The sequence below is a fragment of the Taudactylus pleione genome, unplaced genomic scaffold (assembly GCF_031769625.1).
Source record: "Taudactylus pleione unplaced genomic scaffold, aTauple2 ptg000244l, whole genome shotgun sequence".
Lineage (NCBI taxonomy): Eukaryota > Metazoa > Chordata > Amphibia > Anura > Myobatrachidae > Taudactylus > Taudactylus pleione.
The window spans coordinates 14,286,437-14,358,525 of NW_028284646.1; the positions used below are offsets into that span (position 1 = coordinate 14,286,437).

A 72,089-nucleotide genomic window follows, 5' to 3' on the forward strand; every position below is an offset into this window, starting at 1 on the left:
TTTTCTTTATTTTTTTTCCGTTCGCATTTTTTCTGGTGTTTTTGTTTTTGGCGTGTATTTATTTGGTAAGTTTTTGGCCGTCTAACTTTTGATCAATTTGTGTCTCCTTCTTTTCCTGAATTTTGCCTCGTTAATTTTTCCAAATTTCCCCTTTGTTAGGTTTTTTTTGCCTCTGCCCCAACGACCTTTTGATCCGGAGACTTATATATTATCTATTGGTAAGTTTTATTTTTCACTCGGTTATTAATTGTTCATGTTTGGATTTACGCAACTTTGTTTGACCTTACACTTTTAACCCTTGTTTTTATTAGTCAGAAATGTTTCAAATAATTCATGTTTTTCTATCTGCGTATTTTTGTACTTGTATTTGCGAACTAATTAGCGCATTTTTAACTGTTTCTATTGTGACTGGTATTTGCGAACTAATTAGCGCATTTTTAACTGTTTCTATTGTGACTGGTATTTGCGAACTAATTAGCGCATTTTTAAATGCTTATTTAGACACGTTAAATTGGTTGTGTTTTCCCTTTAGCATTTGTTGATTACATTTTGGCCCAATTTGAGGTAGTCTGCGCACTGTCGTTTTGCTATTTGGCCAAATGTGTGTTTCTCCCCTTTTATGTTTTGTCTTGCACCCAATTTAGATTCCTAAATGCCCACCCTAAATTGTTGCATTTTTATATTGTGAATATTTAGAGTTTGGCCCAATCATGACAATACCCCGGCATGTAAGCATCAATGGATTGTATCATCAAGCTAAGTAAAAATCTATTTTTTTGGGGGGGTAAAAAGCCTTACATTCAAATCTTGCCATTTCAGGTTGATCTTGGTCGGATTGTTCTGGCCATGCTCCCGGAAGCCGACCAACCTCAATCTCGTCCCAGGCGTAGGCATCGTAGGCGTACAAGGCCCCAGATATATCGAACACGTGTCACCCTTTTTGGAATGCCCGATGATGAGGTGTTAAGACGCTACCGTCTTCCTCCCAAAATCATCATAGACACTCTCTCATTAATAGAGAGTGATCTTGAGCGGCAAATTGACAGTCCTACAGCAATACCACCACTTACGCAATTTATGGCGGTGTTACATTTCTGTGCCTCAGGATCGTTTCAAACAACGGTGTGAATAGTGGCAGGCATCTCCCAATCCTCCTTTTCCCAGATCCTGAGGGCAGTGATGGAGGCACTTTTCAAGCACCTCCATCATTTTATTAAAATGCCTTTGGATATGGGTGCCCTTAGTGTGGCAATTTTTACCAAATAGCTGGCTTCCCACACATCATAGGGGTTGTGGATGGTACTCACATACCACTTCAGCCTCCAGCACGTCTGGAGGCCATATTTCGCAACCGTAAACACTATCACTCCCTGAATGTAATGGTGGTATGTGATGCCTCCCTCCCGATCCTGTCCCTGAATGCAAAATTACCAGGAAGTGCACATGACTCATTCGTCATCCGGCAATCAGGGATATGGCAAAAATTAAGCAACCTACAAGCTAGTGATGCATGGCTTCTGGGTAAGTGGAGACCTTTAGTACATAACAATGTTAAGCTTGATACACAGTGATCCTGATGTTGTCACTTCTTTTTCACAGGAGACAGTGGCTACCCTTGCATGCCCTGGCTGCTCACTCCTTATTTGGCTCCCACAACGGGGCCACAAAGTAATTTTAATGCCGCACTTACAGCCACCAGGCAAGTGGTGGAGCGCTGTATCGGCCTTTTAAAAGGCCGATTCAGATGCCTCCACCACTCTGGTGGCGAGCTCATGTATTTGCCGGATATGGTTTCTAAAATTGTGGTCCTGTGTGGGATATTTCACAACATCGCCATAAGGAGTGGTGTCCCAATGCAGCCAGAGGATGCCTTACCTGAGGATGGCCCCCCCGAGGTTGGTCGGAGGTCAGTATGTGGGGGGGCCATACGCGATGATGTGGTGGCCAGATATTTTAGGTAATTATTGGCAACACAACAGTGTTTAGACACAATGTGGTAAGGATTGTTTGCGAACATCTAATTATTTTGTGTTTTTTTCTCCATCTTCTGTTTGTTTTCATAATCTTTGGGACTCCAACGATGACTACTTCCTGCTACCCTAAAAAAACCTTCATGGGGACACTTTGGAAATATATTATGGAACCCATATTGCAACGCCACATTTGTGGAATCATGTTGGCATGGTCCTTCGTCAACCAGTTCTTGATTTTTTATTTTTATTTTAAAATGTTGTTGTATGGGTTGTATTTATGATTATCACTGTGTGTATTGTTTGTGAGTGAACACTTTGTTATTTTAGTTATGTTGTGAATAAATGTTTTGAGAGTGTAATTTTGTACCTTTTTTTGCCCATTACAAGCAAGTGTAACCAGGTTCACCCACGTTAAATTTGCCTAAGGGGTAAGCCTGTAATGACGCAAGTTGAGCTAAAATGTAAGATGTTTTCTGGGTCCAAACCAACACCCAAAGGAATCCTGTACAATCAGTTGGCTTTGTAATATCGGCCTAAGCAGGTTGCCCCCCAAATAGGAACCTGTAAAATGTAGTAATATATAATTTGTACAACACCAAAAAAGGCCAATCAGATTGTTACTGTTAGGTGTTTCTTGTGCCTGTTTTCCTAAAAAATACAACACACAATCTTAGTGACAATAATTGCAAATCCTTGCTGGAAGAGTCTACTTATGTCAGTGTAAACAATCTCTGATTTGGAAACAAGGAATGAGACAGAACGTTAAGTTTAAATTTTTAATTTATTAAACTTTTGTACAAAAAAAACCTAAAACTAGTTCCGAAGGAGGACCGACATATGGTCAAGGACCACCAGCAGCCCGATGACGTGGGCACGCATCCGCCCCACACATCCGGCTAATTCCGCCATACGCCTCTGTGGGTTAGAAAAGTGTGGGGATTAATACATCAATAATGAAACCACATTAAAAAACAAGCCAAACCAAGCTAACCAAAAATGTCAATGTTGTGACCCAAAGCAGAATTACACCGAAAATACCAAGCACCCAAAAATGGTCCCCCCAAAAATTAAAAGTCAAAAAATCAGATTCAGACAGGTGTGATATGTATATGGTGAAATCAGCAGTAACAGGTAAAGACAAACCGAAAACTCCAACAAATTCTCCAAAACAACACAAAAAAAGGCACAGACACATGATTACATACAAACAGTTTTTGCAAAAAACGAAACTAAAAAAAAACCATACCGTTCAAACTAACGGCCCGCTCCAGAAGCCACTCCCTCGTCCTCCTCGGAGGTGCCTCCATTCCCCAACGAGGTTGGCGGGGTGATTTGGGATTCAGGGGAGGGGGTAGTTACAAGAGGGGTGGTTGGAGGAGAGGGGGAATTGGGATGGAGGGGAAGGAGCCCCGAAACATCCTCCACAGGGTCTGTGCAGGCTGGGGAGGAGGGGGAAATAGGGGAATTTGGGGATGTGGAGGTTTGGCTTGGGGTTGGGGAGAGTGGGCGAGAGCGCCATCTTTGACGCCGATGACGCCGTAGTCTTCGCTCTGCCTCTAAAAGATGTGAAACAAATTGTGGTTAGTTTCAACCAAAACCTAGTTAAACACTAATTTATGACAACACAAATATGAAAACATGGCCATGCAGATATGAGTACAATGAATAAATAGGACATACATGAAAACATGGCCATGCAGATATGAGTACAATGAATAAATAGGACATACATGAAAACATGGCCATGCAGATATGAGTACAATGACTAAATAGGACATACATGAAAACATGGCCATGCAGATATGAGTACAATGAATAAATAGGACATACATGAAAACATGGCCATGCAGATATGAGTACAATGACTAAATAGGACATACATGAAAACATGGCCATGCAGATATGAGTACAATGAATAAATAGGACATACATGAAAACATGGCCATGCAGATATGAGTACAATGACTAAATAGGACATACATGAAAACATGCACACGCAGTTAGGGACACAAAGATAAACATGAAAACCACAGTCCCAAAAACTTACTTTCCGCGATCTGCATGCGAAAGCATGCCAGCAAGCGGGGCGTCCGCCGTTGCAGGTCGGACCACCTGCGCTCCAGCTGGCCGATCTGGCGGCGTGAGCCGAAGGAACGCAGGCGGCCACGTACCTCCGCATATGCGGAATGCTTTTCTCTATTTGTGATGGGTGGAGGCTGGCTGGTGATCCGCCTATCCATCACCTCGGTTAACACCAGCAGCTCGCGCCTGGTGAATGCCGAGGCTCTCATGATGGCACTGGTGTATTTGTTAAAAATCATTTTTAATAAAGACATGAAAATAAATTTGATTGGCTAATGTATTTGGGTAATTAACAGGACCAATTCTATTGGTTAGTGTATGAGTCATGTGTTCGACAGGGCCACAAATCTCTTGAGAGTTATGATAGGCTTGATGCAGTGACATGCGTAAGCAAATTTAAATAAAGAAATGAACCCAGGAAAATATGCGTGGTTAAAAACAAATAAAACAAATGTTTAATTGCCTCTAACATGTATTTTGACAAAGAAAAGCGAATGTTTAAGCCGTACGTATTCTGCGGGTAAACACAAACACGGACAAGATTAAAGTTTATTGCATTGTCCAAAAAAAACCCCAATTAAGCTAATTGATATATTGATTGGCATGATACGATTGAGGGAGGTAGGCAGAATAAAGGAGCAGGTAATCGGAATCTGACAGTCCCACTTCCGGTTTGTACTTGTGCGTGCGTTCCCTTCAAGCCACTTTGGGGATGTACGCTCGCTATTTGGCACGCTCGTTAGTTAGAGGATGGGTCGGTAGAGTTTGGGGAGGATGTTTAGCTGCGTTCGAAAATACGAGCGAGTGCTTGAATTTACATATGTTTGTACGTACGCCGAACGTACGAACGGCCACTTGCGTCCGGGTCTGAATGAGGGCCTTAGTGACTATATTGCTGATATCATGGTGGTTACATCAAATTGGAACCTATTACAAACACCCCAGAATTGTTAAACACTTGCACACAGATGCATGCACTGCACACATACAAGAAGACACATGGAAGACCAGAAAATTTAATTCCAGCGGGTCTATTTACTGATTCTAAATGCTGTATCCCACTCTTTATAAAGAGCTTCCACTAAGTTATTGCCAATAACCCCATCATTGAATAAATTCAACACTAACTCCACCAAAGCATAAGGAAGTCTATTTATCAAGCATGTAATCTTTTTCTCACTGTCATCATCTCAGGATCAGATCAATCGGAAATATGTGAAAAAGTGTTTTATTTATCTAATTGTTTTTTTTTTTTTAAATTTTGACTAGCAAAAATGGGCTTCCAGTCCTGCTGCACTTATGTGAACTGGGAATCTCTTCTCTCAAACTCTGTATTGATTGTGACTTCAGTATTCTCCCACCCTCTGGACGCAGATTCCCGATGATCGGTAATCTGTGCAGGTGTCTGACCCATACTGCGCATTTGAAGTACGGGTCCTGCGTGAACTCACGCAGAGCGGCAACAGACTCTCGGTGATTGACAGTCTGCTACCATTTGGGGGCGGCAACGGCCTCCGTTTCCCAAAATGGAGGTGTGTCTCCGCCGTTAGTGGGGAGAGAAGAGGCCAGGATATCCGTCAGCTGACGGTGAATTCCTGGCCTCTTCTTAGCAACTGTGGCGGGTGGCTTACATGACCCCAAGGGGCACTTAGCCGGCCGATGTTCCCGCAGATTATCCGATGCTGCATTGTACAAAGCAGCTTGGATAAGTAATGCAGCTGGAGGCTTAATGCCACCTGCTGCATTACCATATCTGCAAGGATGGAATTGCAAAACTGCTTGTGTGGAGATTTGCAAGTTCCATTACTGAATCAGGCCCTCTATCCACAACTTTCTTTACTTCATTATTCAATTTTTCTTCTCTGCTTTGCCTTAAGTTTTTCAATCATCTCATCATTTCCTCTCCTCCCACTTCCTCCTAGACCCTCTCCAATCTGACTCTTCATTCTACCAAAACTGCCCTCACCAAGATCACCAAAGACCTTTTCATGGCCAAGTGCAAAGGCCAGTTCTCTATTCTTATACTCCTAACAGCAGCATTTGACGCCATTGGCCCTCCCATTCTCCTCCAAACCCTTCACTCTATTCAGCTCTCCATTTTTTGCCTCCTACTTATCCAACCACTCCTTCTCAGTATTTACACACACCTTCTCTTCAATTCTTCTTCCCATTGGGGCTCCCCTAAGGTTCTCACTCTGCACATCTTCCCTCTATGAATTATCAGTTCCTTTGGACTTTGCTACAACCTATATGCCTAGGATACCCACATTTTCCTCTAGTCCCCAGATCTCTCTCCATATGTCCTCTACTGTGTCATGCCCCATGTGTCAGCCATCTCAGCCTGGAAGACACAACACTTCCTGAAACTAAATATTTGTAAAGCTGAACTCATTGACTTGACCCCAGCCAAGACATCTCACTCTACTCTGTGACCCTAGTCTAGATGTCACCCTTGACTATGCCCTTTGTTTTTTCCCTATATACAGTCTCTTTCACAATCCTGCCATTTTCACCTCCGCAATACTCCAAGAATCTGGCCCTTCCTTACCCTGGATGCTATGAAAACTTTCATTCATGTACTCATCATTTCCTCCTGGATTGTTGCATTGTGCTTCTCCCTGACCTTTCTGAATCCTGCCTCAAACCCTTGAAAAAGTCACATGATATGTGACGAAACGCGTTAGACAGGACGCTCTTTTTCAACCTTACCTTGCTGGGGCATAGCATGACTGCTGACTGGAGGTTGTGTGGCTCTGAAGCTCCCGCTATAGTGGTGCCTAAAACACCTAAAGGTCGGCGGTCCAGTGCCCAATTTTAGCCCACAATGCCCTTCTAGTGCCCCTTGGATGGTGTGCGGGGATAGTGGCTGCTACGGAGTCTGGGGGGATCTCCTATCCCTTTGCAGATTGTGGCCCACTGTCCCTTGCAAAGCCGGGACCTAAATTAGGCTGAGCTCCGGGCCTCTGCACTTGCACTCCTGACGGTGTTGGCAGACGTGGTTGGCACCTGGCTCCCTGCTCCCCAGCTTCATCTTCCACGGAAGCGGATACCACTGACCTGCGGTCCGCTGGTGCTGCCTGGCTCCCTGCCCTGATCCTTGTATACGGAGGACGCGGCTCCCTGAGGCTTGTGATGGCCGCCATCTTGTGTCTAGAGTTGCATACACGAGAAAAGGAGCAGCAACAGCAGATATAATATAGATAAGTGCACTCCTCACCTGTACAAACCCTCTCCTGTCTCCTCCTGTTGCCAGCATTCTTGGCTTGATGTCAGTAAGCTGAGATATAATATATTTATATATTTCCCCATTTACCCTTTTTCTTTTTCCTTTTATACCAGGGGAGTCCTTTTTGTTTGGGTATTTGTGCACCATCTGCTGGCCTCTCATGATGGCTCCACTGTTTCCATTCAAAGCTTGGATGAAGTGATGAAAGCTCTCTCCAAATGGAACATTGCTAGAAATTCTTTCAATGTTTCGGCTGGGCAAAATGTACAGAAGGACTTATCCATCGTGGGTTCTCGAACATAAGTATCACCTTATGATGTATAACATCAACATGCTACTCCATTGTTGTTATGAAAGCTTAATGACTGACTTTTTTGTTTCATGTTTTCTTACTGCTCCAATTGAATTTCTACGGTATAGGAGTCAGTTTAGGGTTTTTCTTTTCAATTTTCAGCCCTTATGGGCTTGGTGTACTGCTCCATTTTACTTATGCCATAATGTGAAAGATAATGGAGAAGTTACATTAGTGCTGACACTGATATGGGTTATGCTATGTTTAATATATTTTGAAGGGTTAGATCTTTCCTATTCTTAATTTTATTATTGTTCTTATATTTATTTTTATGAAGAAATTTAATTATTGCTGGGTTGTCTAATGGGTTTAAAGTGGCAGCCTATATGCACTATAGTGCAGAGTAGGTTATATGTTGAGGTGACCCAGCATAGATGTAGAAATATAATTATTGGTATATTATTCTGTTCTGATATCTATATATGTAGAACAATTCTATTTTTGGGTGATGGGGGACAAGTCACCATCCCCTAATCTGTGCTCTCTAAAGGTCGTAACTTTTAAAGATGCATGTTGGCTCCAAGTAGGGTCATTTCGGTTTCTCTATCCCCCCCCTTTTTCCTTTAATTTTTTCTTCTTTTTTTTCCTTTTTTTTTTCTGTGCCAGACATTTAATTTTAAGATTACTGATGATAATAATGGTCATGGGGTTCAATTATATCCTCTTATATGGCTCAAATGTTAATGTTATCTTTATTAATGCTAAGGGATTAAACTCCCCTCAGAAGAGATTAGTAGCTCTAAATTCGTTCCATAGAAATAAAGCACAAATAGTAGCGGTCCAGGAGATGTATTTGCAGCAGTCCGCCCAGCCGCTTTTTAGTAGAGATGAGCGGGTTTGGTTTCCAGAGATCCGAACCCACCCGAATTTAGCAGTACCGAGTCGGATCCAAGCAGGCTCGGAGTTTCCTGCCTGACTCGGATCTCGAAACTGAGGCAAAACGATAGAGTCTGAAATCTCGTGGTTCACGAGCTTTTGTCTCTATCATCAATGTAGTATATAAGGGACCACGTGACGGATGCCATTTCACTCTGGCTGTGGAGACTGAACAGGGAGGGTGGGTAGTGTAGGACTGGGAGAGGTGCTGGTGCTGTCTGCTGGGTTCTGGGCTGGTGACTGCTGATCCATTCTGGGCTGTGCCTGTGACAGCTGCCACTGTGCTGTCTGCTGTGTCCATCTGAGCTGTTGCTGATCCATCTGGGCTGTCTGTGCTGTCTGCTGTGTCCTGGGCTGGTGTTTTCATGTCTGCTGTGTCCATCTGGGCTGGTGCAGAACTGTAGATACATCTGGGCTGGTGCTGTGTTCATCTGGGCCTAAGTTTTGGACTCAAAATTAAAAAAAATATATATATTCCAAAAAAAAAATCAATCAATGTGTCTTTTATATTTTTCTGTGTGTGTACATGCGTGTTAGGCTTAACCGCAGTACCGCACAAGATCCAGCCAGCAATGCAAGTTGCAAGCTAGTGCTGCCCGATCCAGTCATGCTAAAAAAAAAAGCAATCAAAGTGTCTTTTATATTTTTCTGTGTGTGTGCGTGTGTGTTAGGCTTAACCGCAGTACCGCACAAGATCCAGCCAGTAACGCAAGTTACAAGCTAGTGCTGCCCGACTCCAGTCATCATCAATCTGTGCTCTGGGCTCAAGTTCTGGAGCATAAAAAAAATAATAATCAATTGTCTTTTTTTCTAATAATTGTCTGTGTGTCTGTGTGTGTTAGGCTTAGCCGCACAAGATCTAGCAAGTCAGCAACGTAAGCTGGTGCTGCCCGACTCCAGTCGTGATCAATCTGTGCTCTGGGCACAAGTTCTGGAGCATAAAAAAAATTAAAATCAATTGTTTTTTTTTTTATCTTTAACTTTAACTGCCTGTGTGTGTGCGTGTATCCAGCCAGCAACGCAACTTGCAACCTAGTGCTGCCTGACTCCAGTCATGATTAATCTGTGCTCTGGGCCCAAGTTCTGGAGCTGAAAAAAATTAAAAATATATTGTCCTTTTTTTGTAAAAAAAAATTTGTGTGCATGTCAGCCACACCTGGTTGTCACTGTCATTGGCGTAGGTGCGCAGGGGGCGCTGTGCTCCTGAATGTTGAGAGGCTGCTGCCCAAAATAATAAATAAACAATTTTTATTGTGTGCGTGTCGGCCACACCTGGCTGTCACTGTCATCGGCGTAGGTGCGCAGGGGTGCTGTGCTCCTGTCTGTCGAGGGGCTGCAGCCCAAAATAATAAACAATTTTTATTGTGTGCATGTTAGCCATACCTGTCATCGGCGTAGCTGCGCAGGGGTGCTGTGCTCCTGTCTATCAAGGGGCTGCATGAATATTGCAATGAAAACTTTTTTTTAAGTTATTGGGTTACAAAAAAGTTTTTTCTTTTAATCTTAAACATAACAGAAATGTTATCCTAACAGCTTATAAAGTTATATGCTCTAAAAAACTAAAGCCTATATTTATTTACAAACCTATATAGAGTAGACATCCTAAATTCTAAAACTGTTCTAATCAAAAATGTAAACAAAAGTCAGGAGAGGCCTCAGAGAACATGAAAAAAGATGCTCTAGGTGCTGAACCTCAAGGGATTTCTCCATCGTGTTCTGCAGTGTGGAAAGGTATAATTCACATGTTTTCTATAAAGCAGTTCAAAGTTACAGCCTTCAAAATGTCTGGCTATAACACCCACCTTTGCCAGGAATTGCCAAAGATTATTACAAGCAAAGGATTAATTTGTCTGGAATCTGTCTGGGAATTCATGGATCGTGTTTGGCCTGAATGCACTAAGACATCCAGTGATTCTGTCACTGTGTTCTGTAGTTGACCTTATTCCTACCTGAATCGCAAACTGAAATATGGAATAGTAAGCACAGACAACATGGATTATCAATGGTTGATCAATCAGCCATATGTGGTCCACCCAATTTTTGGCCTTCTACATTCTAACATTCACATATCTAAGAAGTGGACAGTGGGAACAATGGCAATTTGAAGGCCACTAACTAACTCTGTTTTTTTTAATGTCCCTGTACAGGTTGGGAAATTCCGTTACAGAACAGAAGGTTTGCAAAGGATTATTTAAGCAATTGTTTATTTAATTTTGGAAAGCATGCTTCCTGGTCCTCTTCTGGGATGAAAAAAATCAACTCCCAGCAAGCAGGCATGGCGTTCAAGAAAGAATTCCCAAGAAAGACAACGTAATACTTAAACCTTAGGTCTGAAATGTTGCATTTGCTGCTCTGTTCCGCTTGTTCACATATCTCATATGGTTAAGTGGAAAGTGGGAACAACGGCAGTTTGAAGGCCACTAACTAATAATGTCCCTGTACAGGTTGGGAAATGCCTTTATAGAAGATTTGCAAAGCATTATTTAAGTCAATTGTTTATTTATTTTTGGAAAGCACGCTTCCTGGTCCCTTTCTGGGAAGAAAAAAATAAACTCCCAGCAGCAGCAGCCATGCTCAAGTATTCTTCTGTGGCAAGGACTGATGTAAATGTACTGTATCACATTTTTTTGTAAATGTCTCCTCCCCTCCCCTTCTCCCTCATAAATTTTCTTTGGAATAAAAAAGAAATAAAAGTTACTACCAATCAACCCTTCCTGTCCCTGCCCTACCTTCAACTACATACATACTCCAACTCCCTCAGGCCTCTCTTGAATAATAAAAGTGTTTCCTGATGTGCCATGTTTGAAGTTGAACTGCCATGTGTTTGTGCCACCCACTAAGCAGCTTAGTTTAGTCAGCCAGCTATCTTGGTGCAAATTTTGGGCCTAAGCTAGATGAATAAATCAATATTGTGAGCTGGTCAAAATTGACTGGAAATGAGTGGAAATAAATGTTATTGAGGTTATTAATACTGTAGGAACAAAAATGCCCATTTTATGTGATTTTAGCTGTTTTTTTTATTTTTTAAGAAAAAATCCAGTTCCAAAACCAAAACACGAAAACAAAACACGGAGGTGAGGTTTTGGCAAAACCAATCCAGATCCAAAACCAGGGTAGATCCAGATCCAAAACCAAAACCAAAACACGGGGGCGGCACACATCTCTATTTATTATGTGCTTTTGTTGTGATGACAAATAGTTATAATGTGTATACGATCAACAGCATTTACTGACAGAGGAGACATTAAAGTCACATACAGTTAATTATTGAGATTTAGTAATAAAGTAACTTTGAAATTATCTAATTTCAGAGATGGATCACATTTATAAATCTGTGCTGTGTGTTTACATAAATAGCGCTCAGCTTTAACTGTGCATGTAATATATACAACACTTTCTTTCTACTGGAAGAAACTGATAACTATGCACTGTGCAAACTGTGTTTAATTAATAGAATGAAAGGACCGCTAGTTTCATCCAACAGTTTGAGAAAGCACCCATTTCTTAGGGGCGAAACGCATCAGTTGGGACCCCCTGGTTGACAGCATCTTTATATGGGACAAGCTCCCCGAAAGGAATACCTTATACAAAGCGGCCAAACGGTTGCGAGCACGTACATCAGCCGGTTGGATCTTTTTACAGGCTCCAGTGCAAGCAGTACGGCATGCCCAGCTGGTGAGCACGGGAGACGGAGGACTTGCCGCGGCAGCGTCAACCCAGCTCTGGCGGCTGCCTTGGAGACACAAGAAGCCATCAGCTGGAACTGTGTCACAAAACACTTGTTACACTACTAAACCGCAGGTACTTTGGAATTAATTCCTTGATAGATCTTGGCTTGCCCAATCCTAATCAGTCCAATTGGACATTAATGTGAAACTTTTAAACTGGATCAAATATTACCAAGATAACAACAAACATGCAATATTGCAATTTAAGTGATGTGTGCACACATAAGGGATTATTTCTATTATTATCACTATTGTATTTTTAGCATAGTTTCCAAGATCCATTTGGATAAGCTATAGTATTTTTTATTATCTTTTATATCTTATTGTGCATTGAACATATATTTGCAATGCATATTACGTTATATTATCAATTGTGAGTATATAAATTATATTTTTTTCTATAATGGAGTTTTGATTGCTATATCTAATCTTCTGCCATTTCACAACTGTTGGATAAAACTATCGCAGTCCTTTCATTCTATTTTTCCTCTCTCAGTCCAATTAATGGGTATTCACAAATCCCATAATTGAGAACCTGCAGCTTTAAATCCAATATACATTTTATATCAATTTAATTTATATTGAGATTATAGAAATATAACTGTTGTGGTAGATGAGCGCCTAGAACAATAGTTTCTTTTTTCTGTGTTTAATTAATGACAAACACTAAATCTTAACAATAAACATGTCACAACTCAAACCCGCTCCTCCAAACTTGCATACATGTATCACATCTCATAGCTACATACCAAATAATGTGAAAAATGTACATGTCACTGTGTAACTCAGTCCCTGTCTATCAGTGACTGGTAGCTGCCATATTGCTGAACAAAGGCAACAGGGGTCGATGAGTCATGGGGCTGGTACAGGGCCACAGCAAGCCTTGCACCCATTATAGACTGCATCCAGTGACATATGTATAACAGACTTTAAATAATTTCTCATCTGTTCATAAAGATTTAGGAGGTTCCTTCTGTTGAGTCTGAACATTTGTATGACCTTCTAGTTTGCCAGGGACAGTGCCAGATTAACGTCCACATGGGCCTGGAGCTGAAATTTATGAAGGGCCTATTGTGTGTCACCGCAGGGGAGTTTGATAAGCGCTGTTGTTATGCGACTAGTGATGTGGGGGCAGGGGCGTATCTATAATGGGTGCAGGGTACACGCTCCCCCGGGTCCAGGGGGGGCCCACACCGCACACCCTGCACCCATAGGTAATTATACTTACCTCTCCGCCGATTCCCAAAGTGCTGCTCCGCGCTGTAGAGCAGCACAAACTCACTGGGAAAATGAGCGACGGCCATTTTCCCAGTGATCTGCACATGCATAGAAAAGATGTCCCCGGGAAAGTAGGCGCGGGCACCATTTTCCCGGAGACTCGCACATGTGCTGTAGATTCTGGCATGAAGCCAGGATCTACAGTGCTCAGTCCAGCTGAGCCGCCATCAGAGAGTGCGCAGTGCGCGTGTGCAAGCCCTGGAGTGAGTGAGAAATACACTCGCTCCAGGGCTTGCTACAAACGGGGCGGCTGTCGATGTTGATCGACATCTCGCCCCATTTTGTAGGTGGGGAGGGGGGTGGCTGGCCAAACGGAGGTGTTCCTCTATTAGAGCAGGAAGCTCACTGGGGCTTGCGGGAACGAGACCCTACCACAAGGATCTCGTCGCAAGCCCAATGGTCGCGACCATCACCTGGCTGCTCGCAAAAGCGAACAGCCAGGAGGCCGGCTCCAAAAAAAAACAACGCCCTGATTCAGAGCGAGCGCTCTAAAAGATCATCCGGCTCTGAATCAGGCCATATGTTCTACTCGTAAACCCCAAATTCCCCCATCACTTGACCAGTATGAAGTGGCCTCTCACAGGTTTATGCCTGTCACTTTTGTCCTCCATATTTTTCTTTCCTTCCTCCTTCCTTCTCTTTCCTTCATAGCTTTTTCTGTTTTCCTTGTACATAATTTTATGTAAGACTCATTATAACAAAAAAAGAAAAACACCACCGCATTATGATGCTCATTTTCCCCCATTTTCTTGTCTGTGTATAGTATTAATGTTTGTGGATTTTCTAGTAAAGTATAGAGTAGGGATACAGGTGTGCTCTAGTTTGGGTCAAGTTGCAATATGTATTAAAGAAAGTCCTGATGTCTTCTCCCATGATTTGAGACAAAAATGAGTCTACAATTAGCAGAATATTAGGAGGAAAATGTAAATTATTATTTTATTGCACAGAGTGGTGCTGAATTGGTAGCAAGTTGAGCTTTGATGGCACATTGGTATATTTGCATAGTGCAATTCTTGAGATTTGTCCACCTTTATGCACACCTAGGCACACTTCTAATTGTAGGATGCATCTCCAGAGAGCAGAGAGTACTGTAGGCTTGGATCTTAAAGAGACTTGTCTGAAACATGAAGACTCACCAGTGCAAAACCGAGATAATGCTAACAAGCCACATTATTTTTTGGTATTTGGAATAAACTTTTTTTTCAATTTGTTGTTGCTTAATACTTTTCCTTTACAATATAAAATTTGCTTCTATCCCAGATTCCACAAAGACAACTCACTCACATTTAATCAGTAAAATCACAGACATATGACATACTATATATTCCGCCTGCAAATATTTCATATAAATTTCTGCCTTGATAGCTGGCTCCAGCTGTAGCACACAGGCAGGGGTTTCTAAAAGGATAGAGCCTGCTCACTATCTACCCATCTGTGTCACCCCTGTCTATCTACCCCTACCCTTTAGAATGTAAGCTCTCACAAGCAGGGCCCTCTACCCCATGTGCTTTTTCTTCATTTACTATTACCCCTTCAGCATCTAACCCTTGACTTCTGCCACTACTAACTTGAGTGTTATGATCGCTGTTGCAGCAATGTTATTATACCATGTACTTTACCCTGTATTGTCTTGTACTGTAAGTCACTGTTCTCTTGTTCTGCTCAATTGTTTATGCACTTTGTAAGGCGCTGTGGATCTCTTGTGGCGCCATAGAAATAAAGGCTAATAATAATAATATAGTTATGGCGGAGGAGGGGGGGCAAATTACTGCCTTGCCCGAGGTGACAAAATTCCTAGTTTCAGCCCCACCTACACCCACTTTGTTCTCTCCCTGTCTCTCCCCATCCCCCATCTCTCTGGGGTCTATTTACTAAGCTGTGTTAGGAGAAAAAGTGAACGGTGATAAAGTACCAGCCAATCAGCTCCTAACTACCATCTCACAGGCTATGTTTTAAAAATGACAGTCAAGAGCTGATTGGCTGTTACCTTATCACCGTTCACTTTATCTCCTAACACAGCTTAGTAAATAGACCCCTCTATCTCCCAGCCCTGCTTTCCTGTTTGCTTCTCTCTTTCACAATATGGAGAAGATTTAGTAATGACTACATCAGTGTGTTGGTGAGATGCAGCCACTATTTTGTATCACATCTTCTCATGGTAAATAAACTTTCTAATAAAGTATGTAAATCCTTTACATTCATTGGTGGAATGCAGGCAATGTGAGGATGACTGTGACAGAGAGCCTTTGTGATGTCACTAAGCTTATAAAAGTTACTGCCTGGCATAGGACACTGAGTTATTAGCTGATTGCGAGTTGTATCTATATTCTATAGATTGTTTCTTATCACTATAACTCTTTCCATATATTTGACATCTTACAGTCTCAGGTAAGTTTATCTTAACCTAAATAATGTTACTAGCTGTTAGCCTACCAGGCCGCTGGTGCTGGGATCAATTTGGTGATTGTGGAGGTGGTGGATGGGGTTACTTTATTTTTTATTTGTTTTTCATTATTTTACATGCCAGATATCATCATCATTCATGTTTTTTTTTTTTTTTTTTACTTTTTGGGGACTTTTTACCCTCATAATTTAAAAATGACCCTTAAACATATTTCAGCAGTTTCAGCTCTTAATTTGCTCTTATGTTAAGTCAGTCTAATTTTGATTTTATTGCTTTTTTGACCTATATAATCAAGTCCGCATGGACATTGTAAAAGCTAAAAAAATGTGTTCTGTTACATATATAGAATATACTGTATGTAGACAAGATGGGCTGCTTCACAATTCTGCTGCAAATTGTATTCTTAATTGTGAAACCCATAAATTATAATAAATATAATATAATAGTGCTAATAAAACATTTGCTATTCTCTATATTACGGTATTAGATTACATGTGATTATCTTAATCTATATTAGTTTAACATACAGTACTGTAATTACATGTATTCTTTCTAATGTGTTTCAGTTGTCTCCTAACCTTTAATAGGACTTGATCATAGAGGGAAACATTAAGTAAGATGTATTCTTAGTGTTTACTTCACAATAACTTCTAGGTATATTAGGAAAATTGTTTAGTATGTAAATGTAAAGGCAGATTTGGTGATAAACATTTCTGTTTAGAGTGTTTAGTAAGATATTGTCTTTTATTAAAAAGTTAATTTTTGAAGTTTGTTAAACTAGAAAAATGATAATAAATTATTGCCAACTTATGCTAGAAAGGGAAAGTGCAGTCCCTCATCCCAATCATCCCTTTCTGTGATCAGTCATGTAGTACATCCTATCATATAACATTATCAGGGGTATTCAATATGGGTGCAATATCATCGTTTTTGCGTTAATATCAGAGGTATGACATCATTATCGCAGGTTTTACTTTTACACCGTATTCAATTTCAAAGACTTATCGCAGTTTTCAAAAGTCTTTGATAAAAAACAGGGATAAGTTTTCACCATTGAACAGGTGTCGAAAAAAAGTGCAGAATTGGGGTTTAGGGGTGCAGGCTTAAAAAAAATAGCCTGCACCCATGGGAATGACATTTAAAAAAGAACTGTGTCAAAAAAAGTAAAAAAAAAAAAATAGGGACACCCCAAAAAATATAAAAAAAATTGGGGTGAAAAAAAAAAAAGGGAAAAAATTGTTCAACAATAGGGGAATAGGTTCAGGGCTATTCTGCAAGTATGCGGCAGATGTTTTCTAGAATAGAATTATAGCGGCAGGTGCACAAATGCAGAATTTTAAAAAAATTACTTTAGGGACTTAAAAATACGCTAGTACCCATTTTCATGTACCCCAAATTTGATGGGACCACTTAAAAAAATGAAACAAATAACCTAAGTGCTCTTCTGCATCACTTATTCAATGTCGGGAAAAAACACCTGCTGCGGCTATTTAAATCCCCGACTTTTAATTAAAGGCTAAAACGGGGGTACCCATAGTGTTCCCACATGTTTTTACAACTTTAGGGGATCTTACAATTATTTTAAGGAAAAATTCGTAACTTTACGCAAATCCAACTTCGGAGTTTCCCGTTTTCGTAAATTTTATATTGAATACGGGGATAAGCGGGAGGGCGCACCATACCTTAACACAGAAAAAAAGTCCGATATGAAACGTTAACTTCAACAGTGAAGTTAACGTTTCATATTGAATACCCCTCTAAGTCTGCAGCTAAAGACTTAAATGATTTATCAGTGCCGCCAGTAGGGGGTGCATGCTGCACCAGGTGACACCATCTGAAGGGGTGAAACCAAAATACTGTAACCTTATGACCCTGTCAACCTTATGTCCATGTCGACTTTTTTGTTGTTGACATTTTGACTGTTTGAAATTTGACTACATCCCATTGTAACATTTCCCAGCAGTTTGTCTGCTAACTGACACTATTCAGTTGCTGTCCTGCAGTGACTGCTCATTGGGCCTGATTCAGCATGGATCGCAATTGCAACAGCATACGCTGATCAGCCGATGGTGTGTACTGTGCATATACTGTAGTGGGCATGCGCAGGATAGTATTGCGATCACACTGCAATCACGCACGCAGATAGAAAGCTATCGCAGAGTGAGTGACAGGACGTCAGCGTTTTGGGGTAGTGACAGGGGAGTGGTCAGAGAAACACAGGCTTTGTATGGGCGTGCATAAATTAGCCACTGCAATGGAATGCGCAGCCTGAGTGCTTACTGTGGGCTCTATTTATTAACATTATTTTTACTAAAATAAAGTGAAAAAGGGTGTTTTCACACCCTTTTCACATTATTTTAGTTTCACCTGTAGTTATTACAGGGCAATTGGAGTAGAATTAGTAAAATTCTACTCCAACCCCCAGTATCACTTATTTTTAGTAAAGCAGATCGCATTTCCCATAATTGTAATGGGAAATGTGATCTGTGTGCAAGTTACTAAAAATAAATTGTAAAAAAATACCGGGGGAAGCCCTGTGATAATAACGCCACCTGGAGGTGGCGTTATCCAGGGTCTTCCCCGGTTACCGGGCTCCCACTCTGCTCTAACGGGGAGAGCAGAGGCGGGAGCCGGTACCAGTAATCAGCTATGTGGTCTAAGTAGACCGCAAGCTGATTACTGTAAAAAAAATAAAAAAAAAATAAACCTTTTTTTTTTTTTCTTACCTGAATCCAGGGACTGGTGATCGGGCCTCCGGTGATGGCTCCTCTCCAGTCAGCTGGTCTCCCACAGTGCACTGGGGCCCGGTCATCAGGTGATCGGGTCCCAGTGCAGTATGGGAGATCACCTGATCGGGAAGCCCGGAGAAGATCACCGGAGGCCAGGAGGTGCAGGTAAGTGTAATGAAGGGAGGGGCAGTCGCGGGGTCCGCGATCGCAGGGGGCGGGGCTTAGCGCCGGGGGCGGGGCTTAGCGTCGGTTGGGGGTAGTAGCGACGGTGGGTCGGCGCATGCGCGGGCTCTTAGTCGTGGTATTTTTTCCGAAAATACCGCGACTAGAGTGCGGATGGGATCCGCAGGGACAGAGCTTTATCGCAAGCTCTGTCCCTGCAAGGGATTTATAGTAAATCCCTGTGATATTGCCTGAATTCGCAATGCGAATTCACTCGGTAATATCACACTACAATCCGCATTCAATATGCGGATTGTAGTAAATAGAGCCCTGTGTGTGAGGACACTTGCAGTTTCTGAGACAGTCAGAGCTGCTGTAATTCTGCATGAGGGGCCTATGTTACTTAATGTTACCGATGTATACGCAGGACTGTGAGGTATTATGGATGTGAGAAAGTGGTAGTGGGCGTTTCTATGCTGGCTGAGTGGTTGCAAACATTAGCATATTTTCACAGCAGAACTACGTGCGTAATCGCAGCTGCGATAGCAATAGCGATCCGTAATGAATCAAGCCCATTGTACAGTACTTCAGCATCATGTAAGATGTGTCTTGTTTTATACCCACTACGGAATGGATTGAAAATACTTGTATATATGTAATGTAGGTAAAAAGACAAGCACATGAATTAGTTAGAGCAGCTCACATTATATTTTACTGGTTTAATCTACCTGACAACCATTGTGTTTATCTTTCAGAAGAGACTTTACCACGAGTTCCACAAATTCTGTGCGCTATTAAATAGCTATGACTTTAAGAATTCCTTTTAAGAACATGTTTCAGGAGCATCCAGTGTTCTTATTATGTCTGTATGGTTTCTTCTTCCACCTGAGACCTGCAGACCCCTTTTACACATCATATATGACTGGGCCTGACAAACAGTTCACCATGGAAGAGGTAAGACAACACAATTCTTACTTATATCAGTAACATATATATTGTGTGTAATTGCAATACGCTCTATGGGGTAAATTTACTAAGATGGGAGTTCTATTAAAGAAGTGATGTTGCCCATAGCAACCAACCAGATTTTACTTCTAATTTATCTAGTACCTTCTCGAGGATAATACCTGGAATCCGATTGGTTGCTATGGGCAATATCACTTGTTAATAGAACTCCTATCTTAGTAAATTTACCCCTATGGGTGAGTTGTATGAAATCACTTAGTAAAACGTACCATAGACAGAATCAATCTAAGAAATCATGCATTACATATGGCTGCAATCCTAATTGGTAAAATGCAGATAAAATACAAGGAAAGTCTGTGTTACTGTCATCTCTGGCACTGTACAAATACACTGGCTCCTCTCTGGATGAGAGCATGGAGTTGGTTGCACATACACAGTAATGGTGCATACACACGGTCAGTTTTGTCAGATTTGTCAGATGAACGATTTGAACAATTTGAAAGATTTGAATGATTTCAAAGATTTAACCAACGATTTGAACGATTGAACGATTTTTGACAGCATTAAAATTAAGACATCTGATGTGACTGCAAACACATCAGATGTCAGATATCGTTATCTGACCATCGGGAACATGCATCGTTCATCATTTAGACATGTCAGATATGTCAGATTTTCCTTTAGTTATGAACGATTGAATGATTTTTTAAATCGTTATCGTTCAGATCTGAAGAAAAATCTGACCGTGTGTTTGCACCATAACACTGCTGGAACAGAATCCAGCAGTGTAAACTTTCGTCACTACTATTAGTAATGAAAGTACAGGCTTGGAACTTCTCACTGACAGATGCTCATCAGAGAAGCTGTCTGGCTAGGGGGTCATTAATCATTTCCCCCGAAACCAGTTCCAAAATATATATATATAAAGTTTAATAAAATAACAAAATAATATTAATACTATGTCAAACTGAAAAGTTTTCAACACCAGTAGCATATGTGCCAGGTTGATGTCAGGGGTATTTACACCCAACAAAGTCATAGGCACAGGAAAGGTTTTTTGACACTTGTTAGATAATGAAAAAAAATAATTTGCTCTTAAATTTGATTTAAATAATAATAAAAACACCTATACTACAGCAATTGTAATCATCATTCTCATGTTTGGATAATAGCAACAAATCGGCAAACAGTCAATCAGAAGCAACTAGTTTGTAGTGCTGGGAACTGTCATCCTGATCATCAATGTGTATGTACACCTAGTGATACAGCTACTTGTTGGAAATATGTGTGTATAGGTTGGATGATGTAGCATAGTTACTGTATACACATGCCTTGAAATAATGAATAGCCCAGTTACTTAACCAGTGGAGTGGTATATTGATGTTATATGAGCTACAGCTGTACTCACTGTTATACACACTGTTTGGATGGAGCTGAGCTTGAGTGGAGCAGGGTGTCATACAGCTCATCAGCCAGTGATTGTATCCAGGTACCGGGTAGCGGTGCAGGATCACTAAAAAGTGTGAATATCGCAGGTAATCTCTCAGGTCTTAAAGAGCTAAGTGGAAGACTTGTGTCTCCTATTGTGGTGCTCTAACACAGTGAACAAGAGGTCATTGCGTATCCGCAGTAGTAGCCTCAGTAGCCATCTTGGTACAGGGAAAGAAGCCTCCTTAGAGGAGTAATATGGAGTCTGTGCATAGCACTCTCCATCTTCAACACTACTGACTGGTGTATATGCACCACTGTGAAGTTTACCTTATCCGTAGTAACATGAATATGCTCTTTCTGTACCTGGACTGCATTTAACCTCCCCTTACCCTGTTCTTCCACTCCAAACATAAGGAGGCTCAAGTGTAAGATGTGACCAAGTCTGCATACAGATTTAGGCTTTATTGCGGACAAACTTAGTATAAATTTGCCTATTTTACACACAACAAATGGGTGTAGGTCTAACTCAGCATTATAATAAAAAGTGGAACTTTTCCTATGAAAATACTATGGGGGAGATTTAATAAAGCTTGGAGAGAGATAAAAATGGAGATAAATAGCACCAACCAATCAGCTCCTAACTTTCACTTTACAGGCTGTGTTTGATAAATGACATTTAGGAGCTGATTGGTTGGTGCAATGTATCTCCAATTTTATCTCTCTCCAAGCTTTATTAAATCTCCCTCTATGAGCCTTATCAATTTGAGCCGAGCTGCGATACTTTTTCGCGGCCCGGACTTAACGCCTATTTCGCCTGTTTAGCACGCAGTAAAGTATCGCATGCATGCTTTACCCCTTATTCAATATGAAAGTACGCAAAAACGGGACCTGGCGAAACTTGAACAGGCGGAAAGTACTGTCAGTTTTGGGGAAATCAGCCTGACACCCCCCAAAAGATGCTGTGACATGGGTGTTAGCTATGGTACCCTCCGATTTAGCTTGCTGAAGGTATTTGGTGTTTTTAAACGGGCTCAATAGCTGCTAAATAGCGTTTTTCTATACATGATGCAGAGTAGTATTCAAGAGTATTTTTTCCAGAAAATAACTTATCCCAGCAAATTTGGGGTACTTGAAATTGGGGGTCAGCATATTTTAAAGTTGCTAAAGTGAAGTTGAAAAAATCATGAAAAATCCACCTGCCGCAAGCACCTGCAATGAAAAAAACACATGGGGTATACTTGGGGACCCCCCCAGATTCAAGTTTGCTAGTTTTTAACTTTGTACCCCAATTTTTTTTTTCCACTCCCTTTTTCAAAGTCATTTTTTGGGGTGTCCTTAAGTGGTTTTTTTTTTAAAAATTGACACAGTTTACCTTTGGGGGACTGTCTGAAGGCTACAGGGGGGTTCCCGCAACATTGCACCCCAAAACCCCAATTCTGCACTTTTTTCGGCCTCCCATTCATAGGCAAAACTTTTCCGCTTATTACATTGATTTGACTTTCCACCTAGGCAGAAAGCATCTCAAATTGAATACGGGGTGAAAGCCAAACAGGCGAAAATAAAGTCATCGGCGAAAAGTTTCCACCAAAAACACGCAAAAACTGACTTTTCGCCTCAAATTGAATACGGCCCTTTATTTGTAATAAACTTATAATGGAAATATAATTTTACTAAGAATCTTGTCCCCTGATCATACAATGTGTTAATACCTAACTTGCCTTTGAAAATATGACAACTAATTCTCAAACTCTGTTTTCACTAACAGATTGTTGATCATTTGTCTTCTTTCTCCCCAGGTCATGGATAAGCTCTCCCCAATAAAGACAAACAGTTTGCTGCTTCTCCAGCTGCTAGTGCTCCTCTTTACTGACCTCTGCAGATACAAACCAGTCATTGTATGCCAGGGCCTGTGCCATGTCATCAGCTACAGCCTACTGTGCTTTGCTTCCAGTCTCCGGGCCATGCAGTACCTTCAGGTTACCTCAGCCATGGTCATTGCATGTGACATTGCCATCTTTTCATATGTACACAATGTGCTGGCTGCTGATCGATATGAGAAGGCTTTTATCTATTTCCGAGGATGTAGCTTGCTGGGATACGCCGTAGGTGCTGTGTGTGGTCAGCTCATGGTGTCTCTTGGTCATTTCTCCTACTATTACCTGAACATTATTACCTTGGAAAGTGCATCAGTGGCTTTCATCATCTCCATTTTCTTGCCCATGCCCAGCAAGAAGCAGCCATGTTCAGAATGTACAAATGACCACTTCAAACACAGACACATGAATGCTGTGCACAGCTGTTGTAAGATGGTGGCCAAGTTCTTCAAGCAGCAGTGGCTGGACTTCCACGAGTGCTATTCCTGCAGCATCATTTACTGGTCCTCGTTGTGGGCATTTGTGACAGTTGGATATTACCAAGTGATTAGCTCTTCCCAAATGCTCTGGGATAGCTTGGAACACTCTGACAGTGTCTATGTGCTTAATGGAGGCGTGGAAGCTGCTGAAGCTGTGCTAGGTATGTAATAGATATCTCCTACTTACCTTCCTCTTGCGGAATGGCTCGCTGTCCCCATACACTAGAATGAGGACAGAATGAATCAAGCTCCGGAAATACAATATTTTTTGAGCTTGAGTGAGGGAGCATTCACCATCTTCAGATGGCGAATGCTCCAGCATGTGGATTGCAACCCATTCATTCCCTATAGGAAGGAGGTCTGGGTTGTGAAGAGGGATCCGTTCAGATACCTCCACCCCTTTCCAGCTCCTTTCACCGGACGTCGGGGCTCTTGTGCACATGCGTGACATGTAGGGCACTACCGGCACTGCTCATCTGTTACCGCTTCAGAGCAATGATGAATTACTTTGGATTCCGCGCTGAGTTAAAATGTTAATTATTGGGGTCCGTTCGCACCCCGATAATTAACATCATGAATAGGCCCCTATAAGTCATATTCCTCACTCTCATGTCAAAAAACTGATGTATAAAATATCTCAGGGAATGGAATACACCCAGTCTGCTTCCTTTTTCAATGTTGCTTCTGGTCCAGAAAGCTCTCAGCTAAATATAGCATATATCCTTTATACAGCATTTCTATTAATGAATTATCTGTATTAGGCAGCATTATAAAAAACTTATTAGACCTGCAAATACAAGATTTCCAAATGCTTGACTTTAGGGTGTGTGTGGCCAGTCCATGAAGAGGTCACATAATTAGCACTTAATAAGCTATAGTCGGCCTCACACAAACTGTTTGTAATACTTCAGGCATATACAGGACATTATTTCCCTTATGTATCAAAAATGGGTGATAACATTCATTTTAAGTTCCTCTGGTCATATCAGGTCAGTAAAATACATGATGACACCTGATAGCTACTCTGCACCTTTTTGTTCCCTTCAGGTATATTTGCATTCTCCATGATGGACTGCATGATGACAGACTGGAGCTTCTGGGGAGAGCTGGCTCTGTGTGTCCTCTGTGCAGTGGACAGTGCTGCCATATTCACCATGGCCTACATTAACAATATCTGGGTGGGCTATGCTGGCTACATTGTATGTAAAACCATCTATAAGATACTTACCACAATAATAATGTAAGTATACACTCTGTACCACTACTACTCAGATGCCTATGATGTCATATTACTACCATGTATAGCTCTATAACAGTCACTGACTATTTTGTTTCCTTTGCATGTAAAACAAGCAGCGTGATTATTATTCCCAGTGCTTTAATCATTTATCATTCTAGGCCTCAATGTGCTGTGCACATTGGCCCTGACTCAGAGATGGAGGCAATGATGCTGTTTTTTGCAGTTAGAGCAATGAACATGCATCACGTGTCATTACTGATGTTGCTCGCAGTCAGGATTTATTCACAAACTGATTGACAGGAAGGGATCGTTTATGGGCGACAATGGGGAGATGATGCCTAAAATGCAGACATGACCTGATCATTTTTGGGGCATGACTCTGTCTGTGACTGAGATCCTGTATGCAGAAAAAATGGCTCCAGCGTCTCAGTTCCTGCGCCCATTCTGCATGACCATAAGGGTACTCAGAAGTCAGATAATCAACTGATCTGCATCCGAGCTGCGTCTTTGTACACAGTTGTTTGGATCTGTGAGGCCGCAGATGTGACATCTCATTACAAATCCTGGCAGCTGTGGCATTTGCATACATTAGCACAGCCTCTGTGTACAAATCTGCAGCTACTGTGGCATTAGTGTACATCTCTGACTCAGGCCCAGTACCACTTACCCATCAGAGCAATCCGCAGTCACTGTGTTATTCGTGTACATCTCTGACTCAGGCCCAGTACCACTTACCCATCAGAGCAATCCGCAGTCACTGTGGCATTAGTGTACATCTCTGAATCAGGCCCAGTACCACTTACCCATCAGAGCAATCCGTAGTCACTGTGGCATTAGTGTACATCTCTGACTCAGGCCCAGTACCACTTACCCATCAGAGCAATGCTGATTACAGTTCTAGTACCAATGAGGGTTATGTATAAAAACTAGGGATGTGCAGGCTCGGTTCTACTCGGTTCCGTTCATCTTTTTTTACCGAATCTTATTGGCTATCCAAAACTCGTGACAGCTGAAACCCAATAAGATTCGGGAAAAAAAAATGAATGGAACCGAGCCTGCACATCCCTAATAAAAACACTATTAAAACGTACAAATCTTCAGTAACAATCACAGCATTTAATCAGACATCTGATTTAATGATATAACTTACACCATACTTACCGATTTTTGAAAACTCCTCTCCGGGAGCCCTGTTCTAGCCCTGTGTAACACAATGATATATGTCTGGTCACACCTATGACTTATAGTACCACAGTATCACCATGTCTTGTTCTGTGTTATATAACTGATGCATGTCCCACTCTAATCCTAGGCTGAATATTGCTGAGAGTGTGAGAAAGGAAAGATATGCTTTGGTATCTGGGATAAATAATATTGTATCCCTGCTGTTGCTGGCGATTGTGAATATAGTAATGACTGGTATCAAGCAAGACATCCACAGTCAGGTAAGGACACCCTGGCCACCATCACACTGCTTCCAATAAATATGTGCAAACTATTAGGGGTGTGGCCTCGTGACATTGCCCCATTTTCATCACACTACTGGCGTGCCCAGAACTCCCGACGATGCTGGGCTGGCCCCAGGCTCTCACTGCACTGTGACAGATGCGCATGCAGCAGAGCAGCGATGAGACTTCGAGTGCTCCCCCTGATCTCCCCCTGAACTCCCCCTTTTTTGCAGGTGGAATGGCAGGACAGCCTAGAAAAGTGGGACAGGTGGGAGGTATGCAATAAATAGATCCCCAGACTACTTGCTATAATAATGTCCCTGCTCATACTTTACTTTGTGTAATTATATTTTCACTATTGTGTTTCTTTTAGTTTCTCATCTATGCCGGCTATTTCCTTATACTATCAGGGATCTGTGGTTTCATCGGAGTCTGCACAATGATAAACAAAAGAAAGAAAAACATCAGACACCAGCAGATCACAGATAACAGCACAGGATGTCCATAACACAATGCCATCAAATAATTCTGTTAGGTGGTCCCAGCATCCAGCGTATCTAAGCAAAGCTTCTCCACCCTCTGGGTGGATAAAACCAACTTGGCACTCAGAAGTCCCTGCATCTACCTCAGAATCCAACTCTGCAAGGGTGAGGTGCTGCTGTGATCCCCATTCTTGATCAGTGGCCTGGCATCTCCCGCCAGCTGTACTCAGTAGACGGTGCAAGGGTCCCGGAACCTAGGCTGGTGACACTTGGAGAGGGCTCACCAGCAGCGAAAAGTCACCAAAGTCATCTAATATGTGGTAGGGGTGAGCGGGTTCGGATTTCTGAAATCTGAACCCCCCCGAGCCCCCCCTATCCGAGTCAGGCTCGACTTTTCCCGCCTGACTCGGATCTGAAATCGAGGCAAAACGTCATCATCCCACCTTCCGAGTCTCGCGGGTTTTGGATCCTATATAAGGTACCCGCGTCGGCGCCATTTTCTCACTCGGCTGTGGACAGTGAAGAGGGAGGGTGGGAGTTAGGGCTGTGTAGTGTAGTGTAGTGCTGCTGTTGTCCACTACTTCAAAGTCCATAGGGGCTGGCTGTGTTGTGCTGTGCTGCTGTTGTTAATAGGGGCTGTGTCCACTACTTCAAAGTCCATAGGGGCTGGCTGGACTGTGTTGTGCAGTCAGTTCTCCATAGGGGCTGTGTCCACTCCAAAGTCCTGTGCAGTGTCCCAGTCCTAAAGGAGTGCTGTAGTGTTGTCCAGGGGGTGCTCTGTCCATCAGGGGTGCTCCCCCCAAGTGCTAAAAAAATAATATATTTTCTGTGTTTGTGAATTGTGTGCGCAGTAGCCGCACGTGCATCAACAAAGTAGTGCCAAGCGTGCACCTGTGTCATAAGTAAAGGGCCGGCTGGCTTGACCGTTAAGGGTGCTGTAACCCCCGAAAGTACACTCCAGTCCAAACCAAAAAAAAAATTATTTTCTGTGTTTGTGAATTGTGTGCGCAGTAGCCGCACGTGCATCAACAAAGTAGTGCCAAGCGTGCGCCTGTGTCATAAGTAAAGGGCCGGCTGGCTTGACCGTTAAAGGGTGCTGTAACCCCCAAAGTACACTCCAGTCCAAACCAAAAAAAAAATTATTTTCTGTGTTTGTGAATTGTGTGCGCAGTAGCCGCACGTGCATCAACAAAGTAGTGCCAAGCGTGCGCCTGTGTCATAAGTAAAGGGCCGGCTGGCTTGACCGTTAAAGGGTGCTGTAACCCCCGAAAGTACACTCCAGTCCAAACCAAAAAAAAATTATTTTCTGTGTTTGTGAATTGTGTGCGCAGTAGCCGCACGTGCATCAACAAAGTAGTGCCAAGCGTGCGCCTGTGTCATAAGTAAAGGGCCGGCTGGCTTGACCGTTAAAGGGTGCTATAACCCCCGAAAGTACACTCCAGTCCAAACCAAAAAAAAATTATTTTCTGTGTTTAGCCGCACGTATATATCAAATCGATATAACATAAATGGAGGACCAAACTTTCTCCGATAAAAATAAAATAGAGAAAGATCAAGAACCACTTCCTCCTAGTGCTGAAGCTGCTGCCACTAGTCATGACATAGACGATAACATGCCATCAACGTCGTCTGCCAAGGCCGATGCCCAATGTCATAGTAGAGGGCACATACAATCCCAAATGGCAAAGTTCAGGAAAATGACCTTGAAAAAGACATTTAAATCAGCTGAAGAGAAACGTAAACTTGCCAATATGCCATTTACGACACGGAGTGGCAAGGAACGGCTAAGGTCGATCCCTAGTATGTTCATGACTAGTGGTTCAGCTTCACATGACGATGGAAGCCCTCCTCCCACTAAAAAAAATCAAAAGAGTTAAGCTGGCAAAAGCACAGCGAAGAACTGTGCTTTCTAAGAAGATATCACAAATCCCCAAGGAGAGTCCAAGTGTGGTGGTGGTTGCGATGCCTGACCTTCCCAGCACTGGACGGGAAGAGGTGGCTCTTTCCACCATTTGCACGCCCCCTGCAAGTGCTGAAAGGAGCACCCACAGTCCACTTGCTGATATGCAAATTGAAGATGTCACTGTTGAAGTACAACAGGATGAGGATACTGGTGTAGCTGGCGCTGAGGAGGAAGTTGGCGAGGAGGATTCTGATGGTGATGTGGTTTGTTTAAATCAGGCTCCGGGGGAGACAGTTGTTGTCCGTGGGATGAAAAAGCCCATCACGGTCATGCCTGGGCAGAAGACCAAACATTCCACCTCTTTGGTCTGGCAATATTTCTATGCAAATCCGGACAACAACTGTCTTGCCATATGTACCATATGTAAAGGTGAAATAAGTAGGGGTAGGGACGTCAACCACCTAGGAACATCCTCCCTTATACGGCACCTGCAGCGCGTTCATAAAAAGTTACTGTCAAGTTCAGAAACTTTGGCTAAGACCGTAAGCAGTCCAGGGACACCTAAATCCCGTTGTCCTGTTGTATCCAAGCGCCTGCAAACCACACCGTCAACTCCCTCCTCGTCAATTTCCTCCTTAGTCAGGATCGGAAGTAGTCCTGCAGGCCATGTCACTGGCATGACTGACTCTCCTATCCGGGATTCCTCTGGAGGATCCTGCATTGCTACGCCTACTGCTGTTGCTGCTGCTGGGAGTCGTTCATCATCCCAGAGAGGAAGTAGGAACACCACTACTTTTACTAAACAATTGACCCTCCAACAGTCCTTAGCGAGGAGGATGAAGTACGACAGCAGTCATCCTGAAGCAAAACGTATAACTGAGGCCTTGACTGCTATGTTGGTGTTAGACGTGCGTCCGGTATCCGCCATTAGTGCAGTGGGATTTAGACAATTGATGGAGGTAGTGTGTCCCCGGTTCCAAATCCCGTCTAGATTCCACTTCACTAGGCAGGCGATACCGAGACTGTACAGAAATGTCAGAAAAAGTGTCCTCAGTGTCCTGAAAAATGCCGTTGTACACAATGTCCACTTAACCACGGACATGTGGACAAGTGGAACAGGGCAGACTAAGGACTATATGACTGTGACAGCCCACTGGGTAGATGTATCACCTTACGCAGCAACAGCAGCAGCGTCACCAGTAGCAGCATCTCAGAAATGCCAGCTCGTTACAAGGCAGGCTACGCTGTGTATCACCGGTTTCAGTAAGAGGCACACCGCCGACAACCTCTTAGAGAAACTGAGGGAAATCATCGCCCAGTGGCTTACCCCACTTAGACTCTCCTGGGGATTTGTGATATCTGACAACGCCACCAATATTGTGCGGGCATTACATCTGGGCAAATTCCAGCACGTCCCATGTTTTGCTCACACAATAAACTTGGTGGTGCAGAATTTTCTGAAAAGCGACAGGGGCGTGCAGGAGACGCTTTGGGTGGCCCGAAAAATTTCTGGCCACTTTCGCCATTCAGCGACTGCGTGCCGAAGACTGGAGCGCCAGCAAACACTCTTGAACCTGCCCCGCCATCACCTGAAGCAAGAGGTTGTGACGCGGTGGAACTCAACCCTCTATATGCTTCAGAGGATGGAGGAGCAGCAAAAGGCCATACAAGCCTATACATCCACCTATGACATAGGCAAAGGAGGGGGTATGACCTGACTCAAGCGCAGTGGAGAATGATTTCCGTGTTGTGCAAGGTTCTCCAGCCCTTCGAACTTGCCACACGTGAAGTCAGTTCAGACACTGCCAGCTTGAGTCAGGTCATTCCCCTCATCAGGCTTTTGCAGAAGCAGCTGGAGAAAGTGAAGGAGCTAAGATGGAGCGATTCCGCTCGGCATGTGGGACTTGTGGATGAAGCCCTTCATTCGCTTTGCCAGGATTCCAGGGTGGTCAATCTGTTGAAATCAGACCACTACGTTTTGGCCACCGTGCTCGATCCTAGGTTTAAAGCCTATGTGGTGTCTCTCTTTCCGGCCGACACAAGCCTGCAGAGGTGCAAAGACCTGCTGGTGAACACACTGTCAGCTGAAGCGGAACGTGACACGTCAACGGCTCCTTCTTCATTTTCTCCTGCAACTGGGGCTGCCAGGAAAAAACTTAGGTATCCTAAGCAACCCGCTGGCGGTGATGCAGGGCAGGCAGGACCAAGTTTGGACATCTGGTCCGGACTGAAGGACCTGGCAACAATTTCTGACATGTCTACTGTCACTGCATATGATACTGTCACCATTGACAGAATGGTGGAGGATTACATCGGTGACAGCATCCAAGTAGGCATGGCAGACAGTCCATACCTGTACTGGCAGGAAAAAGAGGCAATTTGGAGGCCCCTGTACAAACTGGCTCTATTTTACCTGAGTTGCCCCCCCTCCAGTGTGTACTCCGAAAGAGTGTTTAGTGCAGCCGGGAACCTTGTCAGCGAAAGGCGTAGGAGGTTGCTTCCACAGAATGTGGAGAAGATGATGTTCATCAAAATGAATTATCAGCTCTTCCAGGGAGACCAGCCTCCAGAAGGTACAGAGGGACCTGTGGTGGTGGATTCAAGTGGGGACGAGTTAATACTTTGTGAGGATGAGGATGTACACACTGAAGAGGGTGAGGAATCGGTGGATGAGGAGGATGAGGATGACATCTTGCCTCCGTAGAGCCAGTTTGTGCAGGGACACATTAATTGCCAGCTTGTTTTGTGGGGGCCCAAACGAACCAATCATTTCAGCCACAGTTGTGTGGCAGACCCTGGCGCTGAAATGATTGGTTTGTTAAAGTGTGCATGTCCTGTTTATACAACATAAGGGTGGGTGGGAGGGCCCAAGGACAATTCCATCTTGCACCTCTTTTTTTTCTTTGCATTATGTACAGTTTGGGGCCTAGTTTTTCAAACTGCCATCCTGTCTGCCACTGCAGTTTCACGCCTAGATGGGTCACGTGTTTGTGCCGCCCACTCGTGTCGCTTAGCATAGTCATCCAGCTACCTCGGTGCAACGTTTTGGACATAAAAACACTATTGTGAGGTGTGAGGTGTTCAGAATAGACTGGAAATGAGTGGAAATTAAGGTTATTGAGGTTAATAATAGCATAGGAGCAGAAAAACCTACAAATTCTGTGATTTTAGCTGTTTTTATGCTTTTTAAAAAAAAAATACAGATCCAAAACACAAAACCCAGAACCCAAAACACGGAAGGGTGGTTTTGGCAAAACCAATCCAGATCCAAAACACAAAGAAAGATCCAGATCCAAAACCAAAACACAAAAAGTGGCCGGTGCACACCCCTAATATGTGGTAATGAGCGCTATTACTGTATCAATGTGGGAACAGGGAGGTTTACTAAACAGTAGTGTAGAAGCTATCAGCAGAGATATTTAGCAAGTTTAACAGTTGGGGTAGTTTAGCAGTTACTGATGGTCGTGATAAAAAGGAAGGAGCCATGCAAAGCCCTTCTCACTAAGCTGCATATCATTTAGTTGCTAAAGATGGACAGCACAGTTTGAATCAGCAAACAAGCTTTGCTCCATTGCTGGTTTTCAAGCATGTCATCTTGAAATAGCGTGATATACTGTATGAAGATCATCTCCCATCACTGCAACTTTGCGTGCACTGTCCAATCTGTGTGATTGCTGGGGGCTGGTGCTCCTCCTCTGTTTACATGTGACAAGGGCTTGTGAAATTGTGACATGTCCAATGGCCAGCGTGACAGCATCCAGCTATAGATCATACAAGACTACTACTTGTAGTGTTCAGAGCCTCCTCTGGGTGAATGTGATCTGTGCTCACAGCGCTGTCCAAATGTCTTCCAAGCCACTGGCCAGCACCCTCCCCTGCACTGGCACCCACTGCATGTTACGCCCCTGCCCTGGCCCCACCCACAATACCCCACTCGCCATCACACATATTCCTAAAAGTGTTCACAAATAATCACAGTCATGTTTATTTTTTTATAATAATTTTATTAAATGAGGACTTTTTTTCAAACTGAAAATAAACATAAATTATACAGATCAACTTAATTTTCAATAAAATAAATTTAAACATATGAAATAGAAAAAACATTAAAGATGCATTTCCCCCTCAAAACTATAAATAAGCGCACATTATGTAAAACATAACCATTAACTTCTTAAAACTACTGTGTAAATGTTAATTTTCCAGTGAGGCAAGGCCTCTGCTCCCCTTATATAGCACATCAGCCAATATCCTCTCCACCTTAGCTCTGTTGCTGTCATCTATTCATCGTAGCTTCTATGCTATATTGGCTGCCACAATATCATACTCATCTGTATTCTTTTCCATGAGTGAGTTTGTGGACTCCAGACTCCAACAAGTCATGACCTCAGTGCTCACCCTTAACTCACATTGTCTTTTCCTTTTCCTCCTTATAGTATAGAGGCAGATAGTTGTTTTGTCATTATGTTCTTGTTATTTACATTTACATTTCATCTTTTCAGTTACCATCAACTCAGAGGAATGGCCTGCAATGGCCCATGTTCTGGATTTTCCACACTGCAGTAAACCTGTGCCATGACAGAATAGACTTGGTGGTGCTGGCATGTTGTGTCCTACACACCTATCTTCATCACAAAGCCTCAACTGTGCACAGTACCACATTCTGTTTTGGTGACATTGCAGAATATCCAGAGGATGACATAGGATTTACACCAGTGGAGTCAAGTGAAGTGCAAAACATCAGTGTTGAGGCAAATTAAACAGGAAGCAGTATTTCAATTACTGCAATGGTGACCTATTGACCCTGTTCTTGTAATGTTTCCATATTTTACATATATCTTGTATAATAAACATAGCATACAAATTTATCATTATTGTTTTAATACTTACTATGCTACTGCAAGCTATTTTATACATGTATGCTGGTATACTAGAAGACATGAATGCCCCCTCATTTACATCCTCTTCCAGGTTGGTGACAAGTGCTTGAGGAAGCTCCTGGTCGGCCATAAATAACAGCAAATCAAAATACCAGAGTCCTAGCTCATCCCCTCATCTGCTCCGGCACCTGATCTTGTGTTCAGTTCTTTCTTGAACACAGTGTGGAGGTTTGAGATCTTTGTCCTGCCCCATGCAATGTTGGCAGAAGGGTGACAAGGCTGGCATACCTTCACCAGTTCCTCCAAGGCCCTAGCCCTCATTATCCTATTAGAATAATCCAGTGATTTGATTTTCCAAAAGCATAGATGAGCTCTGTAGGCTTCTATCATATCATGGATGAAGTATTTACTTGTTTCTGAAGCCATTTCCTGAGTTAAAAATATATTAATTTTATTCAATACTTCAGGAGCATAATCTATTCCAATATTCCCTTACACTATTTATGTGACAGTCCTACTTCTTTAATATGTCCAAATCTCTGTAAAGTGTATTTATAGGGGATTATACATACATTTAGAGGAATTATTCACAAGAACAGAATGCATGTGTGCCTCACATAATTCTCATCCTGGGCAGGGTTCCTTAATGTACAGGGGATTATATTACAGGGGATTATATACAAGGGCACTATGCCATTGTGCTGGTTTACATCACCTTCATGTACAGAAGATTATATTACAGGGGATTGTACACAAGGGCACTATGCCATTGTGCTGGTTTGTATCACCTCCATGTATAGGGGATTATATTACAGGGGATTGTATACAAGGGCACTATGCCATTGTGCTGGTTTACATCACCTCCATGTATAGAGTATTATATTACAGGGGATTGTATACAAGGGCACTATGCCATTGTGCTGGTTTGTATCACCTCCATGTACAGGGGATTATATTACAGGGGATTGTATACAAGGGCACTATGCCATTGTGCTGGTTTGCATCACCTCCATATACAGGGGATTATATTATAGGGGATTGTATACAAGGGCACTATGCCATTGTGCTGGTTTGTATCACCTCCATGTACAGGGGATTATATTACAGGGGATTGTATACAAGGGTACTATGCCATTGTGCTGGTTTGTATCACCTCCATATACAGGGGATTATATTACAGGGGATTGTATACAAGGGCACTATGCCATTGTGCTGGTTTGCATCACCTCCATCTACAGGGGATTATATTACAGGGGATTGTATACAAGGGCACTATGCCATTGTGCTGGTTTACATCACCTCCATGTACAGGCCCTGATTATATTACAGGGGATTGTATACAAGGGCACTATGCCATTGTGCTGGTACACATCACCTCCATGTACAGGGGATTATATTACAGAGGATTGTATACAAGGGCACTATGCCATTGTGCTGGTTTACATCACCTCCATGTACAGGGGATTATATTATAGGGGATTGTACACAAGGGCACTATGTCATTATGCTGGTTTGTATCACTTCCATGTACAGGGGATTATATTACAGGGGATTGTATACAAGGGCACTATGCCATTGTGCTGGTTTACATCACCTCCATGTACAGGGGATTATATTACAGGGGATTGTATACAAGGGTACTATGCCATTGTGCTGGTTTGTATCACTTCCATGTACAGGCCCTGATTATATTACAGGGGATTGTATACAAGGGCACTATGCCATTGTGCTGGTTTATATCACCTCCATGTACATGGGATTATATTACAGGGGATTGTATACAAGGGCACTATGCCAGTATATGCAGACATTTAAGGGGGAATCATGAAAGCTTGAAGAGAGATAAGACAGGGCAGCAGGCTGGAGTGACAGGATAGGAAGCTGGAAAGACAGGGGCCATAAGGCTGTAAAGATAGGGAGCAGGAGGTGACACAGGGGACATGAGTCTGGTTGAACCTCTGTTGCATGATGATGACATTGGTTGTATTCCTACACAAACAGGCATCTTCATGAATAGTGAATATTGACTGAAGACACTATCTGATAAAAGAGGATCAGTTTCTTCAGAGGCTCCCCATAACAGAGAAACCACCATATAAGTAAGGTGTATATGGAATGGAGAGGAATGCTCCAGAGTGACAAGAAATGGGTGCAAGTTATGCTGACACCCCCAGTTTTGAGTGACCATGCCCCTTGTGACACATGGCTATGCCCCTTTTTTGCGTGCGTGCCGATGCACACTCAGGGTACTACCATACTCCCACTTCAACCACTGTCTATATGAGGGCTGATTGAAAAATAATGAGACTGTCCCATAGGTAGATGTGGCAAAGCTATGCTGGTTACTGTGAAGCTCATACATCGTTGTGTCTGAAGTATATATTTATATGTAGAAAAAAAGGGGGGGTAGCACTCACCAGTCTTCTTCAAAACATTTCTTTATTGCATCTCAGTAAAAATTTTACAGCATATCAAAATCCGACATTTCGGTCCTGTGCAAGGTCCATGCACAGGACCGAAACGTCGGATTTTGATATGCTGTAAAATTTTTACTGAGATGCAATAAAGAAATGTTTTGAAGAAGACTGGTGAGTGCTACCCCCCCTTTTTTTCTACTTTTGCATGAAGAGGATTATTGTGATCCCATATGGGTGTGTCACCCCAGCAATTTATTATTTGAAGACGAGAGTGTGGACCTATTTGGACATATATATATATATATATATATAGAACAAAGGTCGTCCAGCACTCTGACTGAGACAAACAACTGGCCCCGGTTCCTCTCCAGAGTAAAAACTCATAAATACAGCATGGAAAGATGGACGGAACTCAAGGACAAATACAGTGAAGAATACAGCAGACTGCGCTGGTATAGTCAACGTTTCAGAGCTCGGCAGCTCTTTTATCAAGACAATATCAAGATATTGTCTTGATAAAAGAGCCGCCGAGCTCTGAAACGTTGACTATACCAGCGCAGTCTGCTGTATTCTTCACTGTATTTGTCCTTGAGTGCCGTCCATCTTTCCATGCTATATATGTATATATATATGTATATATAAGTCCATGACACTGATGCACATTTGCACACACACACATATATATATATATATATATATATATATATATGTGTGTGTGCAAATGTGCATCAGTGTCATGGACTTATATATACATATATATATATATATATATATATAATCTCCGTAAGAAATCAGGGTGCACTCACCAGACTTCATAGAAATATCAAAGAGATTTGTTTTATTTACGTCATCTTAAAAGTACAGCCATAGTACAGCCATCCATCGACGTTTCGGTCCAGTCCTTGAACCTTTATCAAGATGCAAGTACATACAACACTGAACATATAAATACACACACTAATCACATAATTAATGTAATTACCTTAATCAAACACCTCCCACTTAAAACAGCTGCGTGGTAAATGTTACATATGCAATCAACAAAGAGGCAACATATGGGCTTAGATGATGAATATAATGGGCATATATTAGAAGGCAAATGTTAAATGAACATACCAAAACTGACTCACCAGTAGTTATATGGTCTAATCAGACACGAAGCTCCCGTGTGCGTTTCAGTCCCTGCTCCTTCCTTCTCGTGGAACGCACACTTCCTGGTTACCTACGCGCTGTAACGTTGTAACCAGGAAGTGGGCATGAGCATGTGACTCACCTAGAGTTATACTGACTAGCGCTAATGACAGTGGCTGAAAACGCCGCTGAATCATCTAGCAAAGGCACGCCCCCTTGTTGCCATAGATATATATAAACAAAAGAAACGGAAAACTTAGTTACTATGATATAACGCTGTTCAAGCGCATCAGTAAACTAATGTGTGCCTCAACAGCACACATACTGAACAGACACAGGTGGTAGTGGATCATATCTATACATATCATATACAAATACTGAATACAAATCTAATAGGTACAGAAAACATTATTAGTGACCCATAATCAGATAGTGTATCAACCATAATAATATACCATAGTTTTTTACATTGAATATTAGAATGGATTACCTAACAAAATAAACAAAAATGAGTGAAAGAAAAAATATAAAAAATAAAAATAAAAAATAACTGACACGCAACCTATAGCTCTCCATAAAAAAGAAAAAATGAATTAATTAATTAATGAAAACTCAGAAAAAAGCTGCTGGTGGTGCACCTCTCATAGAAATGTCACAAAAACATACTCAGATGAGCTGCTTCATTAAGCCCCTTTGGGTGAATGGTATCAAGTTTGTAAGTCCAGAACACCTCTCTCTGTAGTAACAATTTACCACGATCTCCTCCTCTGCTCGGTGGTGGCACCCAATCAATGATTATACATTTAAGACTGGATAGTGGATGTTTCATTTCGCAAAAATGTCAGGCAACCGGTTTATCAGAAGTCTCATTTGTCAAAGCAGATCGAATAGAGGACCTGTGGTTTGCCATACGCTCACGAAATGGTCTTATGGTTTTGCCAATGTAATATAGTGAACAGGGGCAAATGAGAGCATATACTACATAGTCAGTAGTGCAGGTAATAGAAAATAAAGAGAAAAAGTGCACTCAGATGCTCAACATGGTTCAATATATCCTGCGGTGAAAATAAATTGACGTGCATATAGTTCATTAAAAATAGTGATTTATTCATAAAAATTTATATAATGATTCCACCCTCCACAGGGGTGCTGAATAAGAACCAGGTGTTAAATAATAATCACCTGTATGTTTAGTGTCACTGTGGGGAGTCAGCTTATCTTTTAGGGACAAGCTCTCCGTATGTTTTCTGCTGTTATGCTTGTAACATACGTACCCCTAGGGTCTGCTATGCAGTAATCAGTGAGTAAACATATAGTGTATGGTAATGATATAAGTACCTAGCCACCTCGTCTCACTGCGGGAGGTCAGCCTGTCTTGCAGGGATAGGCTCTCCCTATGATCTTTGTTTAACCACTTCTATCATAGCTGACCTCCCGCAGTGAGACCAAACATACAGGTGATTATTGATAACACCTGGTTCTTATTCAGCACCCCCGTGGAGGGTTGAATCATTATATAAATTTTTATGAATAAATCACTATATTTTTAATGAACTATATGCACCGTCAATTTATTTTCACCGCAGGATATATTGAACCATGTTGAGCATCTGAGCGCACTTTTTCTCTTTATTTTCTATTGTATATGTAAGAAGGAGGACCCCTTTATCTGACTAAGAGCTGCCTTATACCAACTCATTTACTTTTTCAGAGCGCAGTAAATTTTTATTTAAAATAGTAGTGCAGGTAACTCTATGGCGGATTGAAAATTTTCGACCTGTCCATGGATGACAGAATGTCTGGCCTGTGAGCATACTTCTGCAGGTGGTGCATCCCGCACAATGATAGCACCCTGGTTTTGGAGCACTAAGCCAAGTCTGTGTGGTACCAACATTTGATCGATCAGGCCGCATCAGAATATCCTTTAAATTCCGCCCCCTCCTGAAACTTATTAATTGTCTTTCTGGTATATGTCCTTTAAGAACTGGATCTGACGCTACCACATGCCAGTGTTTGCGTATAACCCCAGCCACTATGGGCCCTGCTGTATCAAATGTGGTGCAGACAACAAAAGGATCCTGTCCATCTTCATTTTTTGGATTTTGACCATCTTTAAAAACCTGTCTAGCTCTTGTAAGACATTTATTAACAATTTTCACTGTATAGCCATGGGCAATAAAACGATCATACATCTCCTTAAGCTGAATCTCAGCTGTTCTTGAGTCAGAGTTGTTACGGAGTACTCTGATAAATTGTGACACAAGTAGATTGTCCTTTAAAGTATACGGATGATGACTAGAGTAATGGAGAAGCGTATTGCGGTCAGTGGGTTTCCTATAAAGTCTATACCCATAACCTAGGTCAGTGGTGTAAATAGTTACGTCTAAAAAGTCAATTTCCATGGAATCATATTTCATAGTTAGTCTAATAGGGGTATCAAGCTGGTTCAGGAATTCAACCATCTCTAGCAATGCCTCCTCAGTGCTGTTCCATATCAGGAAAATGTCGTCGATAAAACGAACATAAAAACAGATACTATCTCCAAACCGCTGGACCAGATGTTGATTCTCATACGTGTCCATGTATAGGTTCGCGTAGGCTGGTGCTATGTTACTGCCCATAGCAGTTCCAGCGGTTTGGAGGTAGTATCGGGTACCAAATTTAAAATAATTACACGTCAGTGTTAACTCCAACAGTTCCAATAAGAAATCGATAGGAGGATTCCCCCTATGAATTTGTTCTAGGGCTCTTTTGGTTGCAGCAATGCCTTCATTATGGGGAATTACCGTATATAACGAAGAAACATCAAGAGTCACCAGTATACCCCTCGCTTGTAACGATACGGTACATAGTTTGTCAATAAAGTCATTTGTATCCTTTAAATGACTATCCGTTTTCAATACACAGTCTTGAAGAAAACTATCAAGAAATTGAGCAACGGGAGCAAACAAAGAATTGCGGGCCGAAATGATTGGCTGCCCGGGAGGTTTTTTTAAAGACTTATGTATTTTTGGCAATACATATAGTATAGCGTTTAGGTAACCAGGAAGTGTACGTTCCACGAGAAGGAAGGAGCAGGGACTGAAACGCACGTGGGAGCTTCGTGTCTGATTAGACCATATAACTACTGGTGAGTCAGTTTTGGTATGTTCATTTAACATTTGCCTTCTAATATATGCCCATTATATTCATCATCTAAGCCCATATGTTGCCTCTTTGGTTGTTGATTGCATATGTAACATTTACCACGCAGGTGTTTTAAGTGGGAGGTGTTTGATTAAGGTAATTACATTAATTATGTGATTAGTGTGTGTATTTATATGTTCAGTGTTGTATGTACTTGCATCTTGACAAAGGTCCAAGGACTGGACCGAAACGTCGATGGATGGCTGTACTATGGCTGTACTTTTAAGATGACGTAAATAAAACAAATCTTTTTGATATTGCTATGAAGTCTGATGAGTGCACCTCATTTCTTACGGAGATTGTCTTTGACAAGGTATCTACCTTGTTTGGGTCAGCTACCCCAGCATTGGATTCATGTTAAACGAGAGTGTGGACACTTTGTATAATATATACATATATATATATATATATATATATATATATATATATATATATATATATATATATATATATATATATATAGGCCAATATACTGCACTCGCACCTTAAAAAGTTATATGTTCAGGGTGCTCTCCAAACCCTTGGGTTCCAGAATATAAGAAATATCTGTGAATTTCTCAGATGAAGGCACTCACTTAAAAATTATTGATTTTATTGAGACATTTTTCTTCAAAAAACTTTTAGACGTTAAAGTCAGACACCATATTTGGTTGTGTCGACGTTTCGGTCCAATTTATGACCTTTTTCAAGACTAGTGTCTTTCAAATCACAAGTTTATAGATCTACAAATGAATAAACAAAAAAACATAATAAGTGAAATGGTGACAATGTCTATCTGGCCCCATCCTACAAAATAATGAGCAAATAATCATTACATACGTCGAAATCATATGTATGTTCAACATACTGTATCAGAATCGCTGCCTGGCACAATGAGGATATGGACGTGTTAACATCACCTATAAAGAACAAATGAAGATATATGCAAATATAAATGTACATGTATATACCCATATATGTGGACACATACATACATGGTCATGCAAGCACCTGATGTGAATCTGTAAATGCAGTAAAGGGGAATGCGGGGAAAAGGGGATACGTCGCACAGGCTATTATAAATATAGTATTATATTGAAAAATTACGAAGCCACTAAGTACACCTGATATTTACTAAAAAGTACTATTCTAATAACTAGAGTGGCGGTGCTCACTAGAGTTGAATGCAATGCAGTATAAATAAACGGAAGAAAAGGAAAAAAGAAACTCTCTTGTGTGAGCACTCTTGATAAATATGGATATGGGGGCAGCTAGAAATATAATTGGCCCCTAAAATATAACTTTTAATGAGAGCAATTAAAACGATAGGTCATCTATATATTTGATGACCATATGTGACCCTACAAAGACATTCAAATTATAACATATAGAAGCACATACAACATATAACAGAAAAATAGTGGCATTAAATCAATACTGTAATATTCTCTGATAGAGATAAAAAAGCAAATATAATATCCTCCTCAATGGCGAAATATGAAAGAAGGTAATGTTATCAGCATTTCAATAAAGAGTTAATAAATTAACTGCTTATTAGTTTGTGTCCTTTTTTAGCATCATTCATCTGACTTATAAGTATAGAATCAAAAATAGAAAAAGTCAGAGCATAGGACTGCTACTCCTCATTCTACTGCTCTTCACCTCTGCTAAAAGCTATCTATGAAGAGTGAGAGATTGCCGGAGAGCAGGTTACCCTTGGAAACAACAGATAAACGGGGACTTTACTCACATTTCATTTCTGCTTTTGGGTGTCATACTGTCGCATAGGACACCCAATGAGAGAACTACTTTATTGAGATTGCCCGCAGTTTAATAGAATGAAAGAAGCAATAGTGGACAGTTATGTTTACATATAAATTCAATAGTAGAAAAAATGTAATACACCCGATATTATGCTCGGGTATTTCTAGTAAATGTTAAACATACTGTAGGAATTCTGTATGTATATCTCTGTTACTCATATCTTCTCATGAATAATCACCTGTAAATACAGAGTAATATCATCAAGAAGATATGAAAACATTCATTCACATATCAACTCCCTATTTAGGCTGCCAGCAGTGTTACAACATGAGTTCTATGGGTTAGTAGTCATATTTAATAGTTCAACAAAAATGGAAGAGACATTAACAAACAGAAACACACTAATATATATATACATATATGAAAATCAGTAAAAGAATATTCTCTTACACCCTATATAACTCTTGAATCTCTCCAATAATTACATAACATAGTGAGGGAAAATCCACGTGTGCAATTGTCTGTTATCATAATGCGACCTCCGTGATCAAGCATACGGCGAAACGCGCGTTGGGGGAGCAACGGGTGCCCGCGGCTATACGGCACGAGGCATCCAAACTACTAGTTTGTGCCCAGCGGGGATTCTGCCACACCCAGCAAAGGACATTCTGTCAGAACCCGGGGACAGCGGCTCGCGAGCACCAGTCTCGCGCGGTGAGATTATCCGGACAGCAAGGATAAATTTGCTGCATGCCCGCATATGATTTACATACTTTGTATATACATAGTTGCTTTTTTATTTATCTCACACTATCAGAACACATATAAATGATTCTATTACAATTGTGATTACTAACTTTAACATGAGATTTATTAACCTATGGACATAACATATGTGTTCTAGCGACACACGTGAAAGAGCTACTGTGATGAACTTTTTCCTTTTAACTTAGAGGTCGCATTACGATAACAGACAATTGTATGTCCACTTACCTTCCATCTTATTAAGGGGATATAATTGTATAACACGTGCTCTTCCTGTGGTCCTCTACGAGTTACTTTTACCCCTAGAAATTTTACTATCAACTGCCTGAATGGGTAGCTAGCGGTATTTACGGATGAGTTGTCAGAAGATGCATTCTTAAGTGATAGAGGTTTGCACACGTGGATTTTCCCTCACTATGTTATGTAATTATTGGAGAGATTCAAGAGTTATATAGGGTGTAAGAGAATATTCTTTTACTGATTTTCATATATGTATATATATATATTAGTGTGTTTTTCTGTTTGTTAATGTCTCTTCCATTTTTGTTGAACTATTAAATATGACTGTACTAACCCATAGAACTCATGTTGTAACACTGCTGGCAGCCTAAATAGGGAGTTGATATGTGAATGAATGTTTTCATATCTTCTTGATGATATTACTCTGTATTTACAGGTGATTATTCATGAGATAGATATATGAGTAACAGAGATATACATACAGAATTCCTACAGTATGTTTAACATTTACTAAAAAGACCCGAGCATAATATTGGGTGTATTACATTTTTTCTACTATTGAATTTATATGTAAACATAACTGTCCACTATTGCTTCTTTCATTCTATTAAACTGCGGGCAATCTCAATAAAGTAGTTCTCTCATTGGGTGTCCTATGCGACAGTATGACACCCAAAAGCAGAAATGAGATGTGAGTAAAGTCCCCGTTTATCTGTTGTTTCCAAGGGTAACCTGCTCTCCGGGAATCTCTCACTCTTCATAGATAGCTTTTAGCAGAGGTGAAGAGCAGTAGAATGAGGAGTAGCAGTCCTATGCTCTGACTTTTTCTATTTTTGACTATACGTATAAGTCAGATGAATGATGCTAAAAAAGGACACAAACTAATAAGCAGTTAATTTATTAACTCTTTATTGAAATGCTGATAACATAACCTTCTTTCATATTTCGCCATTGAGGAGGATATTATATTTGCTTTTATCTCTATCAGAGAATATTACAGTATTGATTTAATGCCACTATTTTTGTGTTATATGTTGTATGTGCTTCTATATGTTATAATTTGAATGTCTTTGTTGGGTAAGATATGGTCATCAAATATATAGATGACCTATCGTTTTAATTGCTCTCATTAAAAGTTATATTTTAGGGGCCAATTATATTTCTAGCTGCCCCCATATCCATATTTATCAAGAGTGCTCACACGAGAGTTTCTTTTTTCCTTTTCTTCCGTTTATTTATAGTGAATCTGAAAATACATGAACCTATATATCTACCAAACAGGTGTTCATATATTCAAACACACATATATGTGTGCCAAACAAATAAACACCATCTTATATGACAAAGCACCCAGAGTGCATAACTATCTAAAGCAATTCCAAACAATATCAGACAGTATATAAATAGAAAACACATAAGTATAGACTTATACCAATATCATCAAACTAGTATATATTATAGAGCAACATCTTATATAAACTGAGGATACAATGTCAGTCCTAATGATAATATAAACATTTTACAATATACCGTGGCTCATATGCTTGAACCCAGGTTGCTTAAAACCAAAGCATGTAAACTAAAGTGTATATACTAGCAATATATCATTTAAACAGACTCAATATTGAGCACAACAATACTGATATTAGTAACTGAATGGAATGCAGAACACTCATTACCTTATCCTTCATAGTGGCAGCATCAACAGCAACCTGCACAGCGCACACATGAAGCTCAGAGCTCCGAAAGCAGCAGAGGTCAGAGTCACTGACCATGCTTATTTAAACAAGCCCAGCCACACATCCCCATGTGATATCAATTAACTCAACGATGGGCACCTGAATATGATGCAATGAACCATAAATCAACTGAAAGCAGACACTCCAACATCCGGTGGCCATATTTGAAGCCAAAAACCGGAAAGTAAGGGCAAAAATGCCCATCCATCAACAAATCAAAAAACAAACACCAAAATGCGATGCAATCATATCAATAAACTACTCTATAGTGTAATAAATGAAACTAGGATCATCAAAATGCTAAAAGACTAAATCAAATAAAGGATGGGACCAGACAAAAAGTGATCACATGACAGGATCATAATATGGGATATATAATCAAAGAAATATACAATATATTACACAATAAGTGCTCAAATGATAATAAAATAAACCAAAAATATGAAATCATCACATATATGAGATTATATGATGAAGTACTATCCTCAAGCTGAATAAACAGAAGAGAAAAGCAATAGTATACCAAAAAAAAGCCAAAGTGTGACCGGTATAGAAAAATAAGAATAAAATTAAAACACCAAAGATAGAATGTCCAAAAAATATATTAATAGATATATATATATATAAACACAAAACGTGCATAATAATACAAATTAGAAAAAATAAACTATAAATTATAGTGAGCTATATAAAATATATATATATATATATATATATATATATATATACCCCTAAAAAAATAAAAAGTCACCAGATTCAAAAACAAATATACCACCACCATCAAAAAGGTTTAAATAAAAACACCAAGAGGATTATGCTCATTAAGGCCACGTGGAGCCACAGTGTCCAACATATATATCCAGAAACACTCCTTTTTCTTCAATGATGACAGTCTATCACCACCCAACTGTGGTGGGGGAATCCAGTCTATAAGTTTGCACTTTAAACTTGCCAACGGATGCTTCTTCTCCATAAAATGTCTGGCCACTGGTTTGTCTGTGGACTTAGTTTGAAGAGCAGCCCTAATTGAAGAACGATGGTTGGCCATACGATCACGGAACCTTCTTGTAGTCAGACCGACATAATAAAGCCCACAGGGACATATCAAGATATATATAAGATGATCTAAATTACAATGCAACCGATAATTAATTTTGATTTTACGGCCAGTATGAGGATGCGGAAAAGTTGGACCTGTGATCATAGAACTACATGTCACACAATTGCCACAGGAGTAGGAACCGGGTTTTTTTGTCATCAGTTCTATCTTCGTACATTTATCCGTGGGAAATAGTGTTGGTCTCATTAATAATTGTTTCAAATTGGGGCCTCTTTTATAGGCCATCATCGGGGGACCCATTTTCTTGAACGGTAAAAGCGGGTCTGAAGTCAGGATAGGCCAGAATTTATTCAAGGATCTATTGCTTTTATATGAACTACTATCAAACTTGGTGGTATAGATCATCCTATGTGGTTTCTTAATTTCAGGTGAGGTCTCAGTGTTCTCTCTTGAAAAAATATTACGAGCTTTTGTTAAACATCTGGATAAAGTTCCATGTGTGTATCCTCGATCCTTGAATTTGGAAGCCATCTCAACTAGCTGTAGCTCTCTCTCGTTTGAACTAGAGTTAATTCTCATCACCCTGAGAAATTGAGAAATAGGTAGATTTTCTTTCAGGGCAGGAGGATGTTGGCTTGATGGAAGCAATGTAAGGTTCCGATCCGTTGGTTTTCTGTATAATGACGTGGACAAACATCCATTATTGATCGAAATCATTACATCAAGGAAATTAATTGATTGGGCATCCACTTGACATGTAAAATGGATCGGGGTGGCAAGTGCGTTTAAACTTGAAACCATTTCCATAAACGACTCCTTAGACCCACGCCATAAAAGGAAGATGTCATCGTTGAAACGACAATAAAAAATAATTCTGTTTCCAAACTTAGGATAAATGTTCCGCTCCTCATAATGTGTCATATACAAATTTGCATAAGCGGTCGCCAAATTCGAGCCCATCGCTGTTCCGGCTAGTTGCATATAATATGTATCTTTGTATTTAAAGTGATTATATTTCAATACAAAAGCAGCAAGTTCCACAATAAATTCAGTGGGGGTATCAATATCAGGACTATTAGCAAGGGCATCTCTCATGATATTCAGACCATCTTGGTGTGGAATAACCGTATATAAGGAACTTACGTCCATGGTGGCAAGAAGAATGTCATCAGTGATATTATACACTGAACTAATTTTCTGCAAAAAGTCGCTTGTATCACGTATGTAGCTTGTACTATGCAGAACCAATGATTGAAGTTTACTATCAACAAATACCGCTAATGGTTGTAATACAGAACCAATGGCAGACACTATTGGTCTTCCTGGAGGACAAGATAGAGATTTATGAATCTTCGGGAGTGTATACAAAATAGGACATTTTGGCATATCAACCGTTAGAAACCCCCATTCATCCTCATTAATCCAACGGTGTGTAAGAGCTTCACTCAAAAACGCATCTATTTTATGCTTAATGTCAGCAATGGGGTTCATGTCTAATCTAAGGTAGACATCACTGTCTGATAACTGTCTACATATTTCTGTGTCGTAGACTACCCAATCCTGTACCACTATAGCACCTCCTTTGTCGGCCGATCTAATAACGATGTTAGGATTCCCTTTTAGTCGCTTTAATGCTGATAGCTCTTCCTTAGGTAAGTTTCTTATTTTTCTATACCGGTCACACTTTGGCTTTTTTTTGGTATACTATTGCTTTTCTCTTCTGTTTATTCAGCTTGAGGATAGTACTTCATCATATAATCTCATATATGTGATGATTTCATATTTTTGGTTTATTTTATTATCATTTGAGCACTTATTGTGTAATATATTGTATATTTCTTTGATTATATATCCCATATTATGATCCTGTCATGTGATCACTTTTTGTCTGGTCCCATCCTTTATTTGATTTATTCTTTTAGCATTTTGATGATCCTAGTTTCATTTATTACACTATAGAGTAGTTTATTGATATGATTGCATCGCATTTTGGTGTTTGTTTTTTGATTTGTTGATGGATGGGCATTTTTGCCCTTACCTTCTGGTTTTTGGCTTCAAATATGGCCGCCGGATGTTGGAGTGTCTGCTTTCAGTTGATTTATGGTTCATTGCATCATATTCAGGTGCCCATCGTTGAGTTAATTGATATCACATGGGGATGTGTGGCTGGGCTTGTTTAAATAAGCATGGTCAGTGACTCTGACCTCTGCTGCTTTCGGAGCTCTGCGCTCCATGTGTGCGCTGTGCAGGTTGCTGTTGATGCTGCCACTATGAAGGATAAGGTAATGTGTGTTCTGCATTCCATTCAGTTACTAATATCAGTATTGTTGTGCTCAATATTGAGTCTGTTTAAATGATATATTGCTAGTATATACACTTTAGTTTACATGCTTTGGTTTTAAGCAACCTGGGTTCAAGCATATGAGCCACGGTATATTGTAAAATGTTTATATTATCATTAGGACTGACATTGTATCCTCAGTTTATATAAGATGTTGCTCTATGATATATACTAGTTTGATGATATTGGTATAAGTGTATACTTATGTGTTTTCTATTTATATACTGTCTGATATTGTTTGGAATTGCTTTAGATAGTTATGCACTCTGGGTGCTTTGTCATATAAGATGGTGTTTATTTGTTTGGCACACATATATGTGTGTTTGAATATATGAACACCTGTTTGGTAGATATATAGGTTCATGTATTTTCAGATTCACATCAGGTGCTTGCATGACCATGTATGTATGTGTCCACATATATGGGTATATACATGTTCATTTATATTTGCATATATCTTCATTTGTTCTTTATAGGTGATGTTAACACGTCCATATCCTCATTGTGCCAGGCAGCGATTCTGATACAGTATGTTGAACATACATATGATTTCGACGTATGTAATGATTATTTGCTCATTATCTTGTAGGATGGGGCCAGATAGACATTGTCATCATTTCACTTATTATGTTTTTTTATTTATTCATTTGTAGATCTATAAACTTGTGGTTTGAAAGACACTAGTCTTGAAAAAGGTCATAAATTGGACCGAAACGTCGACACAACCAAATATGGTGTCTGACTTTAACGTCTAAAAGTTTTTTGAAGAAAAATGTCTCAATAAAATCAATCATTTTTAAGTGAGTGCCTTCATCTGAGAAATTCAGATATTTCTTATATATATATATGTATATATATATATATGTGTGTGTGTGTGTGTGTGTGTGTATATATATATATATATATATATATATATATATTTAAACAATTGCAGGTGTATCCACAATGCGTACACACATATATATAGTTGCTATTGTAAAAATAAACACACACACAGCGCAGGTTTGCACTGTACACAACCCCTGCACACAGTGCACCTTTTACGCTGCGTGTAGATGCACAATGCATACTTACATATAATCATAAATATACACACTCATAAAAGGTTCCTTTACATTAAACGTAATATTGGAGGTTTTAGTAGCATATAATTATGTTGTGAAATGTATGTATATATTTAAGGTATATAACATGGCAGACATGGCCTTATTAGGTACTATACTGATGCCCTGTTTATTTCCAAATATTCGAGTCTATCAGCGAGGGAGTCGCATCTTGCGTTTGATGGTTATGGATCATAGGAAATTATTGGTTAGAATTAGGGGTGTGCACCGGCCACTTTTCGTGTTTTGTGTTTTGGTTTTGGATCTGGATCTGGATCTTTCTTCGTGTTTTGGATCTGGATTGGTTTTGCCAAAACCACCCTTCCGTGTTTTGGGTTCTGGGTTTTGTGTTTTGGATCTGTATTTTTTTGAAAAAAAGCATAAAAACAGCTAAAATCACAGAATTTGTAGGTTTTTCTGCTCCTATGCTATTATTAACCTCAATACCTTTAATTTCCACTCATTTCCAGTCTATTCTGAATACCTCACACCTCACAATAGTGTTTTTATGTCCAAAAGGTTGCACCGAGGAAGCTGGATGACTATGCTAAGCGACACGAGTGGGCGGCACAAACACGTGACCCATCTAGGCGTGAAACTGCAGTGGCAGACAGGATGGCATTGAAAAACTAGGCCCCAAACTGTACATAATGCAAAGAAAAAAAAGAGGTGCAAGATGGAATTGTCCTTGGGCCCTCCCACCCACCCTTATGTTGTATAAACAGGACATGCACACTTTAACAAACCAATCATTTCAGCGCCAGGGTCTGCCATACAACTGTGGCTGAAATGATTGGTTCGTTTGGGCCCCCACAAAACAAGCTGGCAATTTATCTGTCCCTGCACAAACTGGCTCTACGGAGGCAAGATGTCATCCTCATCCTCCTCATCCACCGATTCCTCACCCTCTTCAGTGTGTACATCCTCATCCTCACAGAGTATTAATTCGTCCCTGCTGGAACCACAGGTCCCTCTGTACGTTCTGGAGGCTGGTCTCCCTGGAAGAGTTGATAATTCATTTTATGAACATCATCTTCTCCACATTTTGTGGAAGCAACCTCCTACGCCTTTCGCTGACAAGGTTCCCGGCTGCACTAAACACTCTTTCGGAGTACACACTGGAGGGGGGGCAACTCAGGTAAAATAGAGCCAGTTTGTACAGGGACCTCCAAATTGCTTCTTTTTCCTGCCAGTACAGGTACGGACTGTCTGACATGCCTACTTGGATGCTGTCACCGATGTAATCCTTTAACAGACAGACGCACGCTTGTCGCTGCTGCTTTGAGGATTCAAGTGCGGCTACAGCCCACACATTTCACAAAGACCGAAAAAAAAAGAACAATATTTTAATTGTTTGTGTAGAACACTTTGAGGGTGTCACCACCCTTTAACAGACAGACGCACGCTTGTCGCTGCTGCTTTGAGGATGCAGGTGGAATCTAGACGGGATTTGGAACCAAGGACACACTACCTCCATCAATTGTCTAAATCCCACTGCACTAATGTCGGATACCGGACGCACGTCTAACACCAACATAGCAGTCAAGGCCTCAGTTATACGTTTTGCTTCAGGATGACTGCTGTCGTACTTCATCCTCATCGCTAGGGACTGTTGGAGGGTCAATTGTTTAGTAAAAGTAGTGATGTTCCTACTTCCTCTCTGGGATGATGAACAACTCCCAGCAGCAGCAACAGCACTAGGAGGAAGTGGTTCTTGATCTTTCCCTATTTTATTTTTATCGGAGAAAGTTTGGTCCTCCATTTATGTTATATTGATATATATACGTGCGGCTAAAGCGCACACAAACACAGAAAATATTTTTTTATTTTTGCTGGAGAGTAGTGCACTTTGTGGGTTACACCACCCTTTAAGAAATGAGCCAGCCGGCTTGGCGCTGCTCCTTTGTTGATGCACGTGCAGCCACAGTGCACACAATTCACAAACACAGAAAATAAATTTTTTTTTGGTTTGGACTGGAGTGTACTTTGGGGGTTACAGCACCCTTTAACGGTCAAGCCAGCCGGCCCTTTACTTATGACACAGGCGCACGCTTGGCACTACTTTGTTGATGCACGTGCGGCTACTGCGCACACAATTCACAAACACAGAAAATATATTATTTTTTTAGCACTTGGGGGGAGCACCCCTGATGGACAGAGCACCCCCTGGACAACACTACAGCACCCCTTTAGGACTGGGACACTGCACAGGACTTTGGAGTGGACACAGCCCCTATGGAGAACTGACTGCACAACACAGTCCAGCCAGCCCCTATGGACTTTGAAGTAGTGGACACAGCCCCTATTAACAACAGCAGCACAGCACAACACAGCCAGCCCCTATGCACTTTGAAGTAGTGGACAACAGCAGCACTACACTACACTACACTACACTACACAGCCCTAACTCCCACCCTCCCTCTTCACTGTCCACAGCCGAGTGAGAAAATGGCGCCGACGCGGGTACCTTATATAGGATCCAAAACCCGCGAGACTCGGAAGGCGGGATGATGACGTTTTGCCTCGATTTCAGATCCGAGTCAGGCGGGAAAAGTCGAGCCTGATTCGGATCGGACTCGGATCGGGGGGGGTTCGGATTTCAGAAATCCGAACCCGCTCACCCCTAGTTAGAATGTATACTCTGTATGTAGTGTCTTAAACCAATCAAAGAAAGACAATGTAATCTCAAGAGACTGTGGAGAATTAGGACATACCCCTAGTGAACTGTCCTATAAACTACAGCGTACTACAAAGACCAAGAGCAAGAACCAATGGAATTATGTTTGTCTGTCTACATTGTTGTTATCATGATCTGTTAGGGTATATAACCTGTGTTCCGGTCCCAGTCAGTAGCCATTCTAGTTGGATGACCACAGGCTTCTGGAGTGATGACTGTTTACTGGGACCGGTGCGCATGCGTATGTATCAAGCTGTACCTTTTGTATTTACTTGTCTTTGCGCTAATTGTGATAGATCATAGCGTGTAACTAACTTTTTGTTGCAATAGGAACTTTTTTTGCTTTGGAAACACAGTTGGGCTGGAAAGCAATTATTTATTGTGCGACAGGTAACGCTAAATAGTGTCTTGCGATTATTTAGGGGTAACGACAAATCGGTATTCATAGCGCATACCCTCGGTAACCTAAAATTTGTGGGTGCGAGGGGAATGAGGTATTTTCCTCGCTAAACCTCACACCCAATTGAATATGCCTCATAGACTTCCTCATCAGCAAATGGGCTGGCCAAGTGCAACACAGGTGGGATTGTTATGTGGTAACAAGCATGTAAATAATGACAAATACTGCGTGGATCTTTGTCAGTTGGAGCTAATCTGTGAATGGTATAGTGTGGTTTAAGTCCAACACTGTCTGTAAAAGCCCCCCCCCTTCTTACACACATCTGGCGCCCGGGTCACGTGCCACGCTGGGTCCTCCCCTAGCTTTCCCACTGTGTCTGAGGATCAGCAACCATAAACTGCTGGATGCCTGGGTGTTGGTCAGGCCCACGGTGCACCCCTTTGGCATCGCCCTGTCTGAGCACATGTATAGTAATTTCAACAGGCCATAAATTGCATGAATTAGTGGTCTAATATGCAATAATAGTGCTTGTGCTCCCCATCCTAATTAAATAGAAATCATAACAACAATAATAAATGCTGAATTTTGTGCTGTGTTCTTACCTCATAGACATTTCCAACTTAACAATAATGAAAAGCTATATGTTATCAGCTTATTATGTCCTTTTGTTGTGATGACAAATAGTTGTAATTAGAGATGAGCGGGTTCGGATCTCAGAGATCCGAACCCACCCGAATTTCGGGGATCCGGGGCGAACCGAGCGCAGCTCGGATCTCCCTGCCTGCCCGGGATCCCTCACCCGAGGCAAAACCTTGCGACCCTGCAGTCGGGTCGTGAGGTTTTGTATTGAGCGGGCTTAACGCTGATTGGATGAGAGAGCCGTCTATCACGGATCTCAGCCAATCAGCGTTAAGCCCATTGAAAATGCAGAAGAAAAAGAAGATGGCGCCCGCCATCCCTTGCCGCCTGACACTGCTGGCACCCCCACTGGCAGCATCTCCCACTGCTGACATCACCGCTGCCGGCACCTCTGTACTGAGGACACCGTCAGCGACCCCGACACTGCCGACATTCCCACACTGAGGACACCACCAGCATCCTTGCACTGCTGACACTGTCAGCACACATGCACTGAGGACACCGCTGGCACCCCCAATTTGCCGACACTGCCGGCACCCTGCACTGAGAACACCCCTACACTGCCGACACAGTCAGCAAACCTGCACTGAGGACACCGCTGGCACCCCCGCTTTGCCAACACCTTGCATTGAGAACACCCCTGCACTGCCGACAGTCAGCAAACCTGCACTGAGGACATCGCTGGCACCCCCGCTCTGCTGACACCGCCTGTACCCTTCACTGAGAACACTGCCAGTACAGCAGCACTGCCATTCCATGTACTGAGGACACCGCCAGCAACCCCCACACTGCCGACACAGCCAGCAAACCTGCACTAAAGACACCGCTGGCACCCCCACACTGCCAACACAGCCAGCAAACCTGCACTAAAGACACCGCTGGCACCCCCACACTGCCGACACAGGCAGCAAACTTGCACTAAAGACACCGCTGACACCCCCGCTCTGCTGACATCACTGGTACCCTTCACTGAGGACACTGCCAGCACCGCAGCACTGCCATTCCATGTACTGAGGACACCGTCAGAAACCCCGCTCTGCCGACACTGCTGTCACAGTAAGTGCACTATTGGTGTATCCAACCCACACTGTATAACACACTGTATCCATGTTGGAAATTAGAAGCTGAACTGCCACATGTTAGTGCCGCCCACTGTGTTAATTAGCTTAGTCAGCCAGCTAGCTGGATGCAACCTTTTGGCCTTGACTAGATGAAGCAAATAATATTGTGAGGTGGTCAAAATTGATTGGAAATTACTGGAAATAAATGTTATTGAGGTTAATTATACTGTAGGAACAAAAACAGGCCCATTTTATGTGATTTTAGTTGTTTTTATGATATTTAAAAAAAAAAAAATCCAGATCCAAAACCTAAACACGAAAACAAAACACAGAGGTGAGGTTTTGGAAAAACCGATCCAGATTCAAAACCAGGGGGATCCAGATCCAAGACCAAAACCAAAACACGAGGGTCGGCGCACATCTCTACTTTTTATTAACCATAAATACCCTCACTATTACATAGCTATTGGTCCAACCAAGAAAGCTTGAGTGGCCATTCTTATCTCTAAAAATTGTTTATTTACTTTAACAACTCAATATGCTGACCCAGAGGGATGGTATTTAATTTAATTGGATTATTGGAAAATATCATAGTCAACTTAGTTTCATGTTATGTTCCTAATACTAAACGACTATCCTTTTGTAGGAAGTTTTGTTTGATTCTTCAAAAACATGCTAAGGGAGTTGTGTTGACTTCAATATGGTCTTAGACCCCATAATGGACAGATCATACTCCACTGTTCCCCGTTCTAGACAATCACAAGATTTCTCTAAAGGGTTCCAACATTTATTAGCGGAATATGATTTATTTGATATTTGGAGAGCGAAACATCCCACAGTCATAGACTCCTTATTCTATTCCCATGTACACCGGTCATATTCAAGAATTGACCTAGCGCTGGCTGATAAATGGATCTTGTCTTCTATAAAGAGAATGTCCATCTTACCTATGACATGGTCAGACCACTCTCCCCTGTTTGTAGAGTGGGATATTGGGACTAGACGAGTGGCTCCGGGCACTTGGAGATTAGGCCGCAATAGTCTGACTCGGCCAGAGGCTCATCAAGCTATTCAGGAATCTTTCCCTTTATCTGGATTCTAATAGTCCTGCAGAGACATCCGTGTTTAACTTTTGCTGCTCTTTAAAGGCTGTCATAAGAGGCTCGGCTATACAGGTGCCAGCTACACTTAAAAGAATTTAGGAAAAAATATGCGCAGGCCGTAGCCAATTTCTAGCCAAACTCTAGTGCCCGGAGTCTACTAATGCTCCGGTGGCTAGCCTGCCGCGTCAGTCGGTTGCTGGCCACCAGGAAGAGAGGAGGGGGCCCCGCACGGGGAGTGCACACGGGCCCCCTCCTCTCTTAAGATGCCCCTGGGTGCAATGCATTTATACTTCCACTGGTGCTAGGGTTTCTGCATCTGATGAAATCGCCAATGCTTTTGCTTCATACTATGCATGCCTTTATAATCTTAAAGAGGACAGTAACACCCCACAACCTACAACAGTTAATATTGAAAGATTCTTAAATTAACTTTCCTTACCAAAGTTAGACCCAGAGACATGTTTGACCCTTAATGCACCATAGACTCTAAAAGAGGTTGAATTTGCTATAAACAATATGCAGTCGGACAAAGCCCCTGTCACGGCCAGGGTTTCTTGGCATGGTAGTCTCCGGGTATTCCCTGTGAGGTCGTTGTGGCGGGGGGTCTCTGGCAGCGGTGCTGTTTGGCGAAGGGCATTGGTTGCACGTGGTTCTGTGCGGGCACATTGTCACTAGGCCTGGTGAGGTCTGGCTGTGTTTCCGTTCCGTTGGCATGGGCGCCGCCATCTTGCCTGCGGCCATGTGATTCCAGCTGTACAATCCTGGTAGGTCATGTGCTCATTCCAGCCAGTCACAGCGCGGCACTGAGTATTTAGGAAGGTCCAGAGCCTACCTTCCTTTGCCAGTGCAACATGTTTCTCAGCTGCGGCTGAGAGAGAGTAAGTGTGCCTTACCTACCTGTCTGTTAACGCTACTAGCCTGAACCTTGCCTACTCCAACCTGCTGGATTTACCCTGCACCCTCCACATACCTTTTCACCTGCCTGAGTACCTGAACCTGCTGTTCCCTGCACCGTGCCTCCCTTCACTCCCAGCTGGACTTCATTACCTCAGCCTGCATTTGTTGCAGCTCACGATACCTGCATTCATTACAGCTCATCATACCTGCATTCTGTTACAGCTCACCATATTTGCATACTGGACTGTTCCTGCCTGTCACTATCTGGACATTTCCCCATTAATCCCCACTACAGTTATCAAGTGCACTCCTATGCCTGGTAATACAGGGACCAGGGTATCCCCTCATCTACATTTACCCATGCCAAGCAAATTTGACGGAAATCCTAAGCTCTGTCGTGGTTTTTTAAATCAGTGTGATATACACTTTACGTTACAGCCTGATAACTTCCCCACTGCTAGAACTAAAGTGGCATACATTGTGTCCTTGCTGACCGGCTCGGCTCTGGATTGGGCTTCCCCACTCTGGGAGCGTTCAGACTCGCTGCTGGATAACTATACAGACTTTGTATCTTAATTCAGGAGGATTTTCGATGAACCTGGATGCACAGTATCAGCATCGTCCAGCATCATGATCCTGAGACAAGGAACCCGTCCTGTCAGCCAATATGCCATACAGTTTCAAATCTTGGCATCAGAGCTTAAGTGGAATGAGGAGGCCCTCACCTCAGCCTTTTGGCATGGTCTGTTATAGAAAGAGGGGGAATAGCAATCAGCTAGCTGCTCTCCCTGGAAGTGTCCTTACTTCCTTTAACAAGAATAATGTGAAAAAGGGGGGGGGGGGGAGTAGCGCTCTGTGGTATCCGGTAAACCCAAACTATATTTGGGCAGAACTATTATATCACAGAAATTTAGTACTAAAGAATAATGCAGAAAGGCAAAATAGACTAAATATCAATCAGATGAGCAAAAACTTGAGGCTGGGAGTTGAATGATGATCCTTAAATAGAAATAACACATATAGTCAAATGTGATAAATGAGTCTCTTAAGCAGGACAAAGAATAGTTCAAGTCTCTAAATTGATGCCAGGTCGCAATAACTTTAGGCTGAATATTCTTGGACACAAATATACAGTTTATGGTGCTAATCCAATCGATGTTTCAGTAAGTGAAGCACTCATTAACAGGACTGAGTGTACTTCATTAAATTAAATTAATCATGGTGCATGTTGTATAGCTGGTTGGCAAAAACTTTAGGCAGAGCTTTCCACAAACCGGATAAGGATGTTATATAAACCAAATGCTGTTGGTGTCGCCTCCTCCGCACAAACTCACCTCAAAAGAGGAACGCAGTATCAGGATAACGTATGGACACTCTCTATTGCAGTCTCAGTAGGTGGAGTGAACTTACCCAGTAGCTGTGTCTGCTGGTCCGTCTCCTCTTTGTGTCCCAATTGTCCCAAGTGAGTGTGCGTGCAGGACCCAAAATGTACAGCATGGACCACTGACTCAGTGTGGTTAGCTTCAGAATAGGTAAATTTATTGGAAGCTCAATTATTGAGTACAAAAATCACCCCTAATGTTGGTGATATAAAACACAAATAACACAAATGTAAAGAATTATAGGCAAATGGGTATAAGTCCCAACGCGTTTCGTCCCTCCTGGGGACTTTTTCAAGGGCAAATGGTCAGTATTCTGTAGACACTGTCTTATATAGCCTGTTTGCTTATTAATTATGCCTCAGTTGGGTGAGCTGCGCCGCACTTCCGGGTTCCGTGGAGTGCGCATGTGTTGTCAGCACTAAAGATCGTGATTAACTAGAGCTTAATGTTACTAACCAGGTAGCTATAAGTCATGTGTCTCACTCATCGTAAGCCCAGAAAGGATTCCTAAATAGATGTTAATGTAATTTGGGCTCCGCTTATTGTATTGATGTCTGCGGAGATCGCGGCGGCCATCTTTGCTTGGTCTAATTCATTTGTGGAAATATTATGCTGTCTCTCAAACAGAAGGAGTCTGTCCCCAAGGGGAACAACGGTGGCTATTTTGAGATAGTCCACGCTCCAGAAAACACTTGCAGCATATGTTCTCCAACAAAATAGATAATCCTCAGAATTATGTATATAACTATATATAATCATTACCGTATATAAACGGTACTGTGTTGTCAGATATAGGTCTAATGATTGTATAGCATGATAGATTGCTATATTTTATGTCCGTCAGATGGATAAAAGTGGCCATTTTGGGGAGGTACATAATGAAATAATGCAAACAGTCTACACATCTGGATAAATCCCGAAAATAAGGAACATGCAGAATAAGGAATAGACACTAATAAATAAATAATCGAAATAAGAATAAAAATAATATTGTTAATAAATGATAACAATAATAATAATGCAAATAAAAATGAAAATGAAATTAAATTGGAAATACAGATAAAAACAGATGACATAAAACTTCAAAATATTCTATTATTGCACATATGATGCTCAGTAAAAGATGGTGCAGTAACCACAGAGAATCAGGTTAATGGGATATAATATAATTGCTAGGATCTATGGATCTATGTTTAGACCCTCAGGTTGTAATGTTTGCAGATTGTAGATCCATCTGCTTTCTACATTCTCTATCTTCTTGATCTTATCTCCTCCCCTCCAGTTATAATGTAATTTATCGATCCCTACAAATTTAAGGCCCTTGTAATTGCATTGATGCGTATTTCTAAAGTGTTCTGAAACACTGATTCTCAAAGCCCTTTAGTATGTTTCTGAGGTGTTCATTGATGCGAACTTGTAAGGTTCTTATTGTGCGCCCTACGTATTGCAAGCCACAAGGGCATTCCAAAAGATAAATGAGATTATCACTGGTACACGATAAGTGACCCCTAATTTTAAATTCCTTTTTTGTCTGATTGGAGGTTATCATACAGATGGGTTTGGTGCTGTTGTATCCCAATTTCTTGCAATTCCCACATCTGCCACAATAGTAGAAGCCCTCTTTCATAAGACCGCCTTCTATGGTTCTCTGCTTGACTCCCATATTAATCTTCAGATGATTTTGCACCAATTTTTTCTTAATGTCCGGAGCTTTGCGAAAAACTACATCAGACCTATCTTGAATGATGTTTTTCAAACTATTATCCATACCCAAAATGTGCCAGTGCTTATTGAGTATGTTTTATTTTATGTGACGCTCCGGTGTATTCTGTCACAAAATAAACCTTGTCTCTTCCACTTTTTGGATCTCTAGTGGAATTGATTCCCAATAATACTTCCCTTGGTGTAGCTTCTAATTTCTTGTATGCCTCTTCTACCTTCTCCATATTATAATCCTTCTCCTCGAATTTCTTTTTAAGGTCCATACCTTGTTTGATGTAATCGGTTTTGTTAGTACAGTTGCGTCTCAGACGTGTGAATTGTCCCTTTGGGATCCCCCTTATCCAACTAGGGTGGTGATTACTATGTGACAAGATGTAGCTATTCACATCAACATGCTTATAATGTGTCTTAGTTTGTAATTTGGAATTCGTGACAAATATCTCCAGATCTAGAAATTCTACCTTAGTCTTGCTATACACAGAGGTAAACTTCAAATTCCTGTCATTGTTGTTGATATATTCCAGAAAGTGTGTTAATGATGCTTCATCACCCCTCCAGATGCACAGCACATCGTCTATGTACCTCTTCCATAGGACCAAGTTCGCCCCAAATTCGGCCCTGGACCAGATCGTGTTGTCCTCCCAATGACTCATAAAGAGATTGGCGTAACTCGGGGTGAACTTGGTCCCCATGGCTGTCCCCTTCTGCTGTAAGTAGAAATTCCCATCGAACCACATATAATTGTGGGTTAGGATATATTCTATCCCACGTAATATGAATGCACTTTGTTCCATTTCTAAATCTCCACCTTGATTGAGAAAATGATTAACACTATCCAGGCCCTGTCTATGGTCAATTATTGTGTAAAGCGAAGTGACGTCACTGGTCATAAGCCATAGATCGTCACTTTTTAGTCTCTGGTAAGTCTCTGTCATTAAGAATATTATATTACTCTTTATCATAATCAATCCTGTTTAGGATGACAATCCCACCCCCCTTATCTGCAGGTTTTATTACAATATTCTTATCCCTTTCTAATTCTCTCAGGGCCTCCCACTCCCCTTTAGTGATATTGGATCTGTGACATCCTGTTTTGAATCCAATTTCTTAATATCGTCCAAAACTGCTCTCTCAAACGTCTGGATGTAGCAGCCTTTCATAAAACTAGGATTGAAAGTAGATTTTGGTCTCAAATCTGTATGTTTAAATCTATCAATATCTGTGTTCTTATATATACTTTTGTTCTTATCTAGAAAGTATTTTTTAAGGCTTTGTTTTCTAGTGAAATTCTTAATATCTAGATAAGTATTGAACTTATCCAATTTGTTTGTGGGAGCAAATTTCAATCCTTTATTAAGTAAGGAGATTTGTGGTGTAGTCAAAGTGTGATCACTCAGATTGAAAATACCTATTGGTTGTTTAGTGGTGGGCAATCTAGGTCTTCTAGTCTGCTTTTATTTCCCTCCCCTGCAACCTTGTCTGGTATGTCTAATTTTCTCTTTAATCGGAGATCCGTTTTCTGTAGGCTTTGGCTGATGTCCAGATCTAAAAAACAGTCTCCCCATTTTACTCCTTTTGTGGCTGAAACGTCTGTACATCTGTGACTGGGAGTGTCTCCTAAAACTTCTTTCTGATTATTGTGGGATCTTGCATCCCTATTAGTACAATTAATTAAATCCTGCCACCCTCGCTCAAATGATTGGCGGGCTAATTGTGATAAATGTTCTGAATCCTCTGCTCCACCCTTTGTGTCCTCATCAGCATCTTCTATTGAATAAACCGAAAACCTGTCCTCGGTTACTACGCTGTCATCTGATGATATTTGACTGTGAACTGATAAATCTAGAAGATTGGTGATCTTATCCTGAGTTTTGGGAACTATATGTAATGTTGTCATATATTCTTGATATGTAAGATTAAGTTTCCTGTAAGTGGGTGTATTAGCACCACTCTTCCATTTATCACTTGTTATTTTAGTTGGTCCAATGTTGCCACATGATATAGCATCATGAATACCAGATTGGGATTTGGGATAAGGTCTTATACCTTTGTTTTTGTTTGTTTGAATCTTGCCACTATTTTTACTTGTTTTAATGCTGAATTTATCTCTCAATATTTTGGATCATTTAATAACAATCATTTCTTTCTTCCCTGTCCAGTCGTACTTTGGTCAGGTTCTCAAGATTAGTGTATTCAGTGTCTTGTTTATAAGGTTCTAGGGTATTGTCTAATTGAATAATATGTTCTCCTAATCTGGCTAATTCTGATTCCCTTTCTTGCACAATTAGGTTTATTAATTTATAGGAACATTCTGTTAATATCTCTTCACATTGTTTTATAAATGGTAGGTTATCAATGTTGTGTGGGTAACTTATTTATTTTAAGGCCCTTAGGTATAATTTGTTCTTTCAAATACCATTTCAGAGTCTGTACATCCCACCATGTTTTTGTTTAATTTGATAGTGTTTTTCTTAACTCAGTGAACGTATCGCAGAATACATGACTATTTGATTGTAAAGGTATTGCTGTATTTAGATCATTGAAGAGGATCTGGGATCTATCCAATCTAGATGTTCTACAGTCTAAAAGACCCATTAATTATGAATCCCTCCTGGTGCAGCTGACTTACGGACTTCTTAAACAATTATAGAAAGGGGGAATAGCAATCAGCGCTCTCAGGCAGGGAAATTAAGTGATACCACTAGCTGCTCTCCCTGGAAGTGTCCTTACTTCCTTTAACAAGAATAATGTGAAAAAAGGGGGGGGGAGTAGCTCTCTGTGGTATCCGGTAAACCCAAACTATATTTGGGCAGAACTATTATATCACAGAAATTTAGTACTAAAGAGTAATGCAGAAAGGCAAAACAGACTAAATATCAATGACACAGAGCCTTACCAGAGACTAAAAAGTTACCCCACTACTACATTTCAAAAGGAACTTCAATCCTTCTTAGATGATGGTAGAACAACGGGGATTCTTAACAAACATGAGTATAATTTCCTAATGACCCCCAATCCGGTAATTCCTGTGTTCTACTACCTCCCCAAAATCCACAAAAATACAACAAACCCCCCTGGTAGACCAATTACATCTGGCATCAATTCCATTACCTCTCCATTATCCCAGTATATCGATAATTTTTTTGCAAAGTTTTGTACAACGCCAAAGAGCCTATCTCAGAGACACTACAGAGGTACTCAAAATATTGCAAGATGTAGAGTGAAGTGACGATCTATGGCTTATGACCAGTGACGTCACTTCGCTTTACACAATAATTGACCATAGACAGGGCCTGGATAGTGTTAATCATTTTCTCAATCAAGGTGGAGAATTAGAAATGGAACAAAGTGCATTCATATTACGTGGGACAGAATATATCCTAACCCACAATTATATGTGGTTCGATGGGAATTTCTACTTAGAGCAGAAGGGGACAGCCATGGGGACCAAGTTCGCCCTGAGTTACGCCAATCTCTTTGAGTCATTGGGAGGACAACACGATCTGGTCCAGTGCGGAATTCGGGGCGAACTTGGTCCTATGGAAGAGGTACATAGACGATGTGCTGTGCATCTGGAGGGGTGATGAAACATCATTAACACACTTTCTGGAATATATCAACAACAATGACAGGAATTTGAAGTTTACCTCTGTGTATAGCAAGACTAAGGTAGAATTTCTAGATCTGGAGATATTTGTCACGAATTCCAAATTACAAACTAAGACACATTATAAGCATGTTGATGTGAATAGCTACATCTTGTCACATAGTAATCACCACCCTAGTTGGATAAGGGGGATCCCAAAGGGACAATTCACACGTCTGAGACGCAACTGTACTAACCAAACCGATTACATCAAACAAGGTATGGACCTTAAAAAGAAATTCGAGGAGAAGGATTATAATATGGAGAAGGTAGAAGAGGCATACAAGAAATTAGAAGCTACACCAAGGGAAGTATTATTGGGAATCAATTCCACTAGAGATCCAAAAAGTGGAAGAGACAAGGTTTATTTTGTGACAGAATACACCGGAGCGTCACATAAAATAAAACATATACCAATAAGCACTGGCACATATTGGGTATGGATAATAGTTTGAAAAACATCATTCAAGATAGGTCTGATGTAGTTTTTCGCAAAGCTCCGGACATTAAGAAAAAATTGGTGCAAAATCATCTGAAGATTAATATGGGAGTCAAGCAGAGAACCATAGAAGGCGGTCTTATGAAAGAGGGCTTCTACTATTGTGGCAGATGTGGGAATTGCAAGAAATTGGGATACAACAGCACCAAACCCATCTGTATGATAACCTCCAATCAGACAAAAAAGGAATTTAAAATTAGGGGTCACTTATCGTGTACCAGTGATAATCTCATTTATCTTTTGGAATGCCCTTGTGGCTTGCAATATGTAGGGCGCACAATAAGAACCTTACAAGTTCACATCAATGAACACCTCAGAAACATATTAAAGGGCTTTGAGAATCAGTGTTTCAGAACACTTTAGAAATACGCATCAATGCAATTACAAGGGCCTTAAATTTGTAGGGATCGATAAATTACATTATAACTGGAGGGGAGGAGATAAGATCAAGAAGATAGAATGTAGAAAGCAGATGGATCTGCAAACATTACAACCTGAGGGTCTAAACATAGATCCTAGCAATTATATTATATCCCATTAACCTGATTCTCTGTGGTTACTGCACCATCTTTTACTGAGCATCACATGTGCAATAATAGAATATTTTGAAGTTTTATGTCATCTGTTTTTATCTGTATTTCCAATTTAATTTCATTTTCATTTTTATTTGCATTATTATTATTGTTATCATTTATTAACAATATTATTTTTATTCTTATTTCGATTATTTATTTATTAGTGTCTATTCCTTATTCTGCATGTTCCTTATTTTCGGGATTTATCCAGATGTGTAGACTGTTTGCATTATTTCATTATGTACCTCCCCAAAATGGCCACTTTTATCCATCTGACGGACATAAAATATAGCAATCTATCTTGCTATACAATCATTAGACCTATATCTGACAACACAGTACCGTTTATATACGGTAATGATTATATATAGTTATATACATAATTCTGAGGATTATCTATTTTGTTGGAGAACATATGCTGCAAGTGTTTTCTGGAGCGTGGACTATCTCAAAATAGCCACCGTTGTTCCCCTTGGGGACAGACTCCTTCTGTTTGAGAGACAGCATAATATTTCCACAAATGAATTAGACCAAGCAAAGATGGCCGCCGCGATCTCCGCAGACATCAATACAATAAGCGGAGCCCAAATTACATTAACATCTATTTAGGAATCCTTTCTGGGCTTACGATGAGTGAGACACATGACTTATAGCTACCTGGTTAGTAACAATAAGCTCTAGTTAATCACGATCTTTAGTGCTGACAACACATGCGCACTCCACGGAACCCGGAAGTGCGGCGCAGCTCACCCAACTGAGGCATAATTAATAAGCAAACAGGCTATATAAGACAGTGTCTACAGAATACTGACCATTTGCCCTTGAAAAAGTCCCCAGGAGGGACGAAACGTGTTGGGACTTACACCCATTTGCCCATAATTCTTTACATTTGTGTTATTTGTGTTTTATATCACCAACATTAGGGGTGATTTTTGTACTCAATAATTGAGCTTCCAATAAATTTACCTATTCTGAAGCTAACCACACTGAGTCAGTGGTTCATGCTGTACATTTTGGGTCCTGCACGCACACACACTTGGGACGATTGGGACACAAAGAGGAGACAGACCAGCAGACACAGCTACTGGGTAAGTTCACTCCACCTACTGAGACTGCAATAGAGTGTCCATACGTTATCCTGATACTGCGTTCCTCTTTTGAGGTGAGTTTGTGCGGAGGAGGCGACACCAACAGCATTTGGTTTATATAACATCCTTATCCGGTTTGTGGAAAGCTCTGCCTAAAGTTTTTGCCAACCAGCTATACAACATGCACCATGATTAATTTAATTTGATGAAGGACACTCAGTCCTGTTAATGAGTGCTTCACTTACTGAAACATCGATTGGATTAGCACCATAAACTGTATATTTGTGTCCAAGAATATTCAGCCTAAAGTTATTGCGACCTGGCATCAATTTAGAGACTTGAACTATTCTTTGTCCTGCTTAAGAGACTCATTTATCACATTTGACTATATGTGTTATTTCTATTTAAGGATCACCATTCAACACCCATCCTCAAGTTTTTGCTCACCTGATTGATATTTAGTCTAATTTGCCTTTCTGCATTATTCTTTAGTACTAAATTTCTGTGATATAATAGTTCTGCCCAAATATAGTTTGGGTTTACCGGATACCACAGAGCGCTACTCCCCCCCCCCCCCCCCCCCTTTTTTCACATTATTTTTGGCATGGTCTGTCCGACCGATTAAAAGATGATCTGATTACCCGTGAGCTTCCTACCAATTTAAACAATATGATCTCACTTTGCAACAATATTGACCTACGCTTCAGAGAACGTCAGGCTGAAAAGCACAGAACTGACCAGCAAAGTTAATTTACGTCTCCCTTGCCTACCCGTCCACCCCATCCTCCTATGGATGAGGAGCCCATGTAGGTGAACCAAACCGATCTCTCAAATGAGGAACGTCAGAGAAGGTTGCTAAAAAACCTCTGTCTGTACTGCGGAGATTCAGGTCACCTGGTGGCCTCCTGCTCCCGCAAGTTGGATAACACCCGTTCCTAACTGACCTTGGGGACATCAAGTTAGGAGTCATTTGTCCGTCCCCAAATACTAAAGATTTCAAGATTTCCTTAGCTTTCTCAAGCCCAACCCTGTCTTTGTCTCTGCTCTACTAGACTCTGGAGCAGACAGAAACTTCATGACTTCCAGCCTAGTTGATAAACTACAAATTCCTTGTTCATCTCTCAGGCACGCAATTTCCCTGACTTCTGTAGATGGACATCCACTAGCTAAAGGAGTGGTCACCAAGGAAACTCAACCAGTATTAGTTCGTGTTGGGGCATTCCACTCTGGGGACCTCATTCAGAGTCGGTCGTAGCGGCCGCACGGTCGTACGGCCAACGACCGCAAAATCCGATCGTACGGCAGGGCGATCGTAAACAAAGTGACGCCCATTCGTTAGCACTGCACCTCCTCTAGCTACCGACTGATCTGAACGAATGATCGAGTCAATTGTAGTCCGGCGCTGTGAGTCACTATATGCTAATTATGTTCTGATGTTTGCGGACGTATGTGCTGTTTTGATGGTCACGTGTCATGTTTACATGGACTATCGATCAGCTTGTTATTAGCTTGTTGGCAATTATCTAATTAAGTGTTTAACTCTTGCTGTTCTTTCAAACGAGTTTTTTAACATGTGTCAAACTTTATTGTTCATTTCGTGTTTGTTTTCTCCGTTCTTATTTTTTAACACAATCTGAAAAACAAAGCAAGGTATATTGACTGTGAATGTCCGTTTGCTAATTGTGTTAACTTTATAAATGCATTTTCATTTTGCGTTAGGATCATTTGCACTCTTATGTTTGCAATTGCACACTGCGTGTTGTAGCCAATCAAATGTGACCTTATTTTGGGGGACACATGATTAAAGGATTGGCCAATAGTGGTGTTTTTGATGAAAGTGTAAATATTTTAGCCAATCATATTTTTTATACCCCATGTACATTTCATGTTTTCTGTAAAAACGCCCATTGACATCATGAGAGCCGCAGCGTTTACCAGGCGTGAGCTCCTTGTCCTGGTCAGCATTATGGACAGGCGGATCACCCATTTCCAAACGGGCAAAAAGGGCCGCCTATGCGGAGGTAAGGGGAGCCCTCTGATCAGCGGGATTTTGGAGAAATATAGCTCAATTAGAGCGTCGCTGGTCGGACCTGGGCCGCCGGACGCCAGCGCTCCTCAGGAATTTGCGCTTGCAAATACGCAGACGTAAGTATGCATTTGTTTATAAGTATTAATTAGTGGACTGTTTAAAATGTATGTTGCTTTGCCAATTATTTTAGTCAATGTTCCAAAACCCTCCTGTATGTTGTCCCTATTGTACAGAATGTGTACTTGCATTGTGTATCCGAATTTCTAAACTGTTTGTGTTTTTATGTTAACATTTTAGGAGCTCAGCGGAGACAGAAGGGCACGGCGTCTACAAAGAGCAAATTTGAACCTGCAGCCCTCACCTGCATCTCAAGCCAGCCCTCCCTCCACACCACCATACTCCCCCAGTAACCCTCCCTCCCTGTTCCAATCCTCCCCAAGTCGGCCTCCCTCCCCTGCCAACTCATCCCAAATGTCCCAAATCTCCCCTCCCTGTGATCTTGCCGCCTCCATTTCCCCTTCCACCATTCCCCCCACTCCCGAATATTCACCCTCCCCGGAAGCTTCACCGGCACCATCTGGTGCTGTGTCTGATCACTCTCAGGGTACGTTTTTTAAAAAAAATATTTTGGGGGGTGTTGTTGTTAGCCATGTTTTTTTTTATTTTTCTAAATAAATGCTAGATGGGGTTTAACATCATGCGCAGTAACAGGGGCGTATCTACCCCTTGGCTGGGATGGCACTTGCCAGGGGCGCCAGCCAAGGGGGAGCGCCACCCAGCGGTATCACACACAGCCGTCGGCTAGTTCTATCATCAGTGAACTGAAACAATAACATTGTAGCTGCAGCGTGACAGGACACACTGTCCTGGCTGGAGCTGAGCCCCTCCTCCCTCCCTGCTATGTGTCTTGTGTGTACTGCTGCTGCGGAGCTCAGTGATTTATGGTGCATACACACGATCAGATTTTTCCTTCAGATATGAACGATAACGATTTAAAAATCGTTCAGTCGTTCATATCTGAAGGAAAATCGTTCATATCTGACATGCCTGAACGATGGACGATCAACGATGCGCGTTCCCGATGGTCAGATAACGATTTCTGATATCTGATGTGTTTGCAGTCAGACTTGGACGATTCCATTCATTTTAATGCAGTCAAAAATCGTTCAAATCGTTCAAATCGTTCAAAACTTTGGTAAAATCGTTCAAATCGTTTAATCGTTCAATCGTTCATCTGACAAATCTGACAAGTCTGACAAATCTGACCGTGTGTACGCTCCATTAGAGCAGACAGGCAAGAGGCAGCATCTGGCCGTCTCGACTCTTATGGAGCGTACACACGGTCAGATTTGTCAGACTTGTCAGATGAACGACTGAACGATTAAACGATTTGAACGATTTGAACGATTTTTAACTGCATTAAAATGAATGGAATCGTCCAAGTCTGACTGCAAACCCATCAGATGTCCGATATCGTTATCTGACAAACGGGAACGCGCATCGTTGATCGTCCATCGTTCAGGCATGTCAGATATGAACGATTTTTCATCAGATATGAACGACTGAACGATTTTTAAATCGTTATCGTCCATATCTGAAGAAAAAATCTGATCGTGTGTATGCACCATTAGTCAGTCACAGGCAGCAGCTTCCATCTCACGCAGCAAATCCTCCTCCCCCGCCGCATCTCATTGGCTGGCAGCTAAGTGATAAGAGCATAAATTACAGTTACTTACGTTGTCTCAGTCTCTGTCCCTCTGTCACCCGTCCCCCACACCCCACCACGCTGATTGGATGAGGTTCACGAAGTAAGTTAGATTATTTGGTGGGGGTGGGACAACATTTGAATGACAGGCTACTGGACAAATTATTGCCTGTATAGCGTTAGGTGACTGGTGAGTGTAGTTGTGCTGTGTGTACACAGGAAGTGAAGTAGAAGGAACTATGCGTTCCACCTGCACATGGATGTTACTTTCCTTTGAGTCTGCATGCTGCTGCATCTGATTAGACCAGCACCCAGGGAGACCAGCACCCTGCCACCCAGGGAGACCAGCAGCCTGCTTACCAGTGACCGGGACCAGCAGTCTTCCAGCCCACCAGAGACCTGCCAGCAACCTGCAACCCAAGTAAGTAAGCCCCTGATAGCTTTGTCCATATAGTGTAGTAAAGGGGATGAGCAGGAGGGTAACAGGGTCAAAAGTTTGTGCTGTAGTTAATTTCCTGTGTGCCTATTCTTCATAGCAGCCCCAGATAGTAGCAAAGCATTAAAAATATCTAAACATTTATTTACGTCTGGCAAGGGACCACAGGATATAAATCTGTAGCAGTGTTTCCCAAATCCAGTCCTCAAGGCACGCTTGCAGCCCTGGTTTTAAGGATATTAATGTTTTTGAGCACAGATTAAGTCATTACCTGATGGTACTAATTGTCACCTGTTCCAATGTTATTTTTTAAATCTGTACTGTTAGGGTGCCTTGAGGAATGAGTTTGAAACCCTCTCCCGTAATGGTATAATAGGAAGTGCAGCACAATGTGGGCAGTGTGAATGAAAACTGAAGGGTACAGGATGCCAGCATTCGGGATCCTGGAGGTCAGAATCACAACGTCAGCATCCCGGCAGTGTTAGGCTATCAACACCCGTCAGTAGGTAACTTAACCCTCCCTCTCTCCCTACCCTAACTCTCCTTCCCCAGTGCCTGAATCTAACCCCCCCCAGTGCCTAAACCTAACTTTCCCATTACCGCCCCCTAACCCTCCCCCCTTAGTGCCTAACACTATCCCTAATCGTGTTACTTACTTTCTGGATTCCGGCGGTCAGGATGCTGGTACCGAGATTCTGACAAGTGTCTTGATTCTGGCGCCACCATTCTGACTGCCGGAATCCCCATGCTAATGCGCATGCGTCTATGCCACACTGCTCATGCACTGCGATCACACTCGCACAGATGTACTTGCAAAGTGAGTGACAGGTAGTCAGCATTTGTGAGAGGCAACGGGAGGTCAGAAAAACGCAGGTGCGTCTGTGCAGCATGACTGGTCGATGTCAGTTGATGATCCTGATATTTACGCAGGTCCATGATGTCGCTCGCAGATAAGAAGGCAGCAGTGTCCTGCAGTGGGCTTCATATGCTCGGGTTAACTTGGAAGCATCAGCATATTTTTGCAGCTGCGTTCCATATGGAAATGCAGCTGTGTATGCATTAGCGTAAATCTGTGAAACAGGCCCTATGTTTCTATTTTATATAGAGCAGTGATTCCCAACCACGGTCCTCAAGGCACACTAACAGTCCTGGTTTTAGTGATATCCATGCTTAAGCACAGATGGTTAAATTAAAATAACTGAGGTACTAATTAAGTCACCTGTGCCCAGCTATGGCTAACCTTAAAACCTGGACTGTTAGTGTGCCTTGAGGACCGTGGTTGGGAACCCCTGATATACCGTGTTTCCCCGATAATAAGACGCAGTGCCCCCCTGTAGCAGTGTTCCTTATGCAGCCTCCCTTGTACGGTAGCAGTGCCGCTTATGCAGGCCCCTCCCCTGTAGCAGTGTTCCTTATGCAGACTCCCTTATTGCAGTGCAAGCCCCCCTGTAATTGATCCCCCACCCACCAGTACAGTACGGTACTTACCTGACTCGCCGCCGTTTGGGATGTCCCTATCACTTGCGCGCTGACTGGATCTAACATGATCCAGCAGGCGCGGCCGCACAGGATCCTCAGCGCGCGGGTGACGTCATGACATCACCCGTGCACTGCATGACTGCTTCAGAGGCCAGCGTTCCCAGCTCAAAATGGGATTTAGGTAGGTCTTATTTTCGGGGTAGGGCTTATTTTGGAATGGGTTACAAAAGCAAGGGTAGGTCTTATTATCGGGTAAACACGGTAGAGAGTACTATGGGCCTGATTCAGACCCACTCGCGAGCGGCTGTCCTTCGCTCGTTGTGTCTGATCAAAGGGGGCATGCTGTCGATGTTGATTGACAGCACGCCCCCTTTGGTGGGCGTGCCGGGGGCGTGCCTCCCTGACGGGGGCGTTCCCACGGGAACGCCTCCCGTCAGAAGCCGGCCCACTGACATCACTAGTGATGTCAGTGGGAGTGATTTTGGCTCTGATAGAGCCAAAATCACTCCGGAGCTTGCGGTTGAAAACCTCAACCGCAGGCTCCGGCTCGCAGTTGCGATGGTCAAGACCATCGCGGCCATCAAACTGCACGCTCGTATAGCCTGTGGGTGGTGACCCACAGCTATACAAGCGTCCAGGAGGACGCTCCATTTTCATGGAGGGCGGCCCTCATTCAGAGCGTGCGCTCTGCTCAGAGCGTACGGCTCTGAATGACTGTTTATGTTTCTATAATTTTTATATAAAGAAAGAAAGGGAGATGTTACTAGAGGGGCACTCTGAGATGTATATTTAGATAAAAATGTATCAAATTTTATTGGTATCTTGTTAAAAATAGATCACTTTCCTGATTACTCGGATATTCGTGAAACATTAGGAATATCTAAATGCTTTTTTTGTGTATTAACTGTGAATGTGAATTAAAGTTGCAGTAAAAAATGCTGTGCTCTAATTGCTGTGGGCATGATTCATAGTTATACACTAATACATTCACAGCTGTGAATATGTATGCAGCTAGTATGTAAAAAGTCTGAGACATGCTCTGAAAATGGCACGGTACTCTCCGTTACCGCCCCCAAATGCTCCCTGCCTGTAAATCACACTGCAAATAACCTGAATATACCTCCATAGGCACAAGAATGGGCCCTAAAAAGCCTTCTGGGAGTTCATTTCGGAAACAGAAAAAGGAAAGAGAAAGGGTTGCTTCAAATCTGGCTGGTAACCTAGGAAAATGGTTGACAAAGGAAGATACTACAACACCAGTTGATATAGAAGACAGTGCAGCTTCGTCTTCCACCACAGTCATTCAAAGCCCAATCATTGCGAGCAATAGGTCTTCTGAGTCTGAAGATGAAAACTTGTGCACAGATTTGGTGCCTGGGGGATCTACCAAAACCTCTTCACAACCATGTATTGAAATCATCTATGAAGATCCTGTAAAGTGGCCAGGAGTCCCAGCGATTACAGACAGTGTTCGTTTGCAGCTTATAGAACATGGTCCAAAAACAACTGACTT

The 72,089-nt window shown here is 41.7% G+C and overlaps 1 protein-coding gene and 2 long non-coding RNA genes across 3 annotated transcripts; 2 read left to right on the forward strand and 1 right to left on the reverse strand.

The window, feature by feature from the left end:
• Nucleotides 1–19,614: 19,614 nt before the first annotated feature.
• LOC148516702 (thiamine transporter 2-like) lies at nt 19,615–33,393 on the forward strand. The gene is made up of 5 exons (XM_088479739.1): nt 19,615–19,764; nt 23,004–23,721; nt 24,608–24,800; nt 26,113–26,245; nt 33,136–33,393. Exons 1-5 carry the CDS (start codon nt 19,615–19,617, stop codon nt 33,391–33,393), a joined length of 1,452 nt encoding a protein of 483 aa, XP_088335865.1.
• A 7,450-nt stretch (nt 33,394–40,843) lies between these two features.
• Nucleotides 40,844–44,769, reverse strand: LOC148516703 (uncharacterized). The gene is made up of 3 exons (XR_015879395.1): nt 44,675–44,769; nt 41,067–41,146; nt 40,844–40,969 (listed from the first exon to the last, which is right to left on the reverse strand). It is a non-coding gene; the product is annotated as an uncharacterized LOC148516703 (long non-coding RNA).
• A 3,163-nt stretch (nt 44,770–47,932) lies between these two features.
• Nucleotides 47,933–48,935, forward strand: LOC148516704 (uncharacterized). The gene is made up of 3 exons (XR_015879396.1): nt 47,933–48,076; nt 48,612–48,691; nt 48,789–48,935. It is a non-coding gene; the product is annotated as an uncharacterized LOC148516704 (long non-coding RNA).
• The last annotated feature ends 23,154 nt before the right edge of the window (nt 48,936–72,089 follow it).

Coding starts and splice junctions, on each gene's coding strand:
- LOC148516702 (XM_088479739.1), top strand. CDS start 19,615: ATGACTTTAAGAATTCCTTTTAAGAACATGTTTCAGGAGCATCCAGTG. Junction 19,765..23,003: donor AACAGTTCACCATGGAAGAG/GTAAGACAACAC, acceptor CTTTCTCCCCAG/GTCATGGATAAGCTCTCCCC. Junction 24,801..26,112: donor ATACTTACCACAATAATAAT/GTAAGTATACAC, acceptor CTCTAATCCTAG/GCTGAATATTGCTGAGAGTG.